The sequence below is a fragment of the Microtus oregoni genome, unplaced genomic scaffold (assembly GCF_018167655.1).
Source record: "Microtus oregoni isolate MIOR12 unplaced genomic scaffold, Mior012 000046F_ref0000063, whole genome shotgun sequence".
NCBI lineage: Eukaryota > Metazoa > Chordata > Mammalia > Rodentia > Cricetidae > Microtus > Microtus oregoni.
In genome coordinates this window covers 2,698,322-2,769,495 of record NW_024543220.1, presented here as the reverse complement: position 1 = coordinate 2,769,495, position 71,174 = coordinate 2,698,322, and the positions used below count along the sequence as shown (strand labels likewise).

The 71,174-nt window shown below is 38.5% G+C and overlaps 6 protein-coding genes across 6 annotated transcripts in view; 5 read left to right on the top strand and 1 right to left on the bottom strand.

Moving 5' to 3' along the window:
• LOC121435433 (cationic trypsin-3) overlaps positions 1–3,915 on the top strand; it is a 4,378-nt gene extending 463 nt beyond the window's left edge. Inside the window, exons 2-5 of the mRNA XM_041634750.1 lie at positions 1,098–1,260; positions 2,335–2,588; positions 3,101–3,237; positions 3,766–3,915. Of these exons, the coding sequence (XP_041490684.1) occupies positions 1,098–1,260; positions 2,335–2,588; positions 3,101–3,237; positions 3,766–3,915 (704 nt within the window). The remainder of the gene's footprint in view (positions 1–1,097; positions 1,261–2,334; positions 2,589–3,100; positions 3,238–3,765) is intronic.
• Positions 3,916–9,428: 5,513 nt separating this feature from the next.
• LOC121435655 (trypsin-4-like) lies at positions 9,429–14,180 on the bottom strand. The gene is made up of 6 exons (XM_041635122.1): positions 14,151–14,180; positions 13,090–13,144; positions 11,293–11,478; positions 10,767–11,002; positions 10,124–10,258; positions 9,429–9,599 (listed from the first exon to the last, which is right to left on the bottom strand). The coding sequence occupies exons 1-6, from the start codon at positions 14,178–14,180 to the stop codon at positions 9,429–9,431; spliced, it is 813 nt and encodes a 270-aa protein (XP_041491056.1).
• A 4,667-nt stretch (positions 14,181–18,847) lies between these two features.
• Positions 18,848–24,412, top strand: LOC121435436 (trypsin V-A-like). The gene is made up of 6 exons (XM_041634751.1): positions 18,848–18,884; positions 21,235–21,397; positions 22,571–22,810; positions 22,841–22,842; positions 23,595–23,740; positions 24,263–24,412. Exons 1-6 carry the CDS (start codon positions 18,848–18,850, stop codon positions 24,410–24,412), a joined length of 738 nt encoding a protein of 245 aa, XP_041490685.1.
• A 4,220-nt stretch (positions 24,413–28,632) lies between these two features.
• Positions 28,633–33,738, top strand: LOC121435432 (cationic trypsin-3-like). Its single transcript, XM_041634749.1, has 5 exons — positions 28,633–28,672; positions 30,506–30,668; positions 31,934–32,191; positions 32,707–32,839; positions 33,589–33,738. Exons 1-5 carry the CDS (start codon positions 28,633–28,635, stop codon positions 33,736–33,738), a joined length of 744 nt encoding a protein of 247 aa, XP_041490683.1.
• A 12,441-nt stretch (positions 33,739–46,179) lies between these two features.
• On the top strand, positions 46,180–52,770 carry LOC121435430 (probable inactive serine protease 58). Its single transcript, XM_041634746.1, has 5 exons — positions 46,180–46,219; positions 46,967–47,135; positions 49,215–49,465; positions 52,024–52,169; positions 52,621–52,770. The coding sequence occupies exons 1-5, from the start codon at positions 46,180–46,182 to the stop codon at positions 52,768–52,770; spliced, it is 756 nt and encodes a 251-aa protein (XP_041490680.1).
• Positions 52,771–61,553: 8,783 nt separating this feature from the next.
• Prss58 (serine protease 58) lies at positions 61,554–66,169 on the top strand. Its single transcript, XM_041635121.1, has 5 exons — positions 61,554–61,596; positions 63,731–63,869; positions 64,066–64,322; positions 65,798–65,937; positions 66,020–66,169. The coding sequence occupies exons 1-5, from the start codon at positions 61,554–61,556 to the stop codon at positions 66,167–66,169; spliced, it is 729 nt and encodes a 242-aa protein (XP_041491055.1).
• Positions 66,170–71,174: the final 5,005 nt, after the last annotated feature.

Below are 71,174 nucleotides of genomic sequence, written 5' to 3'. Positions count from 1 at the left end.
GGGGAATCTTCTGGCTTCCTCAGGCACTTGCACTCACATGCACAATCCCCACCTATATGTTTCAAAATAGAGTAAGACAGTGTAAATATCAAATATGGGCTTCCTGAATACTGAAAGGCTGATTATTTGGTCCAGGGATCACATTTTATTTCTCATGGAAAGAAACTTGTGGGCTACAATACACTCATATTTACTAATAAATTCTCCCTTATGTGAATCCATAGGCCATTCAAATCATTAAACATTGGGACATGACCACTTCTAGGTTAGTCTTAGCAATTTATTAATTTTCCACAGGGCAAGGGTGGTATTTTGGACTTAACCCAAGACTTAGTACATACCAGCTACAACATATATATGACCCTCTATTTCATTTTTAACTTTCATGCAGAGTCTTGCTAAATTATTGAGGCTGCCTGAGAGTATATTCTGTATACTAGACAGCCCTTAAGCTTGCCATTGTTCTGTCTCAGCCTTTAACACACGCCTGGGCCAAATGCACGAATGTCACTAAAGTTTTAGTACTGAATGTAATACTAGAGTCTCCAACACTCAGCAGTATAAATTAGATGTACATTTCAGCACTCCTGGAAATATCTTAGGTAATGAAATTACTGAATTCATAAAAATAAAGGAAGATTCTGGAACTGTAACAAATCTTGATGGCAGAGGATCCTACTACACAATACAGGAGCACATATTGCCAAGGTTGTTGGCATAAACGGAAAGATTAGGAAAGGCAATCCTGTAATGTTTGGTGAAATTGTTGATAAAAATTTAGGAGACAGGCAACACAAGAGATAAAGGGAACAGAAAAATTAAATGAGTGTTTTTTTCTAAACTAGAATGCTCTAGGGGTGCTCCGTAAGTTTTCCTTGTTCCCTTATGGAGACAGGTATGCCATGCCAACAACTCGCCATTGGTCAAGATTAACACAAAGCTATCCATTTGTATGACTTTCCAGCAGGGTTCTACTGTAAAGTATCCCTCCAACACATCCATCATTCCCTGATTATATGAGATAGCAAAACGAAACAAGTGTGAATCAGTCATCCTATGGTGGTTTCATTTACAAGAACATCAAACTTTCTTCTTAGTTGCTCTCCCCATAAATGATGACGATGACAAGATTGTTGGAGGTTACACCTGTCAGAAGAATTCTCTCCCCTACCAGGTGTCCCTGAATGTTGGCTACCACTCATGTGGTGGTTCCCTCATCAATTCCCAGTGGGTTGTTTCAGCAGCTCACTGCTACAACTCGTAAGTGGCCAATGTTCACATTTCTATGCTCTAAAGTCATGTTTTTCTTTAACTTTTTCAAAGTATAATTAGGCATCATGCAAAGTTGTACAGGATGATGGAAGCATTCAGATATTGGGCTCTAGAGGTGGCTCAGTGGCTAGGAGCATGTGGTGCTCTTCCAGAGGGCCTGAGCTCGATTCCCAGCACCCACATCTGATGGTTTACAAACACATGTAACTCCAGTGACAGGTGATCTTGTGCCTTTTTCCTGACTCCATGGGCACCTGCATTCACACATACACATATTCACACACAGACATACACATATAATTAAAAATAAAAACTAAATATTTTTTAAGAAAATCAGATACTAAGAGCTTGATTCTATCGCAACAATTTTATAATCTGTTGAGAAACATTTATGTGGAGTTTTGCTTCACAACTCACTACTATCTTCCTATGTGATGATACTCAAGACCAGAAACAAAACAGTAGTTAATAAAGTATGTGTTCAGATTGGGAATCACTATATAGCTCTAACAAGGGGAAAAGGGCAGGTGGAGATAAAACCCATTGAATCGTAAGTACACTATTAAAAGCAAACATCCATGATTCTGTTCCCATAACATTGCACTCCTTTTCAATCAAGCACGGTGGATCACACCTTTAATACCAGCACTCCTTTTCCGATTCCTGCTTTGTCATGCTATGTATTCCTATTTGTCTCAATAATCCAAATCCTTGTGTATTTTGTATATCTGAAATTCTTGGAAATTATAACCAGAGAAAACACGGCAAATGCCAACCGATTTCTATCAATTAACTTTTCATCTCCAACAATTTAGCAGGGGTGTTTCTTCCCATCTTATATCTTGTATTTTAATGTATACTGGACTGTGAGTCTGTACTAGCAGGGATGCTTTTGCAAGAAATTCTCTAAGTTGTAAGTAGTAAGGGAGTGCACAATCCACAAGGGTATAAAGTCACCTGTATGAATAAATGCAATTTGTATTTATTCTCATGATTGAGAAATTGGAAGGAAGGGGAAAAATTAAAGAAGGATATTTTTAAAATGCTAATCTTTACATCCAGTCGAATCCAGGTGCACCTGGGAGAACACAACATTGATGTCCTTGAGGGTGGTGAGCAATTCATTGATGCAGCTAAAATCATCCGCCACCCTAAGTACAACAAAAAGACCTATGATAATGACATCATGTTGATTAAGCTGAAATCATCTGCTGCTCTCAACTCTCGAGTGTCCATTGTCTCTCTGCCAAGTTCCTGTCCATCAGCTGGTACTATGTGTCTTGTATCTGGCTGGGGCAACACCCGGAGCAGTGGCAGTAAGTATCACTGGGACTTGATTCCATACCATGTGTGAGAAGAATAAAGATGAAAGGCATGTTGGGAGCAAGAAGGTCCAAATTATTACTCAAGAGAAGATTCTCTGAATGAAGAGTTAGATACAGGCTGTCTTAAAACGCACAAATTAGAGTGAAGAAAATACTTGTGTTGAGACCATACAGTAGACACAATAAAAAACAAACTATTAGAAAAACTCCAGGTGTTCTGCTGAAATGGGGGATGTAAGTAGACAGATGCTGAAGATTTTGGTCTTCCTTTAAGTCTATGCCTGTTGAGAGCTGTGAACAACAAGACTTGCACCAGATTTTTTTTTATTGCTGTTGTGAATTGAATAAAATTATGTAGCAAACTTTCTCAGAAAAATGTTCTGCAAGATTACAAGTTATGGGGAACTAAAAGACCAAGGAAGTGTTAAGAAAGAGGAAGAAGGTGAGGATGATGTTTCCAAGAGCACTGGGTAATCTTCCGTTTCCATTCTTGTGTTTGACAGCCAAAATGCCTTCAGTCCTTCAGTGTCTTGATGTCCCTGTCCTCGATAACAATTCTTGCAAAAGTTCCTATCCAGGCAAGATCACCAGCAATATGTTCTGCCTGGGCTTCCTGGAGGGCGGAAAGGACTCCTGCCAGGTGAGTTTAGTTGTGGTTATTCTTCTTACTCATTCTCTTTCTTCGTTACTCCTGCTTTTCTGAAAAAAAAAAGAACATTAATGTCTCAGAGACTGTTGATGAGGACTAAAGAATAGATTTGGAATAAACTATAAAATGTCTCAATAATATTGATGATTAGGACTAAATATAAAAATGATGTACAGAAATTACTACAAACATTTCACCTGACCAAGTACCTCAAAAGCTTTATTGTAAACTTTACCTTTGGAACAGAGAAGTTCTTTCGAGAAGTTGAGAAAGGGTTCAGTCTCCCCAGCTCTCACATGTCATGAATTGAGGGGCCGACAAGGAAAGAGGTGGGCCTATAAGAAAAGAAGTTATAGAATATTGGCATACTACAAGGACTGCGGCTTGAGTTTCTTGGTGTAGAAAAGCTATTTCATGGAGAACCAGTGAAAATGGCCCAAGATCATGGAGTAAAAGCTTAGTCCATCCTCTCATTTAGATACATGTGAGAATTTTTCTTCTATTTTCCTTGTTATTTAGGGTGACTCTGGCGGCCCTGTGGTCTGCAATGGAAAGCTCCAAGGTGTTGTTTCCTGGGGCGATGGCTGTGCATTGAAAGGGAAACCTGGTGTCTACACCAAGGTCTGCAAGTATGTGAGCTGGATTCAGCAGACTATTGCTGCCAACTAAATGCCTTTATCTCTTCACATGCCATCTCTCTGTAGTAAGATTCACCTTGCTTCTATCCCCCATCACAATAAAAAACATTTCCTTCTTACCACATCTGTCCATGTATGGTTCTTGCTTGATAGTAATGAACTTCCTCCTGAGACTTACTGCAAAATGAGAAAAAGTAAAGAGAGATTATTTTATGAAGATGATTGAGAAGGTAATTTAGTATTTCATTCAAATATCATTTAGTGATTTATTAAACTATCTGATAAAGTTTATTTGAATATTTGACTATAATATACACTCTTATGACCCAAAATGGTAGAACTAATGTTACCTATTTTTTCTATACTATATCCCCTCTTTTTACCTTCAGAAAGAGATCACTGAATCTGATCACTATTGTTTTGCTATCTCCTTGACCATGATCAGTGACAATTTGTAATAAACCTCTCTAAATGATGACAAACATCCATATCCCACCAAATGACCAAAAATCAACAACCCAACCTCTTTGGAATGTGGACATAGGGTTCTCTAGTCTGTTTCATGTTGTTTGTGGGTGACAGACAACATCTTTATGGAACCTGGAGAAATTGATAAATGGTCAAGTTCTGGAAAAACTAGCCATAATATTTGTTGCTCAATCTCTGTGTAATGGGAAATCTCAAAATTTATTTATACCCTGGATAGCTCAGTTGATAGAGCATAAGACTCTCAATCTAGTATTATGGATTTGTGCCCCATGTTGGGCACCATATATAGGCAGACTTTATTTTGGACTGCAAGATTACAAAAAAAAACACAAGGAGGCTTACTAATTATTAAAGATCTGTCTTAGGCTTGTTTCTAACTAGCTCTTATAACTTAAATTAACACATTTCTATTAATATGCATGCTTACCTCTCCTCCTCTATATTTTACTTCCTCTGTATTCTGTTGGCAACTCCCTCCTTTTTTCTCAGATGTCTCTGTCCTCAGAAGTCCTGTCTAACCACTTCCTGCCTAGCTAATGGCCATTCAACTCTTTTTATTATTTATTTTTTATTCATTCATAGGTCTTCCTCTTTCCCCTCTTCCCATATCCTCACCTCCTACCCCCTTCTACCCCTCAGAAAAGGTAAGACCTTCCTATGGGGAGTCAACAAAGTCTGACATATTAACTTGAAGCAGGATCAACACCCTCTCCCTGTGTCAAGGATGAGCAAGGCATTCCACCATAGAAAATGGACTCCAAAATTCAGTCATTTACCAGGAAATAGATCCTGGTCCCACTGCCAAGGGCTCCTCAAACAGACCAAGCTACACAACTGCCACCCACATGCAGAGGGAAGCACACAGGTTTGTACAGGCTCATACAGGTTCCCAGCTATCAGTCTAGAGTCTGTGAGACCCCATGATCTCTGGTCAGCTGTCTTTGTGGGTTTCCTCATTATGATCTTTAACATCTTGCTCATATAAACCCTCCTCCTACTCTTCTACCAGACTCTGGGAGTTTAGTCTAGTACTTGGCTATAGATCTCTGCTTCTGCTTCCATCAGTTACTGGATGAAGGTTCTATGATGACAATTAGGGTAGTCACCAACCTGATTGATTATAGGGGAAGACTAGTTCAGGCACACTCTTCACTATTGCTAGGAGTCTTAGCTGAGGTTATCCTTTTGAATTCCTGGAATTTTTCTAGCATCAGATTTCTTCTTAACCTTATAATTGCTCCCTCTATTAAGATATCTCTTTTATTATACTATGATTCTGTCTCTCCTATCTCAAGTATCCTGTTCCCTCATGCTCTCATCCCTATCTCCTTCCCTCTACTACCACCTGCCCCTAATTTACCCAGGAGATCTCATCTGTTTCCCATTCCAGGAGGTTCCATGCATCCCTTTTAGGGTCCTTTTTGTTACCTAGTTTCTCTGGAGCTGTGGATTATAGACTAGTTATCTTCAGTTTTACATCTAGTATCCACTTATGAGTGAGTACATGCTGTATTTGTCTTTCTTGGTCTGGCTTACTTGCTCAGAATAATTGTTTTCTAGTTCCATCCATTTGCCTGCAAATTTCATAATGTTATTAATTTTCACAACTCAGTAATAATCCATGGTGTAAGTGTACCACTTTTTTTAAATCTATTCTTTGGTTGAGGAGCAAGTAAGTTGTTTTTAGGTTCTGTTGAGTAAAATATACTTGTAGTATTTTTAAAGGTATCTTTTTCTAACTTTAGCAATACTCTTTTGAGATCAAATAGAAACAAAGAGAACAATATAAAGAATCAATAAAACAAAGAGTTGGGTCTTTGAGAAAACCAGGTCTTCATTAAACCAATTACAATGACACATCTTACACAGTGTAAAGGAGTATACCACAACACAGAAAACAATGAGAAAGGATTGTAGGAGGTAGAGGGGTCAAGATGCTGCAAAAAAATACACTGCAGAGCTCATAAGAGCTCACAGAGACTCAACCTACAATCAAGAAATCTATGTGGGCGTGACCTACACCCTCTGCTTAATGTTATGGTTGTGTAGCTAGATGTTGCTGTGAGAATCCTAATAGTGGAAGAAGGGGCTGTCTCTGACTACTTTGCCTGCTCTGGGGGGACTCTTTTCCTCCTACTTGTTTGTTTTGACCAACCTTAAGGATATATGCCTAGTTTTACAATAACTTGAGATACCATATTTGATTGCTATCCCTTGGAGGCCTGCCCATTTTTGAGGGCAAAGGAGGAGGAGTGGAACTAGTGGAAGGGTACTTAGCTGTGGGAGGGATTGGAAGGAGAGGAAGATAGACAGAATGCATTATGAATGCAATATATCAGAGAATAAATAAAAAGTAGAAATACCAACACCATATAATGAATAGCGAGCAACTTTAAAGCCTTGAGTCCAGAAAGATAAAGAGAAACCCCTGTTAATGTGGAGTATACTATGAAATATAGCCCATGGTTTCATGAGTTGAACTGTATCTTCAGCTCATAGTCCAGTTATGTGCGGTGGGTTTGAGTGGGGAAAAGCTGCTAACAGGGCCATGTCTTTGGATGTTATATGGAGTACTGAAAATTCTGATTCTTTGCATTCTGACTATGAAGTGCTGAGTCTTCTTTGCCAAAAGCTTCTCCACCATGATATACTGCACCATTATATGAAGCCATGTACAGTCAGACTCAATCCTCTCAAACCAACAGACCAGGACATTCATTCTTCCCTTAAATTGATATGTCATGTAATCTTCACAGAGTTACAAAATTTGATCACCCCATGTTTTATGGCTTCTCTGATGCATGCACAAGTTCTTGGAACAGTGTTTTAAGCTAACATGAAATGACCCACAATGTGCTTATTTTTCCTCTCTACCATATGGCTAATAATGAGGCTACATGATGACAGAGGACAACTTGGCAGATATTTAGGATTAGAAGTTTATAATCCAAGATTAGGTAACTATGACTATAATTCCTCATATATAAGCATTTAATTCCTTTCTTAATTAATTTCTAACAGGCAAATAGCTAAACTAGTGTCTCACAGAATAAAGAATAGTAATAATTCTCCAATAATTTGACTGTTTATGGGAAGAGGGTTGAGAGGAAATTTAGGTAGGAAAGGCTGTGCAGCCTGGTTATTATTAAAAGTCTACATAAAGCTTGTAGTGAGAATTGTGAGCAAAGGGGAGACTAGAATTGTGCAAAGCACATGTGTTTATGGTTTCAACTGTCCAGAAACTACTGCAGTCATAGACCAAAGGATAATGTTTCTCCTCAAGGTAAAACATTGTATAAGCAGCGGCATTGTAGGTGTGAAGTATCAAAGTGTTACAGAGTTCTGAAAGCTTGCATCTAGATGGCCTTTGAACCACTGTGTAGAAATAGCAGATTCCTTAAGGTAACTTGTGAGAGGTCTCTGCATGAAGCTGTACTAGAAGTCCAAATTGCAATGCATACTAAGAGTTTTAGAGTTGCCAGAAGTATGGGTCCTCTGCTGAGAAATACTAGTAGCTTGGAGTTATGTCTGCTTAAGAGAGACTGTGCTCACAGAGGTAGACTGCCTACGTCTCTTGGACCTCAGATGATGCAAGCACATACCACAGACACTTCACAAAGAGCATCGTGACTTAAGGCTTATTCTTCAGAGTCATGTTTTTACATGCCTCCCATTTGGCATGGAAATGTATTTCTTGAACCACTGCATATTGGAAGTATGTGAAGCTTTGTCTATTTATTGGAAGTTCATAGACAGCTGGACTTGCTTTGTGGCTCAGAGGGGATTTGGGACTTGGGCTTTTGATCACTTGGAACTATTATGAGAGTCAAGCATAATGAGAAATGTACTTCTGTTTTGAAGCTGGGTCCTGTGAGTCTTTGTTGTTGTGGCAGCCTGAGCTACCTAAGTGAAGATGCTCTGAGCATACACTATTTTTTCTTTTCCTCAAGCCCATTGTGTCATCATTGCCATTAATCCCTCCAAAGAATCCCTGGAAGCATCTGTTGGATCTGCTATAAAAATCATTTAGTTTGGTGAGCCATGAACAAATGGAGATTTTAGAAAAGCAGGTGAGAAAATGTGGTTGTGTCTCACTCTCCAGGCTGACACGAACATGCAGATGATAGATTTGAATGTGGATTTAATTCATATACAGTTTGTATTTTGTGACTGCTTGAGTGAGTTGAAGTGACTGAGAAGCAAAAATTTAGAGGAATAATGTATTTAAAAATATTATTCAAGGGCTTTAGAAATGGCTCAGAGGTAAACACCATACAATATTCTTGCATAAGCCCAGAGTTTGGTTTCGAGCAACAATGTCAAATAGCTCTTAAAATAGTGTTCCTGCAGTACAAAGATAACCAACACCTCTTTGCTCTACAGACATGTTGCTTACATGCATGGACCTCCATGAAGGCTCAAATATATATGTAACTAGAAACAAATTTTTAAATTTCTTTTCTTCAATTTTCAGTACCTAAGCACCATAGAGATTCTCAGCTTTTAAAAGATTAAGAAAAATATAAGGAAGACACTGCACTGTGTCTTAGGGTATGCAAGACTCCAGGCATCAAGACTGCTCATGATGAATTTCAGTTTGTCAAGAAAATACTAGAATAATTAGGACATTTGTGATAAGTGTAGTATTATGCTATCTATCTTAAGTTATAAATATATAATCTGTCATGAAGCTATTCTGAACAGGTGTGTATGGTACTTACATATTAAAACAAAATGTATCATACCTGTTAAAAATCATTAGTAATTATCATGTAAAAATATGCTGATAATCGCAAGCACATTAACCACTGTAGCTACTATACCTCACACACCATAGAAGGACATGAGAAAATCCTTATTGTTAGATGAATTCTTCATTATTTACAATTTTCTCAACTCTCAGACCTTGTTCTCATTTACCAACAAGTTTTCAGAAAGTGCCAAATAATAGGATATAAGAATGAAATGCTCACAGAGATGGAGCAGGAGAAAATATATTTATTCTGTCTTCATTTCAGGAGGAAGAAGTAAGGGAAAAATATAAGGAACACGTGCTTAATGAAAGGGAAGAGAACTCAAGTTGGCAGCCATGGTCTCCCGAATCCAGCTCAGGTAGTTGTAGACCTTGGTATAGACACCAAGCTTGCCTCTCAGTGCACATCCTGTACCCCAGGAAACGATGCCCTGGATCTCTTCATGGCAGATGACAGGGACACCAGAGTCCCCCTGGTCAGAATTAAAAAAATACCATTACCATATACTTATGTGAATGTGAGAGAATGGACTCCAAGATGGTTCTTCTTTATCATGGGGCTAACACAGCTGGTATTGACACCCTGGAAGGCAATGCAGACTCCCTGCATATCTAATTGTAGTTTTTCCATTCCAGCTCATCCTTTCTCTATAGCCTTGACTTTTCTAATTGGCATATAATATCAGGAAAGCCTGAGGATTTTGGTTATTACTTCCCATTTTCCTTGGTTTCTTGGCAGAGTTGTAATATCCTGTAAAGTAGCTTCTCTGACATTTTCTTTTATGTGATATTTATACACCATCTTATGTACATATTTGACTCTTGAGGCAACCATCAATATCATAGTGAGAAAACCTGTTTGTATTTTCATCATCGGCTTTTGTCATCTCACGTGAAATCTTCCAGACAAATGTGCAGGCTTCTCAGCCAATAGAAAGACACAGAAGAGAAAAGAGAAAAAGTATTTTTTTTTAAGCAGGAGTAAAAGAATAGTCACATTGCAGGAGTCCTTTCCACCCTCCAGGAAGCCAAGGCAGAATATGTTGCTGGTGATCTTGCCTGGGTAGGAATTTTTGTATGAACTGGAAGAAAGGACAGGGGCTTCCAGACACTGAAAAATCTGGGTATTTGCCTGTTGTGAGCAAAACTGGGAGAACACTTAGTATCTTCCATGAAAAGTCTGATTTTTTTTTCAATTTGCCAAACATTTGTAATGAAAAATACTTTTGTTTTAGACGTTTTCTTCATTAGTTTTAACTAGCCTGCTGTTATTTTTATGACAATATCATCATTGACTTCAGATTTCAAATACTGGAACAAAGTTTCCTAAAAGAGGTAGATACCATAGGGAAAACAAATACTTGGGTAACTTTTCTATTTGTCCCTTGAGATTTTATTACTTCCACATCCCTGATTACACTAGTTTAAATGCATCAGCATCTTTCCAATAGCTCATTCTTATTGTGTTTTCCACATTGTTTCAGACTTCAAACAGTGTATTCCAGCATCACCCATTTTGAAACTTCTGGGAATATGACTTACAGTGAGAATTTGGGCATGCCAGCACCAATATACCTCCCATATTTCATATCTGTACACATGGAACTTACATTCCATTGACACTTACCTCCAAGGTTCACAGTATTTCCCCAGCCAGACACAAAGCATTGAACACCTGTAGATGAGCAGGATCTGGGCAGAAAGATTGTGGACACTTGGGAGTTGAGGATAGCAGGCGACTTCAGGTTAATCAGCATGATATCATTGTCTGCAGTGTCTTTGTTGTACTTGGGGTGGCGAATTATCTTTTCTGCATCAATAAATTGCTCCCCACCCTCAAGGACCTGAATATTGTGTTCTCTCAGGCAAACCTGATGTTTCCTCTATTTAAAAAAAAAGAAGGAATTCCTAAGGATCCCTGTTGATCTGTTTCTCTTCCAAGCTCAAAGTTCAGAGTACCATCTTCTTAAAGCATCCAGTCCTGTAAAGTCTATGCAGTTAAGGTAGTATCCTGTCCTACTACCAATGTGCAGGATAGAGAGTTCCTTTGTATATGTCCTGTCAGTACATATTCACAAAGGACCATTCCCTCAGAGGTGGAAAGGGAGAACTCTTGGGCCTTAGAACACAGGAATTTGAGTATTATTCTCTTACCATCCCTTCTATTAGTGAGCTGCAGACAGTATGCACTGTTGATGAGGGAGCAGCTGGAAAGATGGCTCAGCTGTAAAAAGCTAGGCTCACTCTGATGTCCAAGGCCATCATTCAATGACACCTGGTAAGGAACGGAATTCTTCAGACAGTTGTAACCTCCAATGATCTTGCCATCATCATCACTAGCAGGGAGAGCAACTGGGAGAGAATTAGCACAAGAAGTCTTGTCTCAAAATTAGTCTTCTATATGAAGTTTATTCAAACCAATCAGAAAAGGCATGTGTCCTCCTGTTGAGCAAAATGTGGGTGTATTGTTTTAAAATGTACAATTTTTTTAACTTCAGCATACATTCTTTTGATATCACTGCTAATAGAATCTAAATTTGTAATAGTTATTTTCATATGTTCATAATATGTCTATCTGTCTTTCTGTTTGCCTCTCTTTCTCTCACTTGCTTGCTCTGTGTGTGTGTCCTGTGGAGAACAAAAACAACTCCTAAGAAACCACTTTATCTGTTTACTGCATGGAGTCCCAGTATCTATCCTGAGACCTAAGGCTTTGGGGCAAGCGCATTTCTATAGGAAACCATTTTCTGTAGACAGAAATCTCTGTCCCACCCAGTCCCACAGTCATTCAGTCACAAATAAATACACAGAGGTTTATATTAATTATAAACAGTTTGGCCTATTAGCTTAAAGCTTAAACTTATTATTAACTACCTCCTACAACTTAAACTAATTCATGTCCATGTGTAGCCACATGGCTTGGTACCTTTTCTCAGTAAGGCATTCTCATCTTGCTTCCCCTGCATCTGGCTGATAACTGCATTTCATTTCCTCTTCCCAAAATTCTCCCAGTGTGATTGCCCTGCCTATAATTCCTGCTTGGCTACTGCTCAATGTTTTATTAAACGAATATGAGTGACAAATCTTTACAGTGAACAAGATTATTATCCCACAGCAATTTTATAGCTCAGTTACTTCAGTTTACTTTTTGGACTTCTTTATATCTAACACAAACAAATTATTCATTTAGTTAATTTATTAGATAGTTTGTACACATCATTTAATCACCATCCCATGTTTTTCTTCCCCAAAGCTTCCTTTTATTCCAGTTAGCTACTGTCCATATATCAATGCATTTAGCAATTTTGGAAAATAATATTTTTATTATTCATACTAAATGCCATACATTTAAATAATTTTATTATGATATAAGCCCCCCAAATTCCTTATAATTAGAAAGACTGTAAAATATCTCTGGGCCATGCATTCCAATATCTTTCAAACATTAGAGAATTTACTAAATCAAACCCCATTTAAAATTGTATGAATTATGCCTTAAATTTAGTTGTATTAACCAAGAAAAAGAAATCTTTCTGTTGTTCACTAGTAAGTGATAGTATAATACAAGACTGATTTTATTAGTAAGCATTTTTTGAGATACAGCCTAAGGCTTTATGCATGGATAATAGCATATCTTTTCCCATTTTGATAACTCCATTACATCAGCAGACTTTGATGTTCCATGGAATCAGGATTTAATGTTCTGACCTTCTTGGAGCAGATAATGACTTCAGTTATTTAATACTACTTCATAAAGAAGGAAAGACACACATATGTGTCATGTGCCCCGTCTTTTCTTTTCTTGACTAATCCATAGAACACATGAATGCAGTAAATAATGTTGCTTGATCTCTCTTAGCTATTTGGAGTTGATACTCAAAATCACCTTTACTGTTTTTCCACCCACAAATCCCAAACTTGAATGTATGATAGATTTAGTGAAATATTCTTTGAAAGATTCACCAGCAGCTCCCAGAAAAGCAAGGAAAGTGAATATCTTCAGGACTTCTCCATTTGACTGGAGTCAACAGCAGGATGAAGGCTTTTCATTCGCAGCCATTGTATACCCCTAGTTTTGGTTTCAACAGACAGGACCAGAGTGCCCCCCAAAAAGTTATATCATTGAACACACACAAAATGAAATTTAGAGTTCTGTTCTGTAATGGATGAAAGGTGATTCAGCACCAAGTTTCCATATCCCCTTTTCCCCAGTTTTCCATAAAGGTAATTGGAATGGAAGTCACAACTCCAGCTGGCAACGCATTCTTATAGTAGGAGTGCATACTGTAGAAAGATCACAGGACAGAGCTCAAGTTTCCAGAATTTTAGACGAAAATTTAGGAAACCAGTTCTCTTAAGAGTGTGTCTTGTTTAGAAGGACAGCCTTAAACTCATCACCTCCTATGTTTATTTAATATTGGGTCTTTTAGAAGTGTATATCTTTTCTTAAGGTTTGCCTGAGATGCCACTTTGATATTATCTTCCTATTGTTAGAAACAACCATTTTTTATGAATAAGAAACTTATTATTACTTTAAATTATGCTGTTTAGAAAATAGAAGCTTAAAGCATGAAAATAGTTTCACCTACATATATTTCATTAACATTTTTGTCCTTTCTGTGACTATAATTACACAGGAACTAAGGAGTAATGGTTTTATTCTGGATCCTGGATTGAGGGTATAGTTTATCATAAGCCATGGAAGCAGTTTACAGCTGATGGTTTACAATTGTGTGTGCTCTCAATTCTCATCTGGGCAGATCAGGAAGCAGTGACAGCAAAAGAAGGGGAACTGATCACTCCCTTCATAGCCTTTCTCCCACACATCTATGACTGCTAGTACTGGAGGATTTGAGCCTGATCCATCTATTTTCTCTAATCTGTCTAGGCTCTCAGTGGTGGTAGCTGGAAATCAACTCAGGCACAAAATCTAGGACCTATAATCAACCTGTAATTCCTGAAAGATGCCCTGGGTCAATTATAGCTCAGAGCTTCTGGAGGTGACCACCAATGACTGGTCTAACCTGAGGCCCACACCATGAGATGGAGCCCATGTCTGACACTGCTTAGATGTCCAGGATCCAGAAGTTGGATGGCTCAGAGTTCTGGGATATAACCAAACAAGACTACCAAAAAAAGGGTATAAATGATTCTTAATGATATTTTATTGTGTTATTAGAATGGGGACTTAGCTCCACAGTCATCAATGAGGCTTCCTCTTGCAGATGTGTTGAGAGCAGTTACAAAGACTCACAGCCGAATACTAGGTGGAGCTTCAGGAATTCTGCAAAAGAGGAAGAGGAAGGAGTATAAGAAAAAGAAGGGTTGAGGGCACCAGAAAACATGACTAAATTAAGAATCATCTAAGCAGGACTTCTAAGGGCTCACAAAGTCTGAAGCAACAAACTGGGACTGTGTATGTTGTTATCATTCTGTGATTCTTTAGCTTGAAGCTTTTGTGGATTCCTAACAATGGGAGGGGGTGCATATGACTCTTGTCTGTTCATGAAAACTTTTTTCTCTTACTGAGTTGCCTTGTCCAGACTTTATATGATGATATATACCTAGCCTTATTGCATTTTGTTATGCATAGCTGAATTGATATACCCAGGGAGAACTGATCTTTTCTTCAGGGAAACAGATGAGAAGTGGATCAGGGAAAGATGTGAGGGGGCACTCAGAGAAGGGGATAGAGGAAAGACTGTTGCTGATATGTAATATATTAGAGAAAAGTAAAAAAGGAAGAATAAATAATGAGTGCCTCTAGGCATATGACTCAATCTCAGCCACCTAGGAAATTTTCCTTAAGTATGCTTTTATTATATTTAGGCTGTAAAAAGTTTCTAACCGGAGCCATGTGATCCTAGGCATATCTGAGTTGTTGGCAACATTAGAGGTCATTCATTTGATGATGGTTTTGCAAATGTGCAGAATACAAGTAGTACAATTCCATCAGTGCTTCCAAGCAAATTTGAAAGAAAACCTTGGGGTCTTAACAAGCATGTGGATTCATAATACCTGAAGGAAGGCATAAAGATCATGATTTTTTTCTTCTGTGATGGTGAAAACTAAAACCAGTACTTATTATAGAATCTTGGAAATGCTAGGACCAAGGAACATAAGAGCAGAAACTTCAAAGTTTTGAGTAGACACAAATCAAGAGACACCTTGTTCAAATGGGATAAAGATGGCAGGTGTGTAGATCTATTAATTCATATCAAGATTCCATATGTCATTGGTGCTGACTTGGTGCTTCGGGACTTACTGTTTTCCATTCTAACTGTTGTTCTTACTTGTAATCTGCTCCTTTCTTGCTTTGGTCCTGCTCCCTTTGTTTATAATCCAGTTTGTTGGAAGTATGTATTGTGATTTTAAGCTTAAAGGAACTCACAATGAAGAGGCTTCCTTGAGTCTTGGCATACACTGTTATTTGTTTCATTGAAATTAAGCCCAAGTTGGCTGCAAGTCTTCTGTATCTGAGACTATCCTTGAAAGACTGGTTATTGTGACTTTACTGACACTACAAGTATGTGTCATGTTCTCCTCTATGGAAAATTTGCATATATACTACCTTTCCAGTATTAAACTTTGAGAGATTCATTGAAGTGGTCTAAATACGTTTTTCATTACGAAACAGCCATGAACTTTTGGGTGCCAGTCTCAGAAAGTTGTGGGTCACATATGAAATATACCTCGCAGTCTTGTATGTTGAACAATTCTTTCACAGTTTATGGGACTACTTTGGGAGGCTGTGTAGAGTAGGAGGAAGTGGCATATGAGGTCATGACTTTCTATGTTATATCTAGTTCTAATTCTTTATTTTCTCCCTGTCATGAAGTTATGAGTCTCCCTGTCAGTGGTTTCTACCACCATGGTTTACTGCCAAAGTATATGAAGCCAGGTATCATTAGACTCAATCCAATCAAACAAAGAACCCTGATAAGTCTGTCTTTCCTCATTTTGTTATGTCACATAATGTTCACAGCAATACAAAAGTTCCTTGATTTCATGCCAATATGAAAAATATCGCATTATAAAACTAAAGAAGAGCAACAAGGTTATTATAAAATCAATCTTAATTTATCCAGTTACCATTCAAGAATGACCACTAGATAATAGGCATCCTCTAAAACTATCTTTACTGAGATCCTATAGAAATGTTAAATTTGAAGATATTTAAGGAAGCAATAGCTTCATATAGTATTCATTCAAATTTGTAAAGCTGTTGTTAAACTGTCAGACCACTCGGAACAGAATTATCCCATGTGATTGGCAAGATCTAGTTACAGCAGTACTGAAAACTAATCCTCAGTTACAATGGAAAATGTGGTGGAGAGAGGATGCTAGGTACATAGAACTGTGAAGATATGTGAAAAAAGATCCAAATCTCTCACCATGCACAATACTCAAGTCCAAATGGATCAAAGACCTCAGCATAAAGCCAGCCACACTGATCCTCATAAAAGAGAAAATGGGAAGTGCACTTGAAAACATTGGCACAGGAGACCACTTTCTGCATATAACCCCAGTAGCATAGACACTGAGAGCAACAATTAATAAATGGGACCTCCTAAAACCGAAAAGCTTCTATAAAGCAAAGGACACAGTCAACAAGACAAAATGACAACCTACCAATGGGAAAAGATCTTCAACAACCCAACATAAGATAGAGATCTGATCTCCAAAATATACAAAGAACTCAAGAAATTGTTCATCCAAAGAACAAATAATCCAATAAAAACAAATGGAGTACAGGCCTAAAGAGAAACTCTCAACAGAGGAATCTAAAATGGCTGAAAGACACTTAAGGAAATACTCAACATCCTTAGTCTTCAAAGAAATGCAAATCAAAAACAATTCAGAGATTCCATCTTACATCTGTAAGAATGGCCAAGATCAAAAACACTGATGACAATTTATGCTGGAGAGGTTGTGGGGTAAAGGGAACACTTCTGCATTGCTGTTGGGAATGCAAACTGGTACAACCCCTTTGGATGTCAGTGTGGTGATTTCTCAGAAAATTAGGAAACAACCTTCCTCAAGACCCAGCAATACCACTTTTGGGTATATATCCAAAGGATGCTCAATCGTGCCACAAGGACATGTGCTCAACTATGTTCATAGTAGCATTGTTTGTCATAACCAGAACCTGGAAACAACCTAAATGCTCCTTGACCAAAAAATGGATACAAAGCATGTGGTACATTTACACAATGGAGTAATACACTGTAGAAAAAAAAATAATGACATCTTGAAATTTGTAGGCAAAATGGATGGAGCTAAAAAAACATTATATTGAGTAAGGTAACCCAGACCCAGAAAGACAAATATCATATGTCCTCACTCATAAGTGGTTTTTAGACATAAAGAAAAATAACAGCCTACAATTCACAATCTCTGAGAACACAGACAACATTGAGGACACTAAGAGAGACATACCTAGATCTAATCTACATGGGAAGTAGAAAGGGATAAGATCTCCTGAGTAAATTGGGAGCATGGAGACCATGGGAGAGGGCTGAAGACGAGGGGAGAGGATGGGGGGTGAGAAGCGAAAGAATTCTGTATCAATCTGATAAGAACACAGACTGATTCTACCAGTGCTTGTGTGCTATTTGTAAATTACCCTACTACTTTGGTCCTAATACTATTCTCAGCAATGAATTTAATAGGTACCTTATAGACATTTAAGAAGACTAGACTTATACAGAGAACATAGAACACCCTAATAGCAGTACCCATAAAGAAAGCATTTCAGGATCTCCACTAAATGCATGATACGCAAATAGTAAAAATCTCACAAAGATTTTAATTTATTTCTATAAAAAATTAAAATTTAGTTTATAGTTATTCAAAGTAAAAAAATCACTAATTGTTAATAAAATAAACACAATATTATAATTAATTGTAATTATGTTGTTTTGCCACTAGGTAATTTTACAAAGCATAAGTTGGCCTTGAACTTGTGATAACTCATAATCTCCCTGACTTTCAGGTTCAGAGACTAAAATTATGTGCCACCATGCAAGGCAAAAGTTATTTCAAATTAAAGAATTATTCATTTCTAGAATTTTCCATGTATTGATTTTCTTTCTTATCTAAAGGTAACTGGGTCACTGCTTTTACAGATATTGAAACCCCATGTAAGTGGGATTTCTACATCCCTTATACTTTGTAAGGTTTAAAATATTGAAAAGTAATTAGGTATCATTACTATGCTTTTTCTCTTAATCTACTATATTTTAAATAATAAAATGATTACTTTCGCCAGGAAAACAACCTGTCTCATTAATAATCACACATGATAAGTCAGAACTTATCTACATCAAAGCAGCCAATATACCAAGTTATATTGTTATGATAACTTCTTGGAAAATTGTTCAAATGTCAGCAAATCAGTTATCAACATATTTGGTTAAGAATCTGGAAAGTTTTAGCTGTTACGTGTGACCTCATACCAATACATTTTCCTTTTAGGAAGACTAGTTCCAACCAGGTGGCTTTTCCACTTCCATTCCCACAGCTTTCTGGGGTAAAGTTAATTAAGTCTTGAGTTATGCTCCACCTGTCACAGAATAGGATTCTAAATTTAGATTTGTGAGTTTCCAGTGAAATCATTTTTTGGCACCTGAGACCACAGTGTCGTTGACAGACATGAAGGTATAAGTACTCAGGAGAAAAACATCCGTCTTATTGCCTGGTCCTGACCCAGTGAGCAGCCATGAAGATTTTCTTCTTTGTTCTACTAGGAACTGTTGGTGAGTCTTTTAAATTAATGAATCTACAAAAGTCAGAATTGTAAGTTTGTAATTTGTTCTGGGAAAAACAACAATGTTCATTGAATATAAGGGCTGACAACAAAAATTCAAATAGTAGAGGCATGAGTGTATAGTGCCTATGCTTATTAGAGATTAAATCTCACTTGATAGTGGAAATTCATAGTATCAAGAACCGATTCTCAAAGGTCGTCTCATAAAGAATCAGAAGGTGTTTTGAACTTCCATGTAGATTCCAGAAATTTAGAACTGAAGAGAAAGTATAGTACACACACACACACACACACACACACACACACACACACACACTTCCATTGACTTCTAAGAATTCAGAGTGAAAGTAATCTGTACTACTTAATGGGACCATGATCACCAAAGCCTAAGTCCCCTGAACATGAAGCTGTAGTTATTTACCCAGAAAATCCCAACAGATGCAAACATTTTATTCTCATTGATAAAAATCTCAGACTGTGTTTTCAGACACTTTTTAAATAAAAACTTTCTAATATAAACTCACAAGTCAAGCAGCTGTGATAAAAATGAGTGTTTTAATACTACTAAATTAATTTTTAATGCTACTAAAATTGTATTATTAAAATTTAATACTTTTCTATATGTAAAGCATTATACTTTTCTAGAAGTTTCTGTCCTAACAATATTTGAAGAATTGAATAATAGAACAAATTTTTTTGAATAAAACACATGTAAGGCTGTAAGAAATCTCAATAGATATTGGGGAAATATGAAAATGCTGACTAACTTGTTTGACGTAGGATAGTCAGACAATAATAAAAATAAAAATAGATTCAAATAGACTTTTATCTTTCACTTGTGTTCTTGTGTTTGTAGACAAGAGGGTTTTGTTTCATTGAGATAAAAATTTCACCTGTAGTTTGATCATACTGTTCTGAAACTCACTCTAGACATGTTAGTCTAGATCTCATATTCTAGAACTCATAAATTGACAAGTGGTATGGTAATTAATTCTCAACTCCAAGAAAGAAGTTGATTAAATACAAAGTCAAAGTTGTCATTTTTCTGTAGGATGGAATATTCTCCAATAGCTTTTAAGAGTTTTTTTTTATTAACTTATTTAGGTAGATTTTCCATTTTAACATTTAATCAACTTCCACAAACATACACCCAGAAAACTCCCGGAAGGTTTCCGTTGGTGGTGTGTGTGTGTGTGTGTGTGTGTGTGTGTGTGTGTGTGTATGCCCACCTGCTGGTGTACTCATCTGTGAATGTGAAGGTCAGACATCAACTTTGTATATCTTTCTCTTATCCTCTACCTTACATTTTTGAGACAAGGTCTCTCACTAAACTTAATAGTTTCTATTTTAAGCTAACTGTTTGACCACTGGGTTCTAATTAATGTCTCTGTCTGTAGTTGCTCTCCCTCCAATCCAGGACTGGGGCTATACAGCCTGTCACTATGCTAGACTTCCATGAGGATGCTAGAAAACTGAACTCAGGTCCCAGGCCTGCACAGCAAATTATGCCTACTAAGCCACCTCTCCAACCCATATTGCAAATCTTTCTACATATTTGCATGAAAATTGATGAGGTGACAGATTTAAATGGTTAAATCGTAAGCGGTGGTGATAGAACATTTATTTTCTAAAGAGCCTCTGATCTGACTAAATTGGTAGGTGTTTATGAATGTATGTGTTTATGAATGGAATATGTAGTTGTGTATATACCATAATGAAAAATTAATCAAACAAAGAATATATTTCAATAGTACTTTCTTATTCATCACTATATAAGTAGGGTCCATGCTCACGGTGCAGAGAAATGAGTAATCATAAAGATTACATAAACCCAGTTATTTTAGCCACTTTACTCATTGCTGGGAAACAACCAGACAGGAACCACATAAGGAAAGAAATATTGTTTTGGCTCATGTTGAAGAAGGTATGGTCAGCCTTGGAAAGCTGTGCTGGAGATGATTCATAATGGTCATGGTGGGAGGGTAAGGCAGTGGGCTCTATGATACTGACAGTCTGGAAGCAGAGAGATATCACTGGTGCTCATCAGGCTTTCTCCCCTCCCCCTTTGGTTCAGTCTCCCTACCTCACTCATGATTAGAGTAAGTCTTCCTTCTGCAGTAAAACCCCCACAGCAATAACCTCACAGAGGTATGTTTTCCAGGTGGTTCCAAATCCAATCAAGTCATCAAGAAAAGTTAACCATAACATGGATATGCCTTGACTGTGTGATACTGGAGAGCATTGTCATCCCTTTTGACCTTAGTCTGAAATAAGGCTTCTTGGTGCATGAAATAATGATAGGGCCATGTAACAGAGAGCTCCTCGCTTTTCTCCCACAGCTTCCTTCCTCACTGAGGAGAATGATGAGAGGATTGTTGGGGGCTACACTTGTCAGAAGCATTCTGTCCCCTACCAAGTGTCACTGAATGATGGATCTCACATATGTGGGGGATCTCTCATCACTGACCAGTGGGTGCTGTCTGCTGCGCACTGTTATTCTCCGTAAGTAGCCAATATTCACATCCTTATGCTCTAAAATCACTTTATCCTAAAGGCCTACCAAGTTCAATTTAGCAAAAAACAGATCTATGCTTGATAGATTCTCTGAGACTCATTGGTCACCCCACAGTTTTATTAGGTATAGTATTAACTTATTGTGAAACATTTATTATGAAAGCTGTAACATGGGTGTATACCCTTACAGTTCATTGCTGTCTTCCTAAATTACAGTGCAAAAGAGAGAGGAGGATGGTTAATGATAGATCCTTAGGAGAGTTAACCAATCTAAGCCTAATATTACAGATCAATCAGAATAAGACTACACACCATGTTAAAAAAAAAGGACATGATACTTCCAGTGCCACAAGACAAATAATTTGATCTGGTCCCTATATTTATTTCTATTCCTCTTACTGTTGCCTTGGGGATTCTAACAAGTAGAGAGTATCAGTTAATATTTACCAATATTCTTTCCACATGGAAATACTTTGTAAGATATGCTTGGTTTCTATTCCTATGCTTCCCAATTATAAAATGATGGTGGTCTACAAGTCTCTGCAAGCAGTGACTCTTACTAAAGAATTCTGTATCCCATGCCATGATTAGTTGTGTGTGCTTACTTCAGTGATTCAGTGCTTAAATAAAAACCTATGTTTATGCTCATGATTGAGGGTGTTGGAGAAAGGAAAGAGTATTCATGTAGGATACTTAAACTTATTAAATTGTTTCTTCTCTTTGATACTATGGTATATAATTGCACAATCTTCCATTCCATTTTCTTCCTTCACATCTTCCTCCCATATACCCCTCCTTAGTTTCTTTCAAACTCATTACCTCTTATTATCATTAACTGTTCTTACATATGTGTGTATATATAACTTGCTTGGTCTCTATAAAGTTACTTGTATGTTTTCTATATTTATATGCATAATATGTTGCTATAATGTTTTCAAGGTTGATCATTTGATATTGGTTAACAAATTCATGGGCTTGTCCCTCAGTAGCAGTTACCTAAAGTTTTGTGTGTAGGGTTGAGGCCTCAGGGCTTTTCCCCAGTACCTTAGCCTTTCTATTGGTGTCATCCTTGTTCAGAAATATGTCCACAAATTCCCACCAGCACGACTACCTAAACATGAGCTGAACAAGGACACTAAAACTTGTAATCTTTAAATCCAGCAAAATACAGGTGCGTCTTGGGGAACACAACATTCATGAACTTGAAGGTGGTGAGCAGTTCATTGATGCAGCTAAGATCATCCCCCATCCTGATTATAGTAAATGGACTATTGACAATGACATCATGCTGATTAAGCTGAAATCACCAGCCACCCTAAACTCTCAAGTATCTACTATCCCTCTGCCAGAATGCTGTCCTTCAGCTGATATGGAATGCCTTGTGTCTGGCTGGGGCCTTCTGTCAGGCAAGTGTCTCTGTGATATATAAAGTAGTAAGTGTGAGTACTGGAAATGAATTGTGCCTTAGTGACCATAATAATGATTACACACAGAAATAATCATACCGACACTGTATTATTTAAATTTCTGCTTGGCCCATTAGCTCTACTTTCTTATTGGCTAACTCTTACATTTTAATTTAACCAATTTCCATTAATCTGTGCATCACCACGAGGTCGTGGCCTACAAGCAAAGCTTCAGCACATCTATCTCTGGTGGTGGCTCCATGGCTTCTCCCTGACTCGGCCTCCTTTTACCCAGCATTCTGTTTAGTTTTCCCTGCCTTGCTCTGTTCTTTTGCTCTATCACAAACCAAGACAGTTACTTTATTCATTAACTAACAAATGCAATACATGGACAGAAGGACCTCCCACACCAACTGATGAGTTAAAAACTATAAATAGAGGAAGTATCTGGAACAGAGGCCAATAGACTCCATGCTGACTGAAGCCTCTGCACTTGAGAGCAGTGGTCACTGATATTAAAGTCAGAGAAAGAGTTAAACTGATGGATAAAACTATTTAGAAAACCAAACTAAAAAAAAAACTTTTCTACATTATACATTTTTTTTAGGTTTTTATTTTCTATGTTTTATGTATGCATGTTTTTTGCACATCATATTCATGCCTGGTTCCCTTAGAACCAGAAGAAGCTTTGAAAACAAGTGAAAGACACTCTCGTGAAAAGTAATAGAAAATAGGAAATAAATATTGAGTCAGTATAAATAATTCGACTTCACCCTCAGAATCTGCCGCTGAGATTCCTTCACTTCTTCAGTGTCTGGATGCTCCTGTCCTGTCAGACTCGGTTTGTCGTAAGGCCTACCCAGGCAGAATCACTAGCAACATGTTCTGTCTCGGCTTCCTGGAAGGCGGAAAAGATTCTTGCCAGGTAAGATTCTTGTCTATCTCTATCACAGTGGTCTGCCTCCCTTACCTACCATGTTTCTCCTAGGAAACAAAATAGTAAATCTGTGCCTGGCTCTCAATCTGGGAGGTGAAGAGAGACTTTGAGAAAATATATGCTGGTTTTTCCTTTGCAGTGTGATGATGACTATTATGGGATGGGTAAAAAGCCAAAGAGCTGATGCTTTGTAAACCCAAGCAGCCTTGTAATGTGGGATGAAGTCCTTAAGAAAGAGACAGAGCTTAGGTGTTATATTAGATCTCTACAGCCCTCAACATTCTGCACCCTCCCATACAATGATTTCAGAAGAGGGGAGGACACAAAAATGCACAGAGTAATGTAAACAGGGATACTGAATAGATTGGAAACTGGATTTTTAAGGATAGTGAGTGTTTTGTGGAGGATGAGTAGCCTATAAAATTAATCCCAGGATCATGGAAGAAAATTTTGAATCCCATTCTTCCTCAGTGTATAACCAAGTTTAAATATCTTATCATTGTTGCCCAGATGGACTCTGGTGGCCCTGTGGTCTGCAATGGAAAACTCCAGGGTGTTGTTTCCTGGGGTGATGGCTGTGCTCAGAAAGGGAAACCTGGTGTCTACACCAAAGTCTGCAACTACCTGAACTGGATTCATCAAACCATTTCTGAAAACTAAGTGCCTTTTTATTTTCAGGTGTCACACCCTGGTGACCTTCCTTCTGTCTCTACAATTTATGTGGAAATAAAACCTTTTTCTCTGCTTTAACCTTTTGAAGCTTGATGTTAAAGTGAGAAGTCTGGCAAAGGTGGAACAAAAGTGCTCGATAAAATATTGACAAATAGAATCCAAGAACACATCAAAAACAATCATCCACCATGATCAAGTAGGCTTCATCCCAGAGATGCAGGAATGGGTAACCATATGAAAATCTGCCATTGTAATCCAGCATACAAACAAACTGAAAGGAAAAACTAAACACATGATTATCTCATTAGACTTTGAAAAAGCTTTTAATAAAATCCAAAACCACTTTATGATGAAGGTCTTAGAGAGATTGGGAATATGGGTAACATACTTAAAAATAAATAATAATAAAAGCAATACGCAGGAAGCCAACAGTCAATGTCAGATTGAATGAAGAGAAACTCAAAGCGATTCCACTGAAATCAGGAACAAGACAAAGCTGCCCACTGTCTGTATATCTATTCACTATAGTACTCAAAGTTCTAGCTATAGCAATAAGACAACAAAAGGAGATTAAGGGGATTCAAATTGGAAAGGAAGAAGTCAAACTTCCACTATTGGCAGATGATATGATAGCATACATAAATGACCCCCAAAATTCTACTACAGTGCTCCTACAGCTGATAAACACCGTCAGCAATGTGGTGGGTTACAAGAGTAACTAAGAGAAAAATTAGTGTCCCTCCTATATTCAAATGAAAAACAGGATGAGAATGAAATCAGAGAAATAACACCCTTAACAAAAGCTAAAAATAATGTAAAACAAATTGTGTAATATTAATCAAACAAGAGAAAGATCTGTCTGACAAGAATTTCAAGTCTTTGAAGAAAGAAATTGAAGAAGATATCAGAAAATGGAAGGATCTCCCATGCTCATGGATAGATAGGATTAACACAGTAAAAATAGTAATCTTACCAAAAGCAATCTGCAGGTTCAACATCATCCTCATCAAAATTCCAGCACAGTTCTTCACAGACTTTGAAAGAACAATACTCAACTTCATATAGAAAAACAAAAATAAAAAGCAGCTTGGTATTGGCATAAAATCAGATGCACAGAACAATGGAATAGAATTGAAGACCATGACATTAATCCACCTATGAAGACCTCATTTTTGTCAAAAAATAAAAAATAAAAGTCAAAATTATACAAAGGAAAAAAGAAAGCATCTTCAACAAATAGTATTGGCATAAGTGGATGTCAGTAGGGAGAAGAATGTAAATAGATTCTTATCTATCACCCTGCACATAACCCAAGCCCAGTAGATCAAAGACCTCAATATAAATCTATTTACACTGAACATAATAGAAGAGAAAGTGAAACTAGCCTTGAATACATTGGCCTGGGAGGCTACTTCCTGAATAGAACACCAGTAGCACAGACACTGAGACTGACAATTAATAACTGGGCCCTCCTGAAACTGAGGCACTTATATAAGCAAAGTATACCACCAATAAAACAAATGGTAGCCTACAGATTGGTAAAAGATCTTCACCAACCCTCCATTTGACAGAGGGCAAATCTCAAAAATATATAAACTCAGTTATAAAAAAAACAATGACCTCATGAAATTTGCAGGCAAATGGATGGAACTAGAAAAAAAAAATCCAGGTGAGGTAACCCAAACCTAGAAAGACAAACATAGCATGTGCTCACTCTTAAGTAGATATTAGGAGTAAATTATATGATAACCAACCTAAAATCCACAGCCTTGGAGAGGTTTGATAAGAAGGAGGACTCAGAGAGGAATGCATGAATTTCCCCAGGAAGGGGAAATAGAAGACATCTCCTGGGTAAACTGGGGGAACGGGAAGGGGGCTTGGGGGAGGGGAACTGGAGGGAATGGGTTGGGCATACTGGGTGCAGAAGGCTGGTTAGGGTCAGAACGGAGAAGGGGAGTAAGGAAAGAGAACTCTTTATGGGAAACCATTTCAGGGTTAATGAGAAACCTGCTGGCAGGGAAACCCCCGGAAATTCATAAGGATGACCCCAGCCAAGACTCCTAGAAATAGTGAAAGGGTGCCTGAAATGGCCATCTGCTGCAATAAGATTGGTGACTACCCTGTCATCATAGAACCTTTATCCAGTAAATGATGGAAGTAGATGAGGAGTTCCACAGCCAAGACCATTGAAGTCCTAGCACTCACACCTCCAGCCCCGGGAGATTTAATACACTCTTCTGACCACCATGGGCACCCTTCCATAAGGAGCTTTACACAGGGAAAAACATATATGTAGGACAATTAATAAAAACCCAGAGACAGATATCGGGGTTCAACCTGAAGGTCAGAAAAGCAAAACAGCCAACCACTGGCTCTTACCTCTACCTCAGTCTGAAATGGTGACCCTGCCTTGAGGAATCTCAAAATGAGACTGTGTCTGAGAGCTGTTTCCTCTCATTTTATATTCCTCTCTAGGACTGGGATTAAAAGCGTGCACCACTATTGCCTGGTTTCTATGGCAAACTAGTGTGACTACTGGGATTAAAGGTGTGTGTTACCTCTGCCTGTAAAACTGACCAGTGGGGTGGTTTTACTCTCTAATCTTCAGGCAAGCTTTATCTATTAAAACACAAATGAACTATCCCTGCACAAATAAATATACCTAAAATAATGATAATAATACTACTAATAATAAATATACATGTTCTTTCATAGTGCTTTAATCTTTTATGGCTTGTTTAAACTCTTACTTTGTATTTCATTTTTGCTTTCCTATTATGAGATCACATCATCTAATTATTTAACATAGTTCCGTATCTTCAAGTTACTAAAAAAGTTGAAATATAGAGGATTTAATTTGTGAATATGTATTCTGTGTATACTTCTTAAATTTATCTCTTCCTGAACTTTTCGTTGAAAATCTGAGGCATTAAATAAACCTAGGTGGCCATTATCCACCTATTTTACTTGCTTTTCTGATTCTACTGCTTATTAAATAAATTTTAAAAATAAAATCCTCCATGAAACGTCCTAAGTGGTTGTTTTATTTCCATTTTGCAGTTCTTACCTAATGGTCTATGCCCTGAGTTTTGCTTTATGATATATAAATTGTTTCAAACCCAAGGTAAATAGAGATACAATTTACAACTCTTTATGCCTGTAATCCACAAGACACTATCGCTGGATCTCCAGACGTATCTCCTGTCTGTCACACTCATCATCAGAGGTCCCCTTTTCTCTCTAGTCCCCATTTCAACGGCACCCCTACGGCAACCACATGCCTACCATCGCCTATCATGGAGTCTGTTTAAACAAATTTCAAACAGAAGTCACACAGGAGGGGAAAAAAAAGCAAAAACAAAAGAAAGTATGTCATTTTTACATCTGTCGTAGCCTCCGCTGCCCACGGTCATCCTACGGATCCATATCCAGACACGGGCAATCGCTATACCCCATCATACCCACCGTGGTCTGAATCTTAGGGGTTTCGAGACTTGCTGGTCTCCAAATTGATCACTTCTCATGGACAGGGCAGCATCAAAACTGTTTGTAGATTGGCACTCTTGTCTGTGTCTGGTGGAATATTGATTTCACAGCTCTCCATTCCAGGCGTTTGCTTAGCAACGTCCACTAGAATTCTCCTGTTACCTAGAGACTCTTCACTGAGACTAGGGGCACTGAACAGGGAATCCAGGTCCTCAAACTCAGCATAACCAACACCTTTCAACCGGTCTTGATTGCTGGTTTCACGTGGTAAGCATATATCTGACATCTAATCATCTAAAGAATTCCTTATTGGGATTGTCTGTCATCTGAGGGCAGGTTTCCCAGGCAAACAGTGTGTAGGGTGCCATTTGGGAAGATGGTGCCAGTTGACACTGGGTTCTGGAGCAGTTTCAGAAACATGCATCTTTCTACTGTGAACTTAGTAGAACTTATTTCCTTTTGCAATGACCAGCTCCCACCAGGTTTGCAACTTCCATTTCTATGTCCTTCTAGAAAATTGGGACATACTTACAAGCGGTCCTGCATTACCTTTCATCATTCACAAACTGAAATCTATCTCTCTTTTTTTTTTTTTTCACTTTACAGTGAAATCTATTTTCTGGCATCTATGGCCCTGGGGGTCAATGACAAATCTGGAGGTATAAATAGCTGTGGAAAAAAAGCCTTTATTCTATTGCCCAGTGCAGAACTAGTGAGCAACCATGAAGACCTTCGTCTTTCTGGTTTTCATTGGAGCTACTGGTGAGTCATTCAGAAGAAAAGCATCAGCAGAGACACATACTTCACATAACTGTGTTCTTTGTGTTTAGAAAAAAACAATGGTTAAAGAATAAAATGCCTGAAAGCAAGACATTTGGTATGTAAGGAAATTAGTATGCAGGTACCATCTGTGTTTATAAAAGACTAAGTTTATATCAGAAAAGAGTTAAAGGAGACTAAGGGTCCAGTGTATGAGACATAGAGATGCAGAATGTGTACTGAGCATCCATCCAGGTAGACTCTCTTGTACATGGAGACTGCACTTTCATTTTTCAGCTGCCCAGACCCAAATAATCACACAGAAACTACATTAATTACAACATTGTTTGACCAATAGCTTAGGTGTATTCCCAGCTAGCTCTTATATCTTAAATTAACCCATTTCTATTAATCTATGTATCACCATGAGGCTGTGGCTTACTGATAATGTTCTGGCATCTTTCTCCTTCAGTGGCTACATGGCATCTGCCTGACTCCACCTTCTTTCTCTCTGCATTCACTTTAGTTTTACTGCCTACCTATATTCTGCCCTGACATTGGCTAAAGCAGCTTCTTTATTAACAAATGGTAATAAAACATATTCACAGAATGCAGAGGGGAATACCACAACACTCTCTAAAATAGAGAAGACAAGGATACAATAGTCCACATAAAAGTGTTAGCCCTTATTTCTAAGAACATGGAGTTAACTGTTAAAATTAATCTGTGTTCACTGCAGAGGTTGTGACCATGTGAGTCTGAGTTTACTGAAGACTGAACAGCTGGGTGCTTACCAAGGACAAGGGACCTGACATGGCAAAGAATTTACATGTCACAGATAAAATCTTAGCCTGTGTTTTGAGAAAATTGTTGATGAATTAATTCTTTTTGGCATTTCTCATGTCATTTTATTGGGAGAAAGAATAGTGAATTATCTATTTCAGTGTAAGCATTACCAAATTTTTATTGCTAAAACTTTGTATTAACTTTTCCCCACATTGAACTTGTACAATTTAGGACAACTGTCTTCAAACTTAGAGATTCCTCTTCAAAAATGAAAATTTTAAATATTAGAAAGCAAAAACTACGTATTATAATTAAGGACATTCATATCTACATGAAATCTTAGCAAATATACAGGTCATAATTCTCAATGTTAAATGAGGTGATAAACAGTAAAGAAATAACCAGGATAATAGGAAAGATCAGGGAGAATACTATGATTTTTTGTAAAATGCTCAAATAAACATTTTAGGCTAACCCCCCCCCCCAAAAAAAAGGTGAAAAAATAAAAATTTGAAACAATTTCTTTCTTCAGAGCAAGAATATTCTTAAGTGGTTTCTATTACCTGCTAGAAACAGCTAGTGTACACCAATACTTCTATAATCACCATAAACATATACAACCAACAAGTTACTGCATAGGGTTTTATTTATTTGTATGGATGCAGAGTCTGCTTCTATATTTAAAACGATATTTATATACTAAATAGTGGTTGCAAGTCATTTGTTTTTTGGGTCTCTGCTAAATGTGAATGCCCTTATGTGTGTGTAAAAATGTATATGCAAAAATACAAGGATTATCAAATAGAAATACACATACCTAAAGGTAAATGTTTCTTTCTATAAAAAGGTTCATATAAAAGGCACAACATAATAAGTTCCAAAAGTATCTACATTGAAATAAAATACAAACTAGAGAACAAACAGCTACATGCCTGAAGTCTCACATTTCCTGATTTGATGGTGATAAGTGCGGTCACCTCGTATGTGGTTAGTTTGCCTTGATTTCATGAATGGAATTCCGTGACAGAGTTTCTGCCTCTCCCCTAACAGCTGATATCCCTGCTAATGATAGTGTCGACGAGATTATCGGAGGCTACATGTGTGAGGACAACTCTGTCCCCTATCAGGTATCCCTGAATGCTGGCTACCACTTGTGTGGGGGCTCTCTCATCAGTGATCAGTGGATCCTGACTGCTGCTCACTGTTATAAGCCGTAAGTATCCAATATTCACGCTCCCAAACCTAAGGTCATTTTTCCCTTAGCCCTACAAAAGAATAAACAAGAAAAAGGCAGACTTATATTTAATGACTAAAATGATTTTTATGTTTATCATTTACTTTGGGGGAGGCGCGTGTGGAGGTCAGTGAACAAGTTTGAGAGTTGTTTTTTTCCTTCTGCCATGAAGGTCTCAGGAATAAAACTTAGTTCATCAGGCTTAACAGCAAGCACCCTTACCTACTGAGCCACTTTTTTCAGCCTACTTGATGGATTCAAAAGGGAAAAATCAGAAGTTAGATGTATTAGTAGTAATAATTGCCCTTGGATTTTTACAAATGTTTTTCTAAATAATGCAGTAGTTTAAAAACATGAATATATATGTATATATAATCTCAATAATATTACCTTAACTGTGATTATAAAAATGTCATATGGAGTAATAAAATGTACAATATTTCTATTATAATATGAGAAAGGAGAATTTGTTCTGTGCTCTAAATATTTTCTGTCCCTGACTCCTTTCTCACTTTCCGATTAAACTTTGTGATTGCAATCAGAAGAGAAATATTAAGTTTGATTGATATTCAGTCTTCTCCATTCAATCCATTCAATCACCTCCAATCCCATTTCACCTCCAACTGTTTTGTAGTGGGCACTTTCCTCTATTTCTGCCTTGAACTTTACTGAGATAGTGTGTTGATGGAAGGCTACTAGTTTGTTTCCCAACTGCCCAGACCCAAAATAATTACACAGAAACTGTATTATTATAACACTGGTTGGCCTATTAGCTCATGCTTCTTATTGGCTAGCTCTTATATCTTAAATCAACCCATTTCTATTATTTTATATTTTACCACAAGGCTTGTGGTTTACTGGTAAAGTTCCCGGGCATCTGTCTGCTCCTGCAGCTACATGGCATCTCCTTGACTCCTCCTCTATCTGCTTGGAATTCCTGCCTTGTTCTATTCTGTTAAGCCACTGACCAAAACAGTTTTATTCATTAACCAATGGGCAATAAAACATATTCACAGCATACAGAGGGGAATCCCACATCAATGGTGAACTCTAGTTCTTCACTAGCAGTGACATAAAAAGAAAGAAGTATGATGAGGATAAGATTATCCAGTGCTACCTATAGTGAAATGAGCTGAATTCTTGAATAAGATGGTGTTTGTGTTTATGTTCAGAATTAAAAGTTGGAGGAGGGGAAAGAACTCCAAGAAGGATTCTTAGAAAACTGTTAATCCTTATAAATATAGCCAACTACAGGTCCGTCTGGGAGAATTCAACCTTCATGATGTCGAGGGTGGTGAGCAAATCATTAATGCAGCCAAGATCATCTCTCACCCCAAGTACAACAATGACACTACTGATAATGACATCATGCTGATTAAACTGAACTCACCAGCCACCATCAACTCGCAAGTGTCCACTATCTCTCTGCCAAGATCCTGTCCATCTGTGGGAATTGACTGCCTTGTGCCCAGCTGGGGTGACACAATTAGCATTGGATGTAAGTGTTACCTAAGACATAGGTCCCAAATATGAGCATCCCCAGACATGGAAGGCATGAAGGTAGTCACCTGGTCCAAATTCGGATTTAAAGTATGTCTCCCTGAAGATAATTTTGAACACATGCAATCTTGGAATATATTATTCAAAGTATAAAACAAAATTTAATTATTAGAAAGATGTCGATGAATTTAAGTATGATTGGTGATAATCATAGCCTTAAATTCTGGGATGTATATATAACATTACAAGATTCAGGTCAGCCTGGAGAAGGCAGCTTTAAAAAAATGTCTCTGGACTTCAGATCTGTCACCACTCACATTTGTGTCAAAGAAAAAACTTGTTGGTTAGAACTATTTGGAAAATCTTCCAGGAAAAAAAAAACCAATCCTCCCAAATTCCAAGGCCTAGCCAAATCGAAAGAAACAGAAAGTATTGTGAGGGAGAAGGGCAGACAGGAAAGAAATATCATGGGACACTATGGTTATCTTTCCATTTTTGCTCTTCCCTCTACAGACAGCCTATCTTCACATCTTCTTTGTCTGAATGTCTCCATCCTGTCAGACTCTGTTTGCCACAGTGCCTATCCACATAAGATCACAAGAAACATGTTTTGTGTTGGCTTCCTAGAAGAAGAAAAGGATAGTTGTGAGGTATGTTCCTTTCCCTCCTCTGTCAGTCAGTCAGTCTCAGCCCTGCCAATATATCTCTCCAGATAAAATGCAAAAGACAAGGGATCTATGGAGCAAGCTGAACAGTAGAGTGCCAGGAATCAACAAGTTTAAGTGCAATGAGAGACTCTGTCTTGAGAAATAAAAATGGAGAACTGTGAAGGGAGAAAGCCAATATCAACTTCAGACCTCCATAAAATGCTCACACAGTGCTTGCCCTTCTCTATACACATGTGCTTACAAAAAAAAATCAAACACGTGCACACACACCCCACATATACACGCCAAAATAAAAGTCAAATAATTTTTTTCTGACGCTGAATCCAAAAGTTGGGGAATAGCTTTAGGATAAACTGTCAGTTTTCTGTTAGTGATATGATTGTTAAAATCAGTGTTAAGATTGTCCAGACAATACATATAAGCAACTTTTTGAGATGTATTGTAGGGAACTCTTGTGGAAATGCAGAGCTGATGGGGCAGTCTTAAATCTCTCCAGTCTTCCCCTTCTATAGCTTCTACAGGACTGTGGTAGAAAGAAGCAGGACCATTAAAAAATAATAAATGTACTAGTAATATGGTAAGGATGCTGTGTGCTGGATTTTCAGGAGTAGAGTGGGTATCAGTTGAAGGACTTGAGAAACAGCCTGAGGATAATGAATGAACACATCAAACCTCATTCTCTCCTGTGGGTATCAACAAGAATGATTGATTGTCTTTTTCTTTTGTTTCAGGATGATTCTGGTGGCCCCGTGGTCTGCAATGAAGAGCTCCAAGGTATTGTCTCCTGGGGCACTAGCTGTGGTGAGAATAGGAAACCTGGTGTGTACACCAAAGTGTGCAACTACCTGGACTGGATTCAACAGACCATTGATGCCAACTGATATCTCCCGAGCCACCCACTCATACTCAACTTCACTTTCCTAGTGTGCCTGAAATGGGTGTGGAAATAAAAACATTGTATTCTGCCATACATTTGTCTACATATTGTCTTTGTTTGGTAATGATGAACTTTCTCTTCAGACTTGCTGAGAGAAGGGTGTCATTTTCTTCAGTGATGCAGCTGTTGATAAATTGCTCAGATTCCAGTAGGTTTCTTTGCAGAGCACCAACTATAGTTAAACTCAATGAGTTTTTTTTAAAGACACCAACATAAGCAAACTTTTTGCTGTTGTTGTTTTTTGAAGAAAGTTTTCATCAGAATAGGAGAATAAGAAGATAATGGGGATGGAAACTCAGAATGATATTATACAGACTAAACAGTTTATATTCAAGAATGTATATCTATAAAGCATACATATATGCATGCAATAACAATTAGCAAAATGAGAAACTATGAACTTGAAGGAGAGGGATGAAGAGTATATGGGAGGGTCTGGAGGGAGGAGAAGGAAAAGAGAAATAAGTATTTTATTTCAAAAATTAGGGGAAATATTAAAATAGCATATACATGTATAAAATTGTCAAAGAATAAATACAGGTCAAAAGGAAAAAACAACAAAAATGAGAAGGTGAACAGAATGTTGAACAATTTTATGGAATTTGAAAGAGTCTTTGTCATTTATTTAGCCTAATAACTCACTGTTCGATGACATATGGGAGACTCTATGAAACATTGCTGCTGCAAAAATGAATCTGAGGACTGCTCCCACTGCATTTTTTTGAAATAAGTTTCTCAACATATCAGAGAAACGTTGCCAAAATGAACACTTAGTTTCACCTGCCATGTAGCATGAGTTATAAAATGCAGAACATGACACCAAAATACAAAGTTAAAAAATCAGTTGACCAAAGTAATTGAAATAGTTCACCATAAAGACAGAACAAAGCCCAGACTCCCAGACTGTCCTCATCCCCTTTGGTGACAGGGTGCTGCCATTTTCTTTTTCTTTTTTTCAAGGTTTTCCTCTGTTTTCTAACCTTCTCCTACCAGTACCCCTTTCTCCAAAATCGTGTTTTCCAAAGGTATATTAGCATTTCCATGGCTTCTATATTAGATGTTTTGTGTAATTTCCAGGGACTAAGTCCTAACTGGAGGAAATACAACAGCACTGAAGGTATAGCTTTGTAAAAATTTCCATGGTCCCCAGTCTCACCTACCTTCTACTGCTTTCTGTCCACATGCAGGTGAGTGCCCTCTGCCACATGCCCCCATCGCCATTATGTTCTGCCTCACATGACCCAGAAGGAATGTAGCCCTAAGTGTTGACCTCAGAAATCATGAGCAAACACAAATATTTCTCAAATTATCTTAGATATTGATCCAAATAATGAAAATCTGATGATCATACTTCTAGAGTAGCCATGATCTCTGGCAATAATCTATCCCTAATCCCATCCCAGGAAACGAGCCCACATAGTGCACTAATGAAGTAGTAAGGGCAGTGGGGCTGCATCCCCAGCACCCCAGCAACCTGGCTAGCTTACGCTCTGAAATAACAACACACAAACTGTATTCATTTAAACACTGCTTGGCCCATTCTCTTCTAGGCTAATTCTCACATATTAATTTAGCCCATTTCTAATCATCTGTGTGTAGCACCCCAAGGTGCGCTTACCGGGAAGATTCTAGCCAATGTCCATCCTGGGTCGGACCTTCATGGCATGTGTCTGCCAGGGAGCGGGGCATGGCATCTCTCTCTCAGGCGTCTGCTCCGGAGAGCAGAGCTGTGGAGTCTGACCTCACTTCCTCTTCCTCCCAGCATTCTGTTCTGTTTACTCCTCCCACCTATCCTCTAACCAATAAAATGGGCCAAGGCAGTTCCTTTATTAGCCAATGACCTTCCTCCATCACACTAAATTAACTAAGGATTTTTTTTTTTGCTTTGGCTACACTATTTTTTTATTGATTTTTATTGAGCTCTACATTTTTCACTACTTTCCTCCTTGCCTCTCCCCTCCCCTATTCCCTTCAACCCTTCTCTATGGTCCCCATGCTACCAATTTACTCAGGAGATGTTATCTTTTTCTACTTCCCATGTAGATTAGATCTATGTAAGTCTCTCTTAGTGTCCTCATTGTTGTCTAAGTTCTCTGGGATTATGGTTTGTAGGTTTGCTTTCTTTGCTTCATGTTTAAAAACCACCTATGAGTGAGTACATATGATAATTGTCTTTCTGTGTCTGGGTTACCCTACTCAAAATAATGTTTTTTAGCTCCGTCCATGTTCCTGCAAAATTCAAGATGTTGTTATTTTTTTCTGCTGTGTAGTACTTCATTGTGCAAATGTACCACATTTTCCTTACCCATTCTTCGGTCAAGGGGCATTTAGGTTGTTTCCAGGTTCGGGCTATAACAAACAATGCTGCTGTGAACACAGTTGAGCACATGTCCTTGAGCACGACTGAGTATCCTTTGGACATATACCCAAAAGTGGTATTTCTGGGTCTTGAGGAAGGTTGTTTCCTAATTTTCTGAGAAATTGCCACAATGACATCCAAAGGGATTGTACCAGCTTGCATTCCCACCAGCAATGCAGAAGTATTCCCTTTTCCCCACAACCTCTCCAGCATAAGTTGTCATCAGTGTTGTTGATCTTGGCCATTCTTACAGGTGAAAGATGGAATCTCAGAGTTGTTTTGATTTGCATTTCTCTGATGACTAAGGATGTTGAACGTTTCCTTAAGTGTCTTTCAGACATTTTAGAGTCCTCTATTGAGAGTTCTCTGTTTAGGTCTATACTCCATTTTTTTTTAATTGGATTGTGTGTTCTTTTGGGAATAGGCAGGAACCTGGAACCCAGGATAAAATTTTAAATGGTGAGTGCATACACATTTAAGATCTAAGTTTCAAAAGTGGTGGTTATCTGTGCTTTGAGTCCAGCCTGAGAATGGGTCTCTCTCTCTCTCTCTCTCTCTCTCTCTCTCTCTCTCTCTCACACACACACACACACACACACACACACACACTCGTACTCGTGCGTCTTATTCTCTTATTGGCTCTTAAGTCATCATTATCTCACCAATCATTACTGTAGAGAAAGGTCTACAGTAAACCACATGGTTCCTGTGGCTATCTGCAATGACGCAATGGAAAAGAAATAATGAGGAATTGGGCCTGAGAACAGATAACACTGAATAACTGGAGTAGATTTAAACAAGAAAATATAGCCCACCCTAGTGATGAGATAAAATAAACAAGAAAATATAGCCCACCTTAGTAATGAGATAAAAATAATAATAATAATGCATAAGTCAGTTCACAAAACACCAGACCCAAGGGGATTCAAAAGTACATACATCACACAGTTTTGAAGGCAATGGAAGGTCTGGGAGGATTAGAGTCCTGATTTGTCCTTACCAATGAGATACCTCTTGTCCTTCCTCCTTTGAAACACTCCATCATGGGAAGACCACATTCCCCACCTTACTTAAGTGTAATTACTTCTCAAATGGCCTCTTTTTTGTACCATCTTATCCCGGGATAATATTTTAATATGCACATGCCAGAGGAACACAAGGGTACTGTCCACAGGAGACTCGGTATAGACAGTATACAGGAAGATGGTTATATAATTTAATGGGAGCAGGTTTCCATCTGGATCAATTCTGACTTACAAGTCATTTGAGTCAAGCTTCCCTTCTCTGCTTTCTTCAGTATCCTTGAAAGATGTGAGAATGTTCTGATTAAGCCCATTGGAAAGAGCATTTTTGACTATCAGAAATAACACATTATCCACTAGACACAGGCTGGTGAATGGTAGTCGAAGGCACATCCAGATAGAAAAGGGGACTGCTTGCTGCAGCAGAACTCATATGAAAGGTAATGAGCCTGCCTGCTTGTGCTTCCTCCCGAGGACAGTGCAGGGAGGCAGTTAACTGACTCTACTGCTCTTTGTTCTGCCTTCTGTCTTTAATATGTATAAAAGCAAGTTCTGAAATAAACTCTGGGCTGGTCAGTATTTACTAACAAACCTTCCAAATATATCAGGTATGGGAGAATTGTCTGTATTCTGTCAATCATGTTTTAAATAAATGCTGATTAGCCAGGAAGGAAGTATAGGTGGGTCAACCAGACAGGAAGTAGAGGCAGGGTGATGAGAACAGGAGTATTCTGGGAAGAAGAAAGCCCATTCCTCCCAGTTCTGCCCAGACCACCGAAGAAGCAAGATGTGATCTTCCACACTGAGAAAGGTACCAAGCCATGTGGCTAACATAGATAATAATAATGGGTTAATATAAGTGATATGAGCTAATAAGAAGCCTGAGCTAATTGGCCAATCAGTTTATAATTAATGCAGACTCTATGTGTGATTTTTCTCTGGGACTAAATGGCTGGGGGACTGGGTGGGACAGAAACTCCAATGAGCAGGCCGTCATGTTACTTCTATCCTGTGTTTTCTGTCTCAAATTCTCTCAATCTGCCATTTCCTCAACCTCAAACCCCCTTCCAGGTACCCCAGCTTACTTTGTTGGAGCAGGTTCTGACAGTTACCCATGGTCTGACACTTCTTAATTATTCTTGATATTTGACTAGATAATCTTTGAGTTTAAATGTAATACTATTATTGCCCCTAAGATGAAGCTAAAGAAGATTAACTGTAAAATCAATAGGCTGCCAAATGTGTGATCATGACTAATCTCATTATTATATCCTCAGTTGTCAATAAACCACCTTTGTTTTGTTGAGAGAAATTAGAGAGAGTAGAAATGAGGTGGATATGATCATATTTCATTATATACATTTAAAAAAATTCTCAATTAAAAAAAGTAGAGTTAGGGGCACTGGGACCAAGTGGTGAGTGCAACCGGGCGGGTGGGAGTCCCTTTTGTTTCAATAGCCTGCCTGCAGCAAGCAAGGTAGGCCTTTTGTTTTCGAGCTACCTGGCCAGAAAGGAGACCTGATCTCGCTATCAGAAGATACATTAGTGGGGTGAATGAGTTCCAGACCCATGGCAGCAGCCCAGAGACAGCACAGACGTTCCTCATCCTCCCATACTTCCTAGTCTTCCTGCAGGGACTATTCTCCCTGGCTACTGCCTCTCTCTTCCTACCCCACCCAGCTTACATCCAAAAATCCCCTACCTTGTGCCTCCCCTCTTTGGGCCCATAACATCCCCCAGCTCAGCTTGTTTGGACGCTGGGACCGAGTCATGAGTGCAATCCGGCAGGCAGGAGTGCCATTGTTTCAATAGCCTGCCTGCAGCAAGGTGGGCCTTTTGTTTGCAAGCTCTCTGGCCAGCAAGGAGACCCAATCCTATAAAAGAAGACTCATAGGGGAGCATTCGGAGGAAGAGATGGGCAGGCACTAATGCAAGAATTCCTCCAACAATATGAAAAACAACATGAAATCACCAGAACACAGTGAACAGACAACAGGAGGACTTGAACACCTAAATCAAGAAGAAGTAGAAAAAATTGACTTTATGAAAGTTATAGAAGCCCTTAAACAAGAAGTGAAAAACTCCCTTAAAGAAATGGATGAGAAGAATAACAAAAGTTTGAAGAATTGAGTAAATCCGTAAATGATATCCTAGGAAACCAAGAAAAAACAATCAAACAGATAATGAAAATAGTTCAAGTCTTGAAAACTGAAATGGAGGCAAGGAAAAAAACACAAACCGAGGGCCAGCTAGATATGGAAAATCTAGGTCAACGAGCAGAGACTACAGAAACAAGCATAATCAATAGAATACAAGAGAGAGAAGAAAGAATCTCAGATTCTGAAGATACCATAGAGAAAATAAATGCTCTCATCAAAGAAAACAGCAAAGCCAACAAATTCTTATCAGAAAGCATTCAGGAAATCTGGGACACAATAAAAAGACCAAACCTAAGAATAATAGGGGTAGAAGAAGGAGAAGTACAGCTCAACGGTCCAGAAAATATATTTAATAAAATTATAGAAGAAAATTTTCCCAATCTAAAGAAAGATATTCTTATGAAGGTTCAAGAAGCATACAGAACACCAAATAGACTGAATCAAAAAAAAAAATCCCCTCGCCATATAATAATCAAAACACAAAAATACAGAATAAAGAAAGAAAATTAAGAGCTGCAAAGGAAAAAGGTCAAGTAACTTATAAAAGTAAACCTATCAGACTTACACCTGACTTCTCTATGGAAACCATGAAAGCCAGAAGGTCCTGGATAGATGTACTGCAGAAACTAAAAGACCAGGGATGCAAGCCCAGACTACTATACCCAGCCAAGCTTTCATTCACTATAAGTGGAGAAAACAAAAATTACCAGGATAAAAATAAATTTAAACAATACATAGCCACAAATCCAGCCTTATAAAAAGTAATAGAAGGAAAATCACAAACCAAGGATACCAACAATGCCCACAATAACTCAGACATCTAGTGAACCTTCACCAGCACAACTCGAAGAAGGGAAACAAAATAACTCTACTACCAAAAAAAAAAAATTGCCAGAGTTAACAACCATTGGTCATTAATATCACTTAATGTCAATGGACTTAACTCACCTATAAAAAGGCACAAGCTAAGCGATTGGATACGAAAACAGGATCCAACATTCTGCTGTTTACAAGAAACACACCTCAACCACAAAGACAGACATCTACTCAGAGTAAAGGGTTGGGAAAAGGTTTATCAAGCAAATGGACCTAAGAAACAGGCAAGTGTGGCCATACTAATTTTTAACAAAGTTGACTTCAAACTAAAATCAATCAGAAGAGATGGAGAGGGACATTTTATACTCATAACAGGAACAATTCATCAGGATGAAGTCTCAATCCTGAATATCTATGACCCTAATATAAAAGCACCCACTTATGTAAAAGAAACATTACTAGCACTCAAGGCAATCATCAAACCACACACACTAATAGTAGGAGACTTCAACACTCCTCTCTCTCCAATGGACAGGTCAATCAGACAGAAACCTAACAGAGAAGAAATAAGAGAATTCATGGAGGTAATGAATCAAATGGACTTAACAGACATCTATAGAACATTCCACCCAAATAGGAAAGAATATATCGTCTTCTCTGCAGCTCATGGAACCTTCTTGAAAATTGGCCACATACTCAGTCACAAAGCAAACTTCCACAGTTACAGAAAAATATTAGTAACCACCTGTGTCTTACTGGATCACCATGGATTAAAGTTAGAATTCAACAACAATGCTACTCCCAGAAAGCCTACAAACTCATGGAAACTGAACAGTCAACTACTGAACCACACCTGGGTCAAGGGAGAAATAAAGAAAGAAATTAAAGTCTTCCTTGAATTCAATGAAAATAAAGATACAACACACTCAAACCTCTGGGACACTATGAAAGCAGTGTTAAGAGGAAAGTTCATAGCACTAAGTGCTCACTTAAAGAAAACAAAGAAAGCACACATTGGAGACTTAACAGCCCACCTGAAAGCTCTAGAAAAAAAGAAGCAGACTCATCTAGGAGGAGTAGAAGACTGGAAATAATCAAACAAATTAGAAACACAGAAAACAATCCAAAGAATCAATGAAACCAAAAGCTGGTTCTTGGAGAAAATCAACAAGATTGATAAATCCCTATCCAAACTAATCAAATGACAGAGAGAGAACACGCAAATTAATAAAATCAGAAATGAAAAGGGGGACATAACCACAGACACAGAGGAAATTCAGAGAATCATTAGATCTTAATTCAAAAGTCTGTATGCCACAAAATTGGAAAATGTAAAATAAATGGACTTTTTTTTAGATAAGTACCATATACCAAAGTTAAATCAGGACCAGGTGAACAATCTAAATAGACCTATTAGTCATGAAGAATTAGAATCTGTTATCAAAGACCTCCCTACCAAAACAAGCTCAGGACCAGATGGTTTCAATACAGAATTCTACCAGAACTTCCAAGAAGACCTAATACCTATACTCCTTAATGTATTTCACAATATTGAAACAGAAGAGTCATTGCCAAATTCCTTTTATGAAGCTACAGTTACCCTGATACCAAAACCGCACAAAGACTCAACCAAGAAAGAGAATTAGAGGCCAATCTCACTCATGAACATCGACGCAAAAATCTTCAATAAAATACTGGCAAACCGTATCCAAGGACACATTAGAAAAATTATCCATTATGATCAAGTAGGCTTCATCCCAGAGAGGCAGGGCTGGTTCAACATACGAAAATCTATCAATGTAATCCATCGTATAAATAAACTGAAAGAAAAAAACCATATGATCATTTTATTAGATGCTGAAAAAGCATTTGACAAAATTCAACACCCCTTTATGATAATGGTCTTGGAGAGATTAGGGATACAAGGGTCATACCTAAATATAATAAAAGCTATTTACAGCAAGCTGCCAGCTAACATCAAATTAAACAGAGAGAAACACAAAGCCATCCCACTAAAATCAGAAACACTACAAGGCTGTCTACTCTCTCCATACCTCCGCAATATAGTGCTTAAAGTTCTAGCAATAGCAATAAGACAACATAAGGGGATCAAGGGGATTCGAATAGGAAAGGAAGAAGTTAAACTTTCGTTATTTGCAGATGATATGATAGTGTACATAAGCGACCCCAAAAACTCCACCAGAGAACTCCTACAGCTGATAAACACCTTTAGTAACGTGGCAGGATACAAGATCAACTCCAAAAAATCAGTTGCCCTCCTATACACAAAGGATAAGGAAGCAGAGAGGGAAGTCAGAGAAGCATCACATCACCTTTCACCATAGCCACAAATAGCATAAAATATCTTGGGGTCACTCTAACCAAGGAAGTGAAAGATGTATTTGACAAGAACTTTAAGTCTTTGAAGAAAGAAATTGAAGAGGATACCAGAAAATGGAAGAATCTCCCTTGCTCTTGGATTGGGAGGATCAGCATAGTAAAAATGGCAATTCTACCAAATGCAATCTATAGATTCAAAGCAATCTCCATCAAGTTCCCATCAAAATCTTCACAGATCTTGAGAGAGCAATACTCAACTTTATATGGAAAAACAAAAAACCCAGGATAGCCAAAACAATCCTATACAATAAAGGAACTTCTGGAGGCATCACCATCCTTGACTTCAAACTCTATTACAGAGCCTCAGTATTGAAAACAGCTTGGTATTGGCATAAAAACAGAGAATTTGACCAATGAAATCGAATAGAAGACCTGGATTTTAACCCACAATCCTATGAACACCCGATTTTCGATAAAGGAGCTAAAAGTATACAATGGAAGAAAGAAAGCATCTTCAACAAATGGTTCTGGCATAACTGGATGTCAACCTGTAGAAGAATGAAAATAGACCCATATCTATCACCATGCCCAGAACTTAAGTCCAAATGGATCAAAGACCTCAATATCAATCTGAACACACTGAACCTGATAGAAGAGAAAGTGGGAAGTACTCTACAACATATGGGCACAGGAGATCGCTTCCCACGTATAACCCCAGCAGCACAGACATTAAGGGCAACATTGAATAAATGGGACCTTCTGAAACTGAGAAGCTTCTATAAAGCAAAGGACATTGTCACTAAGACAAAAAAGCAACTTGCTGACTGGGAGAAGATCTTCACCAACCCCGCAACTGACAAAGGTCTGATCTCCAAAATATATAAAGAACTCAAGAAACTAGACATTAAAATGCTAATTAACCCAATTAAAAAATGGGGCACTGAACTGAACAGAGAATTCTTAACAGAAGAAGTTCAAATGGCCAAAAGACACTTAAGGTCATGCTCAACCTCCTTAGCAATCAGGGAAATGCAAATCTAAACAACTTTGAGATACCATCTTACACCTGTCAGAATGGCTAAAATCAAAAACACCAATGATAGCCTTTGCTGGAGAGGTTGTGGAGAAAGGGGTACACTCATCCATTGCTGGTGGGAATGCAAACTTGTGCAATCACTTTGGAAAGCAGTATGGCGGTTTCTCAGGAAATTCGGGATCAACCTACCCCAGTACCCAGCAATACCAATCTTGGGAATATACACAAGAGATGCCCTATCATATTATAAAAGCATTTGTTCAACTATGCTCATAACAGCATTATTTGTAATAGCCAGAACTTGGAAACAACCTAGATGCCCTTCAATGGAAGAACAGATGAAGAAAGTGTGGAATATATACATATTAGAGTACTACTCAGCAGTAAAAAACAATGGCATCTTGAATTTTGCATGCAAATGGATGGAAATAGAAAACACTATCCTGAGTTAGGTATCCCAGACCCAAAAAGATGAACATGGGATGTACTCATTCATAATTGGTTTCTAGCCATAAATAAAGGACATTGAACCTATAATTTGTGATCCTAGAGAAGCTAAATAAGAAGGTGAACCCAAAGAAAAACATAGTTATTTTCCTGGATATTGGAAGTAGACAAGATTGCCAGGCATAAATTGGGAACTTGGGGTGGGGTGGGATGGGAGTAAGGGAAAATGGGGAGAGAAAAGTGAGAAGGGGAGGATGGGGGGAGCTTGGGGGAATGGGATTGTTGGGATAACGGAAGGGTGGATATGGGAGCAGGGAAGTATATTTCTTAATTAAGGGAGCCATCTTTCGGTTGGCAAGAGACCTGACTCTAGAGGGGCTCCCAGGTGTCTAGGGAGATGTCCCCAGCTAGTTCCTTGGGCAGCTGAGGATAGGGAACCTGAAATGGCCCTATCCTATAGCCATACTGATGAATATCGTGCATATCACCATAGAACCTTCATCTTGTGATGGATGGGGATAGAGACAGAGACCCACATTGGAGCAGTGAACTGAGCTCCCAAGGTCTAAATGAGGAGCAGAAGGAGGGAGAACATGAGCAAGGAAGTCAAGACTGAGACTGATTCACACACCCACTTAGACATTGGGCCTGATCTATTGGGAGCTCACCAAGGCCAGATGGACTGTGACTGAAAAAGCATGGGATAAAACCAGACTCTCTGAACATGGTGGACAATGAGGGCTTATGAGAAGCCAAGGACAATGGCACTGGGTTTTGATACTACTGCATGTACTGACTTTGTGGGAGCCTAGCCTGTTTGGATGCTCATCTTCCTAGACCTGGTTGGAGAGGGGAGGACCTTGGACTTCCCACAGGGCAGGGAAACCTGACTGCTCTTTGGACTGGAGAGGGAAAGGGACAGAAGTGGGGTGAGGGGGAGAGGAGTGGGGGGAAGTGGGAGGCGGGGAGGAGGTGGAAATTTTTTCAATTAAAAATTAATTAATTAATTAATTAAAAGTAGAGTTAAACCCTTACCATTTGTTACCTATCTTGGTGGTGGGTGGCAACCAGGAAATTATGATGTCAAATTTTCTGGTAAAAAATAACATGGTTCATTCAGAAAAAAAAAAAACAAACTCAGAGGACAAAATAACAAAAAGTGAAAAGGGAAGGAAATCTCCATCATTTACAGTTCCAATGTCAGCAGGGTAGTTTTTGCCCCAAACCTTTATTGTGTTTAAGATGATTAAGCAATTTTTTTTTTGATGAGGAAATTCAGAGTCAGGGCTATTTCACAATCAACAGGAAATTCCCAGTTACCTGAATAGAATATGTTTAAGGATAGCTAATTATAAGAAAACAAACTTCTGTCTTTCCTCATTACTTATGATGAAAAATAAGAGATTCGAATGTCTGAAAATGTCTGGCCTAGTGAGTATTTATAAGCTTAAGGATCTACTGTGAAAGAGCAAAGTCATACAGAGTCAGAAAACAAAGTGGCCAGAAGGCCTGACCCACGTCTCATGAACATGGTACTCTGTGTTAACTCGTTCCCCAGCCACAGAACAGAGAGAGGATCTCATAGCCAATGCTTTCTGCTAAGAGTTCAGATCTCAGGAAAAGCTTAGTCTTATCAAGGGGAATCTGAAGAATTCATTCTGAGTCCTGATTTTGCCACTAACTTCCATGAGAACTATAGGCTCCTCAGCACAAAAAAAAAAAAAATGAGGGGAGAAGTAAAAAGGGTGTTGATGATGTACTTTTATGCATCAATGTTCTGAGAGCCTCTGGAGACGCCAGGGTGACTCTGCAGAGGCAGAGGTGCCCAGGGAGGCAGACTTAAAGTCACAAGCAAGGGGTGAGGAAGACAACAAAGAACAGCCATGTCACAAAGAGGGGAGGGAAGAGGTCAGCAGGTACATCTGCTGACTAGGGAGGGCTTTAGTATCAAACAGGAAGCACTAAGGTCCTGTCTTGGTCTTCTCCTTTCTCTCTACCCACATCATAGTCAGATCCTGGTGACTCCCACACACCTTGATAGATCAGATCTTGAGAAAACAGTTTGAAGATTTCTGTTAGGCCTTTGCCTTTTCCTCTTGCTGCAAGTGTTTCTCCTTCAGCCACTTGGATCAAGGTCCCAGGTGTCCAATTTGGGACAATTTACTGTGTGGCCACGTAGTCTGCGCTGGTGAGATCATAGCTTGCCATGAAGATTTTTTTCATCCTTACTCTCTTGGGTGCAGCAGGTAAGTTTGAAGTCTGGTTTCTACCTAGGGTGAAATCCAGGGAAGTGTTCCAGTGGTTACCAGATACAGTAACTACCTATAGCTTGTGAGATAGAGTGTAAAATGGGGAATCATCTTAAAGATAAAATTAGTTGCTGAGGAAAACGAAGGAAAGACTCTTATTCCACATATTTTCCTACCAATGTACTCTGTGGGTCCCTTGGATGTCTGGGAGCATGTTAAGTTCCCTGTCTGCCAAGGCTTTGTGAAAGCATCCCTAGGAACTCCTCAATAGGCACTTGAACACATGATACCCCCCCCACACACATAACTACCATTTCTTTTTCCACCTCAGATGTTAGGAAATATGTGGTTTCGGGAGAAGAGCTGGGTTAATAAGTAATAAAATTTGAGTTTCCATGCTTTTTTCACTACCAAAGTCAAAAAGTCCTTAATTATGCCCCACTTACTGACAAAAGTTAATGTTAAGACCTAATATTTAAAGTACTTATTGAGTTTGTTCACTTTCCTAATACACAGTGCTGTCAGAATTTCTGATCAGCATCAGATGAGCCCATCTTTTAGTATTAGATAACTTTGATATAACTTCATCTCAATAAAAATAATTACTTTCCTAACATGTATATCTTGTATGACATGTTATTTTGTGTGAAATATTTAAATGTCAAAAATAAAAGCCTTGATAACTTTGAAAAACTTTGGTTAGAGAAAACTTACTAAACTTTTTGTTTATGTTCCTTCCCTTAATCCCTCATTCTCCAGAAGCTATTTTGGGAAACATTCAGGACTTAGAAGAACAGTTGCCAGTTGATTTCAACGTTCCTTACATGGTCTATCTGCAGTCTAGTCCAGAGCCTTGTGTGGGGACTCTCATTGACCCTCAGTGGGTGCTCACTGCTGCTCATTGCTCCTTACCGTAAGTGGCTCCTCAATCGTGAGATCTGGGAAGTATCTAGGCTATGGGAGTTGGTCTGGAAAGCAAACTTCCATGCTTTTCATGGAAAGATAATCCAAGAAAGATTGAAAATTTTTCCATTTTTATGCAACTCAGTAAAGAAATCAACTAGAAGACTTTTCTCAAATATTCATCTATAAACGTTCACCAATCATTTGCTATATTGTTTAATATAACCATTGAGGTAGCAAAATAGAAATAAGTTTTCTTTATAGAGGTTACATTCTGATACAAGAATAGAAGTGATCAAAGTAAAGAACAAAACAGGACAACAAGGTGTGGAGAGTGGGAATGATGTATAAGTTGGTCATGTTAGGCCTCTGAAGATACAGAGCCAACAGGAAAGCACAAGTCAACTAAATGAATAAAGCCTAGAAATATTCCAGGGCAAAAGAACAATATTCAATCGCTCTAATGTAACAAAGGTATAAGGGTTTAAGCATGCTGAAGAAGCAGTGTTGGCTGAGTGTATGGGGTAAGGGAAGGGATCACAAGGATGAAGTTGGAGGCAGAGATCACATCCTGAAAGTAAAACAAAAGAAAGCGAGGAAGCTCTGTATAAAATAAAGAATCTCTTAAAAATCTATTTTTTAATCATTTCATTGCAGTGTAATCACAAGTAAAAACATAACACAGCTAGATGAACAAAGTCACTCAAGCAAACACTACCCAGTTCCAAACTCCACATGTCTCTTTGAGCTTCATTTAGAATGGTCATGCTAAAGTCATGCAGCTTCACATAGGGCTTTATGACTTCATTATCAATTACATCTTTATGCACTTACTCTCAACAAAAGAAAAGTCATGTCGGAATCAGAAGGGGAAAAAATATTCTCTTTTACAACTCCTGTCATTTCATTCTTCCTCCATCACTTGCTACTCCTTCCTATTCTCTCTAAATGTCATCTTATAATTAGGTGTACATCTGTTTACACGCATGCATGAATGCAGTACAAGAGAGGATCCCCATATGAGGAAGAACATTGCTTTTTTCTTTCTGAGAATCTCAATATTGTAGGGTGTCAAGAATCCACTGAGAGAATGGAGAGATAGCTCAACAGTTAATGGCACTTACTGCTCTTGCAAGATGACCTGACTTGATTCCCGGCACCCACATCACTCATCACCTCGTGGCTCACAACCATCTGTACCTCAACATTCCAAGGAGATTTGATGTCCTCTCTGGCCTCCACCAACACTTTCACATATGCAGTTCACACACACACAACAAGGGCAAAGCACTTCATTCCCATAAAATAAAAGAACATGTTTAAATTTTTAGAAAAGAATGTTGAATGAGGGAGTCTTGACTCGGAGCTTCAGCTCCATTTCAAACTTATCACTATTAGCCATCTGGTTATTCAAGACAAGTTTGAATCAACAGAGCTTTAAGGCTTGCTTCTGCATTAGGACAGATAACACAGAAAACAAGCAATTCGCATGATGCTGGAACTGGCGTTCCTAATTAGACTATCACTGTGAACTGTGAGCTTCTCTTGGAAGGGAATGCCTCTTTTGATATGTTGCATGACTAGCCTCCTTGTGACAGAGGCATCTGAATTTGCCTAGAGAATAAAACATGGAATGATGACTTGTTATCTCTACAAAACTACACACTGAAATTTGAGACTCTAGGATCAAGGTAGAAAACACATGAAAAAAAAATAAATATGTAGTCCTGAGAAGAGTATTGAATAGATTAGGGATGTTAGAATCAGTAGTAAAGGTTCAAAACACCTGCCTGAGCAAATATGGAGTAAACTCTGGAACTTTAAGTCAAATGTGGTGACTTCTCTAGTTCAGATTATAATTAGAGTAGGAGCTATTGAGTATACTGTAGATATTGGGATCCCATGTTGGTCATTCCATATGCATATTGATTATATAGCAATCCTGTAAACTATTCTTTTATACACAACATTAGTTCGTTTTAATGAACTTCAGATGAAAAGCAAAACTAAGTTGATTGGATAAAGTGACTCCTGACATTATGTGACTTTTCTCTTCCATCCGTCTGCTTTCTTTTTCTTTTTCCCCAAGAGCTAAAATCCGACTCGGAGTTTATCAACCTAACATCAAAAATGAGAGAGAGCAGATATACAGTTACTCATTGACGGTAGTCCATCCTAATTATGACCCAAATACCCGGAAAAATGATCTGATGCTGATAAAACTCTCTTATCCGGCTACTATAAACACTCATGTGGGAACTATAGCCATAGCTATGGAACCCATGATATTTAATGAAACCTGCTTTATACCAACATGGACCTGGAATAGCTACAAAAACTGTGAGTGTTTGACTTCATCTTGAGGAGGCCGGGGCTGGGAAAAGATGTGGTTGAAGATACTTGATAGAAAAAGGAAATATAAAGTTCTTGATCCTGTAGTGATTACCATCAAGACTTTGTACTCCCAGGAAGTAACAGATAAATATATGGGGCAGCTACTCTGACAGCAGCAAATAGGGTGGGCTGCAACTGATCTGTCTCTAAAATATTAGAGAACTGAGGCTAGCAAACCGAATGCAAATGACTTAGAATGTGGAGTCGTCATTGATAAAGATGGTACTGAAGGTGGAGGGTGGGCTTCTCAGTGAGGACTGCTGAAAGCCTACCATGACTCCTTAGAAGGGAAGTCAAAAAAAGCAATGCTTTTGTGATAGGTGAGGGAATGCAGAATGCTTTCAGCTCTCTACCACAGAGAACCCAAGCTGTGTCCAGAAACATAAGGACACATTTTTTTTCCATTGGGCCCTGGATGACGAAGAAATGGTGGAAGGAACCATCTGCCCTCTAGCCAGTGCTGGTTCCTTACAGAGGATAGTTTTCATAACTTGTGTCAAAAGTGAAAGTTCCTCACTTGGGGGTGTAGACTTGGGTGGCTCATAGACTAATTATTACAGCATACTCGTTGTTACATCTCTAGCCTGACACACGTTATGGGAAAATAATCACATCCTATAGTGTAAGTACACATCCCTCTGGCTTACGAGCTTGACTTGGGAAGAACAGAGTGTACTGACATCTGCATAAAATTCACCTCAAATATGGCTTTTTCATGTTCTTTAGTCCTTGTTGGCTACACAGTGGCTGCTTGTATGTTATGTTTATTTCAGATTTTCTCAAAGTTGCTTTGTCAGATTTAAACCCACCTTCTGGTATCTACACCATGAAAACAAAATGAGAACGTTCCAAATATGTTTTCTTACAACAAATAAACTATAGAAACTGATTTCCTCAGAATTTTGAAACTTTGTACTTTAGTTTAGAAACAAACTGACTAGGATTCTAAGTGTTTATGCTTTCTTAAAAAAAATGAACAAAAAATATTTTATGTGGGTTTTGACATTGACTTCTTAAGCTTTACTTGAAGTAATTTCATCACACTTTACAAAAATAATTTGTTAGGTACCATTTGAAATAAAGCAGACTACACTACATAAAGATTTCATTGTGTCAGCTCTGTATATTAAAATAATCACAACATACTTTCTCTAGAAGACCTCTCCTACAAAGGTCCCAATATCTATGAGGAAATCTTTATTTCAATTAACTTAAGTTACTTTCACATAAGTTCGTTAAGTGAATTTTTCCTGAAAATACAAATACATAAAGCTGAATATAACCTCTCTCTCTCTCTCCCTCCCTCCCTCCCTCCCTCCCTTCCTCCTCCTCCTTTTTCTTCTTCTTCTTCTTCTTCTTCTTCTTCTTCTTCTTCTTCTTCTTCTTCTCTCTCTCTCTCTCTCTCTCTCTCTCTCTCTCTCTCTCCTGACTTGACATGTTTTGATTTCCTCCACAGAGCACCACTTTACTAACTACACCATCAGCTCTTTAGAAACCACCATACTAGCTTGATAAACTATTGATGTCTTTCTTTCTTACTACTCTTTACTAGTTAAAGCCCTGTACCCAGATGTTTACAGTATAGTAGCATTTTCTATGATGGAGAAGAACAATATGACCGCACAGGGGGTGGGGAATGTGTGTGTGTATTTCTATATAGATACATATATATGGAAATAGCCATTTAGAAATGATCAATTTATGGCCAGGAACTACATAATGTTGTTTCAGACAATGAGGAGAGACATAGAATAGCAACCACATAAAGTTCCATTTACAGCTTAGAAGTTCCTAATGATAGTATTCTACCTAAACATTCTGTGTTCATATATGTTTAGATACATACACAAGTAGTTACCACTGTGTGAGACTATCCACAGTCTCATGATAACCAGCATTATAGCCCTGGTCTTAGGGATTGGTAAAATGGCCTTTTAGGTAATGGCACTTGCCCCCAAAACTGATGCCCTCCATTCAGTCCCCAGAACCTACATAGTAGAAGCAAAGAACTGAATCCCACAAATTTTCTTTTGACCTTCACAGGCTTGCCATGGCATAAGCACACCCTACATACACTCACAATGAATAAACTAACAAATAAATAAAGCATGAAAGAGTAATTTTATATACATTTGTTTAATGTGATAAATTGTAAAGATGAAGAAACAGATGCCCAAAAAAGGTTGTAGCAGGAATTTTGAAGTCCAAGGGTTTTGCTTCTTTTTCTTTGTGGACATTCATAATCTCCATACAGTCACTTCAAAAAATTGTGGATTAAGCACAGTAGCTAGAACTATACATCTAGTGGTGGACAGATAAGAGACTTTGGGATGTATTTCTTCACCATGGATATTTTCCATTAAGAACTATAGGAAGGATTGGAGTGTCAATAGCTATCTACATTGGATATTCTCAGATTAATTGATTCTCAAACTAAGGGCTGGTCACAAGGTCACTTGTCAAAAGAACATCGCTAAGTCTCATCTGTCTTTTCTTTCCCACAGTCAGTGATCCTGACATCCTGACATGGACAAATCAGTATTCTCTCTCCCAGACTGAATGCTGGCACATTCTCCAAAAACAGAAACAAGAAACAAGGATGAACATCATGTGCATAGGGCGTTCACCTAATATTATAACTTCAATTAAGGTATCTCTCCTTTATCCATGCAGAAAGATACTACAGGGTCTGTTAGAGGAGAGAGATAGGGTTGGGAAATGAAACATCAAATATTAATAAGACTTTCCACAGGTAAAGGGCAGAAAGCTAAAATCCCTCTCCATGACTGCTCAGTCTGCGATGTATTTCATTCCCCTCTCCATCTTAGAGTAGAAAAGATCTAAGGTAGACCATTTGTCCTTTCTTAGAGTAGAAGAGATCTATGACAGAGCATTTGTCCTTTCTCTTATTTGCACTCTGGTTAGATAAAACTTGAACTGCGAAGGGAAAGAATAGAGCAGATCGAAGCAAAATTTGTCACCCCTTCATAAAATAAATTCATTCCTCCAGATTTTGCTACCGCTATATGCCATGTCTTAGAATTTACTCTTGATCCATGACAACAACGTGACATTGATATCTTGTCATCTCTTTCTGTCAGGAAGTCTCAGCTGCTCCAGCCATCTGCAGTGGGAGGCTTCACGGAATTTTGTCCTGGGGGAAAGCAGGCATAACCAAGGGAAGTGAGGGCTTCTTCACTGAAATTCATCCTTATGCAAGATGGATCTTGAAAACAATGCATTCCAACTGAGAAGCCATACCACTCAGTGTAAAATAATGCAGTCTCTGCAATGAATTAATAACTGTCTTCAAAATCCAAAGCATCCAATAAATGACAATGGAAACTTAGGACTCCTACTTTTTTTTCATAATTTAAACTTTTAGTAAAGAAAAATTTAGCAACAAACTATTTATTTATACAAAATGACCAATCACCAGTTTCTTAGTAGATTCTGAGTGTGCTAAGGGAAAGGTATGACTATGAAGTGGAAGATGTTAGGGGAACCTACTGTTGGTTTTCTTGTTGTTCTTCTTTAGTTTTGTCTTGTTTGCTAAATGGTCATGTTGTCAAACTGCATTCTAAATATGTTATACCAAAAGATTTACACAGCCCTCAACCTCAGTCATAGAAGCTCTTTTTTTTGTCTTAAATGAGACCCCCCCACACACACACACTCATTAGACTTGAACAAAATCATGTCTTTTAAAAATAAGTGTCCTACAATGATAATAATGTCATTATCAGATAATGAAAATATAGTACAGACACAGCAGAATTCTCCAGCTGTGAAAAATGAGGTGATGGATGCAGTGATTTAAAGAGGAATTGCCCACGTAAGCTCATAGACTTGAATGCTTGGTCACTAGCAAGTGGAACTATTAGGAGGTCTGGCCTTGTTGGAGGAGATGTGACCTTGTTGGAGGAAGTGTGCCACTGATAGTGGGCTTTGTGGTTTCAAATCCTAAAGCCAGGGCCAGTATATGTGTCTCTCTTCCTGTCGAACCAGATACAAAATTCTCAGCTACCTCTCCAGCACCATGTCTGCCTACATGCTGCCATGTTGTACCATGATGCTAAAGGACTAAACCTCTGAAACAGGAAGCCAACCCAATGAAATGTTTTGTTTTATAAGAGCTCCTGTGGTCATGGTATCTTTTCACAGCAATAGAACAGTAACTAAGACAATGGAATTTACAGGTAAATGGATGGAATGGAAAATATATTGAGTGGTGTAACTCAAATCCAGAAAGACAAGTGTTGGATATTCCCTTTTAGTTATGGCTAACATAAAAAGTATAAGGGGGCCATAGGTATGGGAATAGGAAAGGATAAAGAAGGCAGAGTAGGATATAGGTGCTATGAAGGAAAAACCTAAGACAGAGAGAAGATAATACAGAAGAAGAGGGATGAAGAAAAGTTAAAAACATTAAAGGTGTTTGATAAAAACATAAGGAAAAATTATCTTATAAACTCACTTTAAATGCAGGTGTGTGTGTGTGTGTATGTGTGTATGTATGTTAAATGGAGTTATACCACATGTAGTGATAATGCTTCCCCCAAAAGTCATACACTAACAAAAGTCCCAGTGTCAGTCAAGGGAAATGCCCTTTTTAGCTATCAGTTGAGATTGGGGATGGGGATTAAAGACTCTTTAAATAGCATAAGCTATTGTCATTCCCTCCCAGAACCTGAAGGAAAGGTCCTATTACTGAAAACAATACACACACCTGACACAGGACCAGGAAAAATCAATCTAGAACAAATCTATAAGCTTCCTCATGGAGAACTAACTCTCATAGTATCAGAAAAGGTGATGCAAGCTACCAAAGGAGAAAAGCAATCAGCAGTTCTGCCCTAAAGTTTAAGAACCACTATAATGACAAACCAAGCAAGATATTCCCAACAGTGAAATGGTGGTGTTTTTATCTTGGGAGTAACCAGCAAATGTCAGGTTTAGCTCATCGTGTTGGTGAGACTATAGTTGGAGATTCTAGCTCTCGAAGGAGACTCACTATCTTGTGCTTACAATCTTTCTTCCCCATCTACATCAATGGTTCCTGAATCTTAGGTGTGGGAATTATAGATATATCCAATGGGACTGGACATCTATACATTTTGTTTGGTTATGATTTTCTTATTGAAAAAAATATATACAAGTAATATACAAACTGACCAGGTTGAATCTGTGTATTTAGAAATACACAGATTAGATAGATAGATAGATAGATAGATGATAGATAGATAGATAAATAGATAGATAGATAGACAGATGATAATTAGTTAACAAAAGAGGTCATGAATGTGAAAGTGAACAAGTAGAGACATATGGGAAGGTTTAGAGAAAAGAAAAGGGAAAGGGGAAAATATGCAATTATTCTGTAAACAGAGACTGCATGTTCATTTATCAGCCTCCCAGACCCTAATAATCACACAGAAATTATATTAATTACAACTCTGTTTGGCCAATAGCTTAGGCACATTCCTAGCTAGCATCTTAAATTAACCCATTTCTTTAAGTCTATGTATTACTACAAGGTTATGGACTATTGGTAAGGTTCCAGTGTTTTTCTCCTTTGGCAGCTACATGGTATCTTCCTGACTCCACCTACTTTCTCTCTCCCTCCCTCCCTCTCTCTATATATATATCTATATCCAGCTACAGTCTCATCAACATGATGGGCTAAACATACATAAATATTCCATATATATATTCATTTCCTGCCTGCCTTTATTCTGCCCTGCCATAGACCAAAACAGCTTCTTTATTAACCAATAGTAATAAAACATATTCACAGCATACAGAAGGGAATTCCACATCATCTACCATTTTCTATCTAAATAAAGAGGAGGGTTTTAACTTTATCATAGTAAAATTACATATACAAAACAGGCATCAAGCAAGAATTAAAGTTACAATATTTATAATGAGTCTAAAATTTTATATCTAATTTATCTTTAATCATAACTAAGGAAAACTATAACTATCTTCAGCTCCATCAAAGACCCCATAAAGATACAGTATTACCTAAGTAAACAAGAAGTACATTGTAAGCACCTTCCAAAACTCTAGAATTGACAGAAACATCTTGCTGCCTGGACAGCCACCCAACGTTCGTTTGTAACATTGGGGCATCCATGTTGAGCCTGCAGGCCCATAATATCTGGCAGACTTTTCCATGAAGCAGGAAATTTGAAGATCTGTTCTGCCTTCTACTGGCAAAGTTCATCAGTTGCTTTCTTCTGTGTCCTGCAGAATGTCTGGCAGCTTCTTCTGTGAAGCACGAACCCTGAAGACCATTCCGCCTTTTGGAAAGTTCAGCAATCACTTTTCTGTAGGTCTTGCATACATTTTATCAAGACACAAAGAAATATTTTTTATTTCAAAGAGAGCTATTAAAGTAACTTTTAATGCTTATTCTCATCAAATGGCCTCTGATTTGGTAGTGTAAGGACTTCCATTTTGGAACACACTGACACCACCAAACTCAGAGCCATATCTACATTTTTAAGCCTTTTGTTTTCCATCCTTTCCATTATACTAGAGAAAGGGTCCTTCTATGTACAGATGGTCTTTCAGACTGTGATGTGGATTCTCCCTGACATTTTTTTGAGTTAATTTATTTTTCTATATCTCCTTTACTGACTTGAATTTATTTCTTATGTTTATTGAGACATAATATTGAACATATTTGTGAAGTAGAATACTATAGTCGAATACTTGTACAAAATGAGCAATGATTAAATTAGGATAACTTCAACTTCCTCAAACAATATAGTCCCCATGTATCAGAAACTATTGAACTCTTCTAGTTGAATTTCATTATAGCATAACTTACCATAGTTATAGTTCCTTCCACTGGGCTATAGAGCAAAAGAATTTTACTCCTATGCCATTGTATTTTGGCATCTGTTCTGTCTCCTCTTAGTTTCTTCTGCCCTTACTCAAACTAGACTAATCTCACTCAAACTTTGGACACCAAGCCCATGCTTCCTTGACCTTCTTTCTTATTTAGAACTTCTGGATTTATTTTGTTTTGTGAAAATCTCCTCTCTGTTAGTCCTTTTCTTTCATTATTGGAATTCTTCTAAGCCCTGGTTCATCTTTCCAGAGATTTCTCCCCATTTTTCTTACTGCTAACCATCCTTGTGGTCATAAAATTTCCCTGTGGAGTGCAGCTCTTCCTCTCAGAGACACTGCTTTTTGAGTCTCTGCCTTACTTAACCCCCACATCGTGGTATCACACCTGGTGGTAAATCTCAATACATGTCTTTCCTGTAGGCTGTGTCCTGGGAGGTCAAAATTTCATCTCTTTTACAACTAAATAACAAAAATCTAACAAAACATCAGCACATGGTATATATTTGTGTTATTTTCCATTGACGTATACAAATCCTTAACACAGATTTAAAGCCTAAAACAGCATGTTATGACCTCTGTTTCCCATGAGTTCAGTTTAGGCACAACTGAGCAAGGTTCATTCCTCAGTTTCTGAAAAACAAAAAACAAAAAAAAAAACCTTCAGAAAAAGCAGTTATCCATCAATTAATCAATCTCCCAGAAAAATCTATCTTCTGTTCTTATACTTCACTGGGCTCTGGTTTTCTGCTTGCTGCTGGTTGAACACTGATGCAAGTTCTTAGAGAGGTCGGCAACAGCTGGACCTCCTCACCATAGCATCACAACACTGGACTGCATCAAACCAGCATGGAGACTCACCTGTGGGTGTTTGCAAAACTTGCACAGCATAGAATCTGTCCTTATGCATTAACATCATAATCATCATGTGGCTATTCTCCACACAGAGTTTACTATCTGTCTTAATGCATTAATATCATTATGTGGCTGTGCCCCATCACTTCTGAGGTGTTCTATTAGATGCCAGTCAGAAAGACTGCTCATGTTCAAGGGAAGAGGGCCATAGAGAGCAGGACATAGAACTTAAAATCTATATGCTACAAGAGTCAATAGATTTTTGTCAGGTATCGAAGGGCCTCAGTTCCTCTTCCCCCAGATGATGAATACTGATGCAGCTCTAAAGCGTATTTTAAAGACTTGTGCAAGAGAGCCTTCACTGTCTTATTCCTACTCATGTCCCAGCTATTCCTTAACAATCCCCTTACAGTGCTTGATTATACTTTCACAAACATACGTATTGTTTCAGAGACTCACATCTTTGCAGGATAGTGTGTGTGTGTGTGAGTGTGTGTGTGTTGCCTGTGTGTCTGTGTGTGTATGTGTTTGTGAACATGTCTGTATGTCTGTATATATGTGCTATGCATGCAAGTGAGTGTGTGGGTGTATGCAAACATGTGCATGCATTGGAAGACCAGAATAGGACAATGGATGTCCTCTAGCTAGGCCTCACTTTGTACTATGCAGATCTACAAACTATGACAAGTGTTTAGTAGCGTATTTATCATTCCAGTGTCATACAGAAAGAAATTCACTGGCCTAAGAATTTTCTGTATTATACCTCTCCACACAGCTCTCCATCCAAACTTTCCAGATCATCATCTAATGGGATTATACAAAATAAACTCTTTTCAGAAACATGCATTTCCCTTAGAGATTACACTTGCTCTACGATTTTCGTGGTTTGCTATCTGTTTCTAAAATCATTGAACTAGATATTTCTGAATAGGAATGTACTACACTTTGTTTATTCATTTACCTATTGATGGACATCGTGGCTGCTTCCAAGGTTAGCAATTACAGATATACAGCTATCATTGTGTAAATATTTTCAATTCACTAGTTAAAAAGCAAGGAATGTGATTAGTTACACATATGGTAGAGTAATACTTAGTTTCTGAGTGAACTTCTAAACTCTCGGAACTCCACCATCACCTTATTTTGTCTCTATGGAATCAGGGTTAAAGGAGACAACAGAGGAAGGAGAAAAATCCAAATGAAACAAAATACCCAGAAAAAAAATCATGAGTCCCTTTTGTGAGTTTGTGCTGTCCAGTTAGTCCAGGGCATGGGGCTTGCTCTGGAGTGTGGTTAATAAACCTTTGGCATTTCATTGGCAAAAAGAGAGAGAGAAAGAGAGAGAGAGAGAGAGAGAGAGAGAGAGAGAGAGAGAGGGAGGGAGGGGGAGGGAGGGAGGGAGAGAGAGAGAGAGAGAGAGAGAGAGAGAGAGAGAGAGAGAGATTTTTCCTTTCCCGGAAGGTATCAGTTGAAAATAACTTCCTGGTTAGGGGTGGGATTTTGAGTGCTGGTATTTAGTCTGGTTTAAACATGAATGAATCTTATGCATGCTGTCAGTCTCAGTGAGTTTATAGCACATTGACCCTGTGGGTCTGGAAGATGCTGCTCTTTCGGAGTCATCCACTACCTCTTGTTCTTCCCCTCTTTCCACATCCTCTTCCACATAGTTCCCTGAGCCTTGTGGGGAAGGATTTGATAAAGACATCCCATATAGGACTGTGTGCTCCAAAGTGTCTCACTTTCTTAACATTTTCCATTGTGGTTTCTGTCTTAATGACTATCTGCTGCAAGAATAAGCTTCTCTGGTGAGGATTAAGTGATGCACTGATCTGTGTGTGTAACAATATGCAATCAGAAGTCATTACTAAAGTTATTACTATATCCCTTTAGGACAGTAATAGTAGTAGGTTTTCCCTTAATGTCCAGAAACTATTTAGTCTCAGGTTCCTAGCCACTTTAGTGGTGTCAGGTATGGGTTTCATCTCATAGAGTGGGCCTTAAATCCCCTTAAAAATGGCTGATTACTCCCATAATATTTTTGCACTATTGCACCAGTACGTCTTACAAACAGGGCTCTGTTGCAGAGTACAGGATTTGCAGCTCAGTGATATTAATGACTACTTTTCTCCTCTAGTAGAATTCTAGTCAGTATAGATGAAGCTTCTGCTTGTGCACCAGTTCAATTGCCCCATTTTGATTTTACATAAATAAGTAGTATTTTCAGCAATGATCTTTGTTACTAGCATGTGGAAAGTAACCAATAGCCTTAACAATAGCCTGCAATGTTTGAAAAGGTCTATGGGACCCCTTTGGACAATGACTCAACATGACTCAACACAAAGTAAGCTGTTCTGAAACTGAAGCCTTTACTTGGTGCCATATCTAATTAGGACATTAATGTCCTCCATTATATGGTGATTCTACTTAGATTACTTTAATATATGCATATGTTTTAGGGGGTTTCTATTGGTTTTGCCAAAGGCTTTAGTTGTTAGTTGTCTTTGCTTCTTTACCCTGCCCTTCCATCCCAACTTTTCCTCCTTATTCTAGTTTTCTTTCTCTCATTATAACACTATATTCTACATCTACTTCCTTGGGAACTCTCCAGACATTTCTAGCTACTAATCTCCATCATTATTCAGATTAAAACACCTTTATACAAAGCTTAAAAACTAATATCTGCTTATAAAAGAAAACACACAATATATTTCTTTTAGGGTCTGGATTACCTTACTCAGAATGTTTTTTTTTTTCCTAGCTTCACCCAAAAATTTCATGATTCATTCAGTGGAATAATGTTCCATTGAATAAATGTGCCACATTTTCATAATCTATTCATTGCTTAATGGATGCTTACATTCCTTCAAATTTCTGGCTACGATAACTAGAACAGCAATGCACTTAGATGAGCAAGTATCTCTGTTGTAGGACATAAAGTCCTTTGGGTATATGCCCAAGAGAGGTATATCTGGATCTTGAGGCAGATTAATTCTCAGCTTCCCGAGAAACCTCCACACTGATTTCCACAGTGACTGTACCAGTTTGCACTTTCACCAGAAATAAGTAAGTGTTCCCCTCCCCCAACATTCTTACTAGCATGTATTATCATTTGTTTTATATCTTGACCATTTTGACTAGGATAAAATGAAATCCCAAAGTGGTTTTAATTTACATTTCTCCCAGGGCTAAGAATGTTGCATATTTCAAGATTGTTTATCAGCCATTTCTATTCCATGGTTTTGGGGACTCTCTAAGTATTAGATTCTTATAAGAAAAATGATCGGTTCTCCCCTCTCCCTTACTGTACATACACACATAGGATGAAGGCCGAGTGAAACTTCAAAAGAAGGTAGCCATCCCTCAGCCATGAGGGAGAGCAATCATCAGGAAATTTGTCAGTAATTGGAGAACTGAGTTCCAAGCTCCACATCTAGAAGAAAACTAATGTTCGTTACCCAAGCCACCCAAATTGTGGTATATTTATTTTAGCAATCCAAGGAGAGCATTCAACAAGGTCATCATCTTCTCAGATTTTAGACCCACATTCAAGTCTGGTTGCTTGTTTATTGTTAAATTTTAATATTTCCTTACATTTATTTGGATATAGATCTTTTAGGAGAAGTGTTTTACAAATATTCTTACCTAGTCTACACCACACACCAGCTCCTTCTAACTCTGAATACCTCTGTTAGTACCCATTTGCTTCACTGCCTATCACTTCTTCCTGCTTGGGAACGCCTTGAAGGCAGAAATGGAAAACTTAAAAGTATGTATCCCCAACAAACACAATATTTTCCAGTCCTAGTGATATGTGTATGGTTTAAAATGATGGTTGGTTGTTTAGAAATACAAGAATTAAAAGTATCATGATGACTAAATTGCTTCAAAGACACACTGAGTGCCCTGTGGAGGGGTTAATGTCAACACCAGCGTCACACAAATGGGATGGCATCATAGAGACAGGAGGGGTCTGTATCATGCACACAGCTCAGAGGGCAGCCTGCCTGCACAAATTCAAGAGCAGAGGCCTGTGGATACATTGTGAACATCTCTCTGGAATTAAGTAACTTCTTCAAAGGGGGACAGAACTCAGATCTAGACAGCATGAGAGAGCAAGTTTACAATGAATTGTTCCTTCCCTCTGACACCACTCTCTACTTTGATGGGAATACCAAACCTGTCATGGAAATAATTCATTGATATTTGTTTTTCTCACCTAGATCTCTCTATTGGTTTATCATCTGTATTTAATCTTCTTTCTTCTTTATGATTTACAGGGATACTTAGGTAAACTCCATCTCATAGAAAGGCTTTCAACATCATGATCAAGCTTGCCTGCCTCTGCATTCTTTCCACCCTGCTTGGTGAGTATCTGCACATCTGTGTTTATTTTCTTAAGAGAGGTCCTTGGGGAGTCATGGAAGGAAGATAGAAAAATGTTGAGGGCATCTTTTCAGATTTAATAGATGACTGATTATCTCTCAGCACTGCCACTGTCCCTACCCAGTTTACTTACTCCCTGTGACACCTGCCTTCCGCCCTTCAAGTTGATTGCTTATGTGATATGGGGGAGGCATGGGGACACACCTCCATGAGATCTATTCTGCATTAGGAGTTGATTCTGGACCTGTCTGGAACATGATAGATATCATGGTGCAAAACCAGAAAGTAAAGGCCCAGATTAAGAAAGGAACCCAACTAAGGAATATAGCAACAGACTTAAAGCTGAACATTTCCTGGCATGGTTTAGCTTCACACGCCATTTTCACTGTGTTGGGACAATGTTATTTTCTAAATATACCTTAAGTCAACACATCTCACTACACCCATTGTTCATGATCGTCCAAACCGACATCTTTTGGCTGGAGCATCCGTTTATCCATTCAATAGACCCTTCATTTCTACATGCTCTGCTTCAAAGGTTTCTACAAGGAAGCTGTCATAAGTGCCTTATTTAAATCGTTAAGTGGTCCCACCTTCATTTAGAATACAAATCTGCATAATCCCAACATTGCACAGAACACACTACACCTTCTATATCACTCCCTACCACCACTTCCACCCTTAACTCATACCATGTAAGCTACATTGGCCTCAGTGATATTCCTTAAGCACGACCTAGGTCTCTTAATCTGGCTGTAGCTGCTTCCTCTGTCTGGACTCTCTTGCCCCACATATCTGATGATCTAACCGCTCTGTCTCCATGGCATTGTTCTTTGCCTGTTTGGTCAACCCTGACCATTGAATGTTTTTTATGAGGCTTCATGGGCTGACACATACCCCAAACAACTACTACTGATGATTTTCCATCTTTCACTGAAGTAATTGGATCCCTGCGGCTTTAATGACCATCTAGCATGCCAGTTTATTTACTTGGGTTTATTATTTTTTTAATGTGTTTACCAATTCAGATGTTTGAGAGCTGGGCTGTCAGTTTTATTTCCAGGCTCCTCAAGTTTCTAAGCAGAGTCTGGCATATACTAGTGCTTGACACTGGTAGAGGTAATTACTCCCTAGTTGTCCTCAGGCTCTGCAAGCATTAGTCTTGTCGTGGTAATGGCATTGTTCATGGTAGGAAGAGATGAATGACTTGTGAAAGTCCTCGTATTAGTTACCATTCTCATTGCTACAATCAAAGAACCGACAAGAAGCCACATAATCGAGAAAAGGTTCATTTGATGTATGAGTTGAGGTTACGGACTGTTATAGTGGAGAAGGAATGGGGGCAAGAGCAACTTCTAAACTGGCAGCAGAAATATGATGCTGCTTGCTCACACCTAGGCAGATCAGAGACTGGACAGGAAGTGAGATAGGTTATCCGTCTCAGAGCTTGCTCCCTAGAGATCTGCTTCCCCAAATATCACCACCAGCTGGCATTCAAGCTGACTGGAAGGGGCATTTGTACAGTCAAATGTTAGCAACACTCTAAAATGTCAAAATGGTATAGTGTTTAGCTAGTCTACCAGTTTCCATTGAATTATTTAAAATAAGAGATTGTGTAATTATTTTAAAAGGCATTTCTTTATTACTTTGTATGTAAAATAAGGAGGAGGCCCATGTGCTGTGCTAAATTTGTGGAAGTCCGTAGACTACTCTGTGGGGAAAGTGCTCTCCTTCCACCTTTGAGTGCTTTCTGGGAGAATCAAACTCAGACTGCCAGGCTTGCTCAGCAGGTGTTCTACCCACTGAGATTTCTTACAGGCCTAAGAGACTCACATCTCAAATTGAGGAATATTTATTTACAACTAAAAGGATAAATACTTTCTATTTTATAAAGTAGGCGTTTCTATCACTTTTCATTTTCTTCTGAAAAATAAAAAAACAAGCCATCTTAAAAATATTGATTCACGTTGTGAAGTGCTGAAGAGGAGGGGACAATAACTTGAAGCTTGTGAAATAAATTCCCCTAGTTTTTGGCTCTGTTATTGTTGTTTGGAAATTCTTTCTCCTAGGAGTTTTCTCAGTGATTAATGAAAAATCCCATTCCTCTCCTCCCAGGTACATCTGCCTATAATCCAGACCATATAGCTGGTGCCACTCCCCCCTACTTGGTCTACCTGAAGTCTGATTACTTGCCCTGCACTGGAGTCCTGATTCATCCTCTTTGGGTGATCACAGCTGCGCACTGCAATTTACCGTGAGTGCTCAGAACCTCAGACCCTTTTGCTCTATGAGGTCTCAGGTTAGATCTAGACCCAGCTACTTGCATACTACTCTCAATAAATGGGACATGGAAGATAGTCAGGGGATGTTCTTCAGGGAAGGCTAGTTAAGGTCCATATGATTGTGGAAATATTGATAAAGTGCTTTTATGAACACCCCCATTATTCTAGGCATCTTCAAGTGATTCTTGGAGTCACGAACCCAGCAGACACTACCGAAAGGAATGTCACGGTGACTGGTTACGAGAAAATGATCCATCACCCATACTTTTCCATCTCTTCTATTTCGTATGACCTCATGTTAATCAAGCTGAAAACACTGATCGAACCCAGGAACTATATAAAAATGGTCAAGCTTCCCCAATACGTCATCCCCGAGAATACCATGTGTTCTGTCTCTACCTGGGCCTACAATCTGTGTGACACCAGTGAGTTCCGGGCCTTAAGTGATGGCTTCTGACTTTGCTGGCATTGTCTCAGGACTGGGCTCTCCTCTGAGCTTCTGCAGTTCTAATTTCTTAGGATTTTCTTCAAGCTTCTGAAGTCTCTGTTTCCTGTTCCTCCTCCTCACTGGGAGACTTTCAAGCCTTTTCTCTACTATACCTTTATATCTTATAAATTAATATTTATTTATAAATACGAAAGAAATGGTTTCAATGAGAGTTTATTTATATGTCTAGGACTAACTTGATGTGTAACACAAATGACTTTTGTCTCAGAGCTTCAGTCTTCTTTGCTCTAAAATAAAATATAACTGTATCAAAAGGTTTCAGATCATCTCAAGCAATGAATGAGTTCAAATTCTTGAAATCTGAGAACACAAAAATTCCTAGAAGAATAAATTTTGAATATTCTTAGCAACACCAGAAAATAATTATCTGGGTTCACTCACTGGGTATAACTGTGGGTTACACTTCCCCACAGAAAAAAAAGTACCTTATTTTGTTCTAACTCATAAGTAAACATTTCTGAACTAACTCTCAAAAGAAAGGTGGGGCTGTGAAATTTTTGTTATACTAGAAAGCAAAGCAAAGGAGCTTAGTGTTTACTTTGCAAATTGGAGTCATGTTTTCAAATAAAGATTTAGAAGTATTCAAATCAAATCCCAAACTATAGAACTTTTGCCTAAGAATCCCTAAGAAGAGCCCCTGCAGATTGGCAGTACATGTAACAAGATGGTTCTCATTCCGTGACAGATTAGAAACACTTCCTTTTGTTGTTGTTGTTCTGGGCTTTTGTTTGTTTGTTTTAGGATTTTGTTTTGCTTTGGTTTGGTTTTATTATTAACTAATTTATTTTACATCCCAATCAAAGTTCCCCTCCTTCCTTTCTTTCCAGTCCCTTCTCCAACTCCCCTGTGCCTGCCCTCCCCCATTTAGCCATCCATCTTCCAAACCCTTTGTTATGGACATGTTTCATTGGCAATTCTTGTGAGACTTTGATGTAAAAGAAACAAATTAGCAACCAGAAGGCATGGTGTTAAATCCTACTATCCCACTTAGTCTGGTTGGGTTTCCTTTCCTTTACTAGTGTCTTGGATGAATTATTGTTGTTGTTATTATTATTATTGTATTATTATTATTTCTTACCAAATAATTATTTCTACCACCTGACAAATTAGAAATTTGGTTCTATATTTCTAAAATCACTCAAGTTCTAAAACTTGTATAACAAAAGACACTCTCCAAATGTCAAAACTTCCAGACAAATTTTAAAGCAATTTGCTTCATTTTGTTGCAGGACTGTCTCACTTATACAAACCACCCTCCTAAGGAAATGGAATAGACATTCTGACAAGTTTTGAAATTGATAATCTACATGCTTAGTGAAAGTAGAGGAAGCAAAAGGAAATGTTAGTCCTTAGAAGAACACATGACAAGCATGACTTTTCTCCTTTTTCTAGCCAAGGATCCTGACTCACTGCAGACTGTGAACATCTCTGTGATCACCAACACTGAGTGCCGTAATGCCTATAAAGCCTATGACATCAAAGAAAACATGATCTGTGTGGGCATCGTGCCAGGACGAAGGCTACCCTGTAAGGTAATGTATTCTTGATGCCTTTTTTTTTTTTTACTTAATTCCTTCTGCCAGGAAGATGACCCTTTTTTCTCTTTCCTGACAGGAAGTGTCGGCTGCCCCAGCAGTCTGCAACGGTGTGCTTTATGGAATCCTGTCCTATGCAGACGGCTGTGTTCTGAGGGCTGATGTTGGCATCTATGCTAGCATCTTTCACTACATGCCCTGGATTGAAGATACCATAAAAAATAACTGAGCTCACTCAACAGGAAGAATTCAGAACCTTGTGATAAAACTTGTGCCCACACACATCCAATCTCACAATTAAAACACCTGGGCTCTTTGGCCTGTGATAGGCACTCCAGTTATTTCTTTTGTACACTCGGTGATTTATCAGCCACTCCCACACACAGCCCCATCACTGAAAATGGGAAACTCAAGACTTGTCATTTCTAAATCCAGCTGATAATAGAATTATTGAAGGGGGTCAATTCATGATCATTTGGGGACCTCAAACTCTCAACTACTAGCACTAAATTAGGTGTGTTTCTAAATTAGATGTGTTTTCAGAAAGTTAAACACATCGCTCTGACAACGAATGAGCAGATAGAGGAATCAATCCGAGTAAGGACTGAACGATGCGGACTGCCAAGAGGTATTGCATTAGGTCCCATATCCACACAACTCGTTTTTTAAATTTATCTTCATCCTGACTGCAGCCTCCCCTCCATCCTCGCCTCCCATTCTCACGCCTTCCTCTCCTGCCCCTCCTCTGTTTCTGCTCAGAAAGGGGCAAGTCTCCCATGGGCAGTAGCAAAGCATGCCACTTCAAGCTGGAGTAAGACCATGCACTTCCTCCTGTGTTCAGGGTGGACAAGGCACTCCAGCATGAGGAATAGATTCCCAAAAACTGCCAAAGCACCAGGAGCAGCCCCTTCTCCAATTGCCATGAGATTCACAATAAGCCAAACTACATAACTGTCACTTTATGCAGCAGGCCTAGGTAGGTTCCATACAGGCTTCCTGGTTGTTGCTTCAGACTCTAAGCCAGATGAGCTGTTTCTGTGGGTTTTCCTGTGGTGTCACTGACCCCACTGGCTCCACAACCCCTCCTCTGTCTCCTCACCATGATCCTGAGTTCCACCTAATGACTACCACGAGACTCTTAATATTAGACATATATAAAACTCAGTCACTCATTTGGAATGTCTACTTGCAATATAAGAGGTTAAAGTTCAAAGCTTTCTGGAGCTTATAACAGCTAAATGGGAATGCAGAGCCAACTTTCCTGGTGTACATTTGCCTCTTCCTGTAGTTACTGTTTTGAGGTGACTATTCCGAGTAATGGGCTTCATCACAATTTCCTCACACATTCATGTCGTCCTACATTGTTCTCATCAATGCTGACTGCATTACCTACCTCAGGAGCTCTACCTCATTCGGGTCGCCACGCATGCATTCTTCATCCTCTTCTCAGTTCACCTCCACAGCTTCAGTCACGGCCACAGAGTTTTAACTGACAGGTTTCCATGGGGATTTCCATTGGCCAACTGATTAAAGGTTTAAAAAGCAAAAGCAAAGACAATCAAGCCACTCCAAGTATAGACCATTGGAGCTTTTCAGCCCAAAAGGCTCGGAAGCAAATCTTGCCCCCCTCAGGGGATCTAAAACCTCCAACCTGTCTAAGCCTCACCTAAGAGTTCCTGGAACCAAAACTATGTGTCAATTGCTAAGTGCAAATATGAGAGTTTCCCCGTCACGTGTTCTCTAAAGTGACATTTTAGCTATGGGAGAAGCAAGCACAATTGAGCTCATGACTTCTCACCATGCAAAAATGTTTCTCAGTCTCAGCAATGAGAACTTCAGCAGGGCACACTGCTGTGGGGATGTCTGGATTCCACAGATGTGGATATCACCTGTCTGTGCTTCCGTAAGCTCTAAGACTTCCTTTATTAGAGTGAGAGGGGAGGTAGAACGCCTAAGTTGTGAAGGCAATTCATGGGTGTAAGTGATTAAGGGCAGGAAAAAATACAAATCCTCAACATGCTCCTCTGGTCTTATGTTTAAGACGAGACCAGTGACACTTCTGAGTTGTGAGAATAAGACAACTCACCCAAGTTGTACAGAATAGCATTAGCACGTTGAAGGCATTCAAAAATCTGTTAAGGGCTGATTGGGAATACAGCTTACTATTTTCTTATATCTTTTGTCTTAAACCATTTGGGATGCTTTTTTTAAAAAGAAAAAGGAGCTGGAAATTTACAAACTACAGATGAAAACAAGCCTTTGGTGTCTACTGATGTCCATTTTGCTACATTTGCAAGTGGCAGAATGCATGTGGCAAAAAGTTAAAAATCTAGGTTAAGAATACATTTAGTTCCTAGGGCCCTTCTCTAAGATGTTACTCACATTGTTGTAAGAGCAGCGGGGCTGTGTCCCCGACACCCGGCCGCCCGCATGGCTAGCTTATGCCCCGAAATAATTACACAGAAACTGTATTCTTTTCAACACTGCTTGGCCCATTAGCTCTAGCCTCTTACTGGCTAGCTCTTACATATTGATCTAACCCATTTCTAATATTCTGTGTAGCACCACGAGCTGGCTTACCAGGAAAGATCTTAACCTGCGTCTGTCTGGAGTGGGAGAATCATGGTGACTGCCTGACTCGGCTTCTTTCTCCCAGCATTCTGTTCTGTTTTCTCCGCCTACCTAATTTTCTGTCCTATCAGGCCAGGGAGTTTTCTTTATTAGTTAACCAATGAAAGCAACAGATAAGATACAAGACCCACCTCCATCACTCACATCCATGAGGATGTGGCCCCATCTTTAACACTACTGCACTTTAGGTGAGTTTTAACATAAATCTAGGAGAGGACACAAATATTCAAATATAGCACTTGATCAGAGGAGAGATTATTTTAAACTCCACAAAATAAGAATCAGAGATCCAATGGATATTCTCATATAATTTGACTACATATGCTTTTGATGCATTTAATCCAAAATGATAGACAGAAGAGAAATTAAATGTAAAAGAGGAGAGGGATTGTTGCTTCAACTTCTAAGGACTGAGCTAAGAAAATTACAAAACAGTTTGTGTTGGAGCTATTTTTAACTTTCTTGGTTACCATCTTCATGCAAAATGTATCTGACAGTTCCCCCATTCCCAATGGATATAATGGGCTCTTGCTGAACTGGTGACTGACTTTATTCTAAAATTCTTTTCCCCCAACTTCCTACATCTCTGTCTAATCTTCTCCCTTAGTGTTCATTCTCCCAAAGATGATGCTGCTTTCACATAGCGACAAGTGAGCTCATACTCAAGTGCCAACAACCTCAGTGAACTTGTAGAATTATTTCTTCAGAAATATTTCTGATTTATGAGATTTTGGAGCCCAAAGGAATAATAATGGGTTTGTGATATTTTTTTGAAAGGAGGGAAATAGATTGATTTGAAGGTAAGTGTTTCAGAGGCTTTCCTTACTCATGGCGGTGAAAGCCTGTCTATCTCTGACTTGAATTCTCACACTCTCTGAGCTCAGTCCCTTTTTCTCATAGACTGAAACAGGAGTTTCTTACATGCAGGCATCCATGCCGCATGGGACAAATGTAGGGTGATTATCTTGGCCTCTTCTCCCCTCTACTTTGCAGCACACTCATGTGACTTGCTCATACTGCAAAGTATGACCTCCACATTCTGTCTGACCTCACCTGCTTTTTCTGGTGCATCTCAGGAAAGAGGCAAAGGTGTTCCCAAGGATGCCTTCCTGTCTAATTTCCTCATCCTGGCAGAGGCAATGCAACGAAGCACTGATAACCATGGATTTAAAGGCAGAATTCCTTTGTTATGTACAAATAGTTAACAAGTGTATAAAAAGGTGTTCAGGTCTCCAAATGCAAATCAAATTACAATGATATGATTCTTCATCCCAGGAAGAATGACTCTGGTCAAAAACAAATTAGATAACAAATGCTGGAGGGGACATAAAGAAAACGGACTCCTGTAAACTATGAACGCATATGCAAATTCGTAAAGCCACTACAGAGAACAAAATGGAAGTGTCTCAGATTTTTTTCAAATACAAGTATCACGTGAGGCAACTACCACTCGGGCATAGATCAAAAGGAAATGGAACCAATACGGCAAGGGACACCTGAACTCCCATGTTGTTTGCATCATTAGTGCTATAGTCAAGAAATGAAAACTGTTTCAATAAAATGAATGGATCAAACTATACAGAACATATACACAACATAATACCATTCAGTCACACAAAGAATAAAATGATTACCCTGGGCTGGGAAAGTAGGAAAGAAAAAGAGGAGGAGAGAAGTAGATCGGTGTGGACTGAGCTCTGTTTATATAGGAGGAAGCCCCATGTGCTAGTGCACAGTAGGGTGAGTATCGGAAGTTATGCACTGTGTATCTCAAAAACCTCAAAGAAAGAACTTGGAATGATTTTACTACAAAAAAAATAAGTGATTCAGGATGTAAATATATTTAGACGTTAAACATCTCAAAATATACATGAGCATTGAGTCATCACATAGTAGTACCTCAGTCACATTTATAAGCTTAGTGTTTTAAAAGGATGTTTTTCTAGGTATAGGAGCATAAACTTAGAATCCCAGCACTTGGGAAGCTGAAGCAGGATGGAGAAGAGTTTGAGGCCAGCCTGGGTAACATGAGACCCTGTCTTTAAAAACTTAAAAATTAAAATTAAAAGCACATTTTCTGCTGGCAGTGTACCAGTGTGGCATCAAAATCTGCACATGTCCATGTCCAGTGCAGTGAGCAATTCTAAGATTTTGTATTCACGCTGTTGTCATAACTGGATGTCAACAAGTAGAGAAATGCAAATAGATCCAAATCTATCCCCAAATACAAAACTCAAGTCCAAATGGATTAAAGACCTCAATATCATCAGACCGCATTGAACCTGATAGAAGAGAAAGTGGGGAGTAGCTGTAAATGCATGGGCACAGAAGACCACTTCCTAAATATAACACCAGTGTTACAAACGCTGAGAGCAACAATAAATAAATGGGACCTCTTAAAACTGAGAAGCTTCTGTAAAGCAAAGGACGCAGTCAATAAGACACAAAGGCAGCCTACTGAATGGGAAAAGATCGTCACCAATCCCACATCAGACAGAGGACTCATCTCCAAAATATATGAAGAACTTAAAATTTCATATTTTCAATCAATGGTTTTACTGGGGAAAATACTAAGAAAGAGATCCATGCCAAAGTCTATAGTG

What these genes read in the sequence shown, in the direction of transcription:
- LOC121435655 (XM_041635122.1), bottom strand. Translation starts at nt 14,180, where the DNA reads ATGGGCTCCATCTCATGGTGTGGGCCTCAG. An exon ending in TCTCATGGTGTGGGCCTCAG is followed by an intron (nt 13,145 to 14,150) that starts GTTAGACCAGTC and finishes TGTTGACTCCAG; the next exon opens with TCAAATGGAGAAGTCCTGAA. An exon ending in ATACTGTCTGCAGCTCACTA is followed by an intron (nt 11,003 to 11,292) that starts ATAGAAGGGATG and finishes AATAGAGGAAAC; the next exon opens with ATCAGGTTTGCCTGAGAGAA.
- LOC121435436 (XM_041634751.1), top strand. Translation starts at nt 18,848, where the DNA reads ATGAAGATTTTCTTCTTTGTTCTACTAGGAACTGTTG. An exon ending in TGTTCTACTAGGAACTGTTG is followed by an intron (nt 18,885 to 21,234) that starts GTGAGTCTTTTA and finishes TTTCTCCCACAG; the next exon opens with CTTCCTTCCTCACTGAGGAG. An exon ending in GCGGAAAAGATTCTTGCCAG is followed by an intron (nt 23,741 to 24,262) that starts GTAAGATTCTTG and finishes ATTGTTGCCCAG; the next exon opens with ATGGACTCTGGTGGCCCTGT.
- LOC121435432 (XM_041634749.1), top strand. Translation starts at nt 28,633, where the DNA reads ATGAAGACCTTCGTCTTTCTGGTTTTCATTGGAGCTACTG. An exon ending in ACAATTAGCATTGGATGTAA is followed by an intron (nt 32,192 to 32,706) that starts GTGTTACCTAAG and finishes CTCTACAGACAG; the next exon opens with CCTATCTTCACATCTTCTTT. An exon ending in AAGAAAAGGATAGTTGTGAG is followed by an intron (nt 32,840 to 33,588) that starts GTATGTTCCTTT and finishes CTTTTGTTTCAG; the next exon opens with GATGATTCTGGTGGCCCCGT.
- LOC121435430 (XM_041634746.1), top strand. Translation starts at nt 46,180, where the DNA reads ATGAAGATTTTTTTCATCCTTACTCTCTTGGGTGCAGCAG. An exon ending in CTGGAATAGCTACAAAAACT is followed by an intron (nt 49,466 to 52,023) that starts GTGAGTGTTTGA and finishes TCTTTCCCACAG; the next exon opens with TCAGTGATCCTGACATCCTG. An exon ending in ATATTATAACTTCAATTAAG is followed by an intron (nt 52,170 to 52,620) that starts GTATCTCTCCTT and finishes TCTTTCTGTCAG; the next exon opens with GAAGTCTCAGCTGCTCCAGC.
- Prss58 (XM_041635121.1), top strand. Translation starts at nt 61,554, where the DNA reads ATGATCAAGCTTGCCTGCCTCTGCATTCTTTCCACCCTGCTTG. An exon ending in CATTCTTTCCACCCTGCTTG is followed by an intron (nt 61,597 to 63,730) that starts GTGAGTATCTGC and finishes CTCTCCTCCCAG; the next exon opens with GTACATCTGCCTATAATCCA. An exon ending in GCTGCGCACTGCAATTTACC is followed by an intron (nt 63,870 to 64,065) that starts GTGAGTGCTCAG and finishes CCATTATTCTAG; the next exon opens with GCATCTTCAAGTGATTCTTG.